This window comes from Lolium rigidum, chromosome 3, assembly GCF_022539505.1.
Source record: "Lolium rigidum isolate FL_2022 chromosome 3, APGP_CSIRO_Lrig_0.1, whole genome shotgun sequence".
Classification (NCBI taxonomy): domain Eukaryota; kingdom Viridiplantae; phylum Streptophyta; class Magnoliopsida; order Poales; family Poaceae; genus Lolium; species Lolium rigidum.
This window is the reverse complement of record NC_061510.1, coordinates 77,414,375-77,486,463: the sequence shown is the minus strand read 5'-3', so window position 1 is coordinate 77,486,463 and position 72,089 is coordinate 77,414,375. Positions and strand designations below refer to the sequence as shown.

The following is a 72,089-nucleotide window of genomic DNA, read 5'->3' as shown; positions in this document are numbered from 1 at the left end:
TAAAGGTAAAGAATGGAAATTTTAAAGGTAGCACTCAAGTAATTTACTTTGGAATGGCGGAGAAATACCATGTGGTAGGTATGTATGGTGGACACAAATGGCATGGTTATTGGCTCAAGGATTTGGATGCACGAGAAGAATTCCTCTCAATACAAGGCTAGGCTAGCAAGGTTGTTTGAAGCAAACTCAAGTATAAAAGGTGCAAGCAAAGCTCACATATGAACATATTGTAACTATTATAAGACTTTACATTGTCTCCTTGTTGTTCAAACACCTCAACCGTAAAATATCTAGACTCTAGAGATCAATCATGCAAACCAAATTTTAACAAGCTCTATGTAGTTATTCATTAATGAGTACAAGGTACATGATGCAAGAGCTTAAACATGATCTATATGAGCACAACAATTGCCAAGTATCACATTATTCAAGACATTAAACCATTTACCACATGCGGCATTTTCCGTTTCCAACCATATAACAATGAATGAAGTAGTTCAAATTTCACAATGAACAATAAAGATAAAGCTAAGAACACGTGTGTTCATACGAAACAGCGGAGCATGTCTCTCTCCCAAACAAAGAATGCTAGGATCCGATTTAGTCAAACAAAAACAAAAATAAAAACAAACAGACGCTCCAAGTAAAGCACATAAGATGTGACGGAATAAAAATATAGTTTCACTAGAGAAACCTGATAAGTTGTCGATGAAGAAGGGATGCCTTGGGCATCCCCAAGCTTAGACGCTTGAGTCTTCTTAAAATATGCAGGGATGAACCACCGGGGCATCCCCAAGCTTTAACTTTTCACTCTTCTTGATCATATTGTATCATCCTCCTCTCTTGACCCTTGAAAACTTCCTCCACACCAAACTCGAAACAAACTCATTAGAGGGTCAGTGCATAATTCATATATTCAGAGGTGACATAATCATTCTTAACACTTCGGACATTTCACAAAGCTACCGAAAGTTAATGGAACAAAGAAATCCATCTAACATAGCAAAACAGGCAATGCGAAATGAAAGGCGAATCTGTCAAAAACGAACAGTTCGTAAAGACCAATTTTGAAGTGGCACCAGACTTGCTCAGATGAAAATGCCCAAATAGAATGAAAGTTGCGTACATATCTGAGGATCACGCACGTAAATTGGCAGATTTTTTTAATTTTTCTACAGAGACTACTGCCCAAATTCGTGACAAGAAGAAATCGTTCCTGCGCAAGCAATCCAAATCTAGTATTGGGTTTACTATCAAAGACTTTACTTGGCACAACTATGCAATAAAATAAAGATAAGGAGAGGTTGCTACAAGTAGTAAACAACTTCCAAGACTCAAATATAAAATAAAGTGCAGTAACTAAAATAATGGGTTGTCTCCCATAAGCGCTTTTCTTAACGCCTTTCAGCCTAGGCGCAGAAAGTGTGTATCAAGTATTGTCAAGAGATGAAACATCAACATCATAATTTGTTCTAATAATAGAATCATAAGGTAACTTCATTCTCTTTCTAGGGAAGTGTTCCATACCTTTCTTGAGAGGAAATTGATATTTAATATTACCTTCCTTCATATCAATGGTGGCACCAACAGTTCGAAAAAAGGTCTTCCCAATATAATGGGACAAGATGCATTGCATTCAATATCCAAGACAACAAAATCAACGGGGACAAGGTTATTGTTAACCATAATACGAACATTATCAATCATCCCCAAAGGTTTCTTTATAGCATTATCAACAAGATTAACATCCAAATAACAATTCTTCAATGGTGGCAAGTCAAGCATATCGTAAATTTTCTTAGGCATAACAGAAATACTTGCACCAAGATCACATAAAGCATTACAATCAAAATCATTGACCCTCATCTTAATGATGGGCTCCCAACCATCTTCTAACTTTCTAGGAATAGAAGTTTCAAGTTTTAGTTTCTCCTCTCTAGCTTTTATGAGAGCATTTGTAATATGTTTTGTAAAGGCCAAATTTATAGCACTAGCGTTGGGACTTTTAGCAAGCTTTTGTAAGAACTTTATAACTTCAGAGATGTGACAATCATCAAAATCTAAACCATTATGATCTACAGCAATGGGAGCATTGTCCCCAATATTTTAAAAAATTCAGCTAGCTTTATCGAGCTCAAGCAGTTTTAGCAGTTTCAGGCAATTTTGCACGCTTTGCACTAGGAGTAGTAACATTGCCATCACCAATTATTTTACCATTGATAGTAGGAGGTGTAGCAACATGTGAATCATTAACACTACTAGTGGTGGTAATAGTCCAAACTTTAGCTACATTATTCTCTTTAGCAAGTTTTTCATTTTCTTCTCTTTCCCACCTAGCATGCAATTCGGCCATCAATCTAATATTCTCATTAATTCTAACTTGGATGGCATTTGCTGTAGTAACAATCTTATTATCAATATCCTTATTAGGCATAACTTTCAATTTTAAAAGATCAACATCAGAGGCAAGACTATCAACCTTAGAAGCAAGAATATCAAGTTTATCAAGCTTTTCCTCAACAGATTTGTTAAAAGCAGTTTGTGTACTAATAAATTCTTTAAGCATGGCTTCAAGACCAGGGGGTACACTCCTATTATTGTTGTAAGAATTCCCATAAGAATTACCATAACTATTACCATTAGCAGCAGGATATTGCCTATAGTTGTTACCAGAATTGTTCCTATAAGCATTGTTGTTGAAATTATTATTTTTAATGAAATTCACATCAACATGTTCTTCTTGGGAAACCAATGAAGCTAAAGGAACATTATTAGGATCAACATTATATCTACCATTCACAAGCATAGACATATAGCATCAATCTTATCACTCAAGGAGGAGGTTTCTTCAACTGTAATTTACCTTCTTACCTTGCGGAGCTCTTTCCGTGTGCCATTCGTAGTAATTTATCATCATATCATCAAGAAGCTTTGTTGCCGCCCCCAAAGTGATGGACATAAAGGTACCTCCAAGAGCTGAATCCAATAGGTTCCGCGAAGAAATATTCAATCCCGCATAAAAGGTTTGGATGATCATCCAAGTAGTCAGTCCATGGGTTGGGCAATTCTTTACCAAAGATTTCATTCTCTCCCATGCTTGAGAAACATGTTCATTATCTAATTGCTTGAAATTCATTATGCTACTTCTCAAAGATATAATTTTAGCGGGAGGATAATATCTACCAATAAAAGCATCTTTACATTTAGTCCAAGAATCAATACTATTTCTAGGCAGAGATAGCAACCAATCTTTAGCTCTTCCTCTTAAGGAGAAAGGAAACAATTTTAATTTTATAATGTCACCATCTACATCCTTATACTTTTGCATTTCATATAGTTCAACAAAATTATTAAGATGGGCAAGCAACATCATCGTAACTAACACTGAAAAATTGCTCTCTCATAACATGATTCAGTAAAGCAGGTTTAATTTCAAAGAATTCTGCTGTAGTAGCAGGTGGAGCAATAGGTGTGCATAGGAAATCATTATTATTTGTGCTAGTGAAGTCACACAACTTAGTATTTGATGTCTACGGGTGCTTCTATTCTTGTAGACAGTGTTGGGCCTCCAAGAGCAGAGGTTTGTAGAACAGCAGCAAGTTTCCCTTAAGTGGATCACCCAAGGTTTATCGAACTCAGGGAGGAAGAGGTCAAAGATATCCCTCTCATGCAACCCCTGCAACCACAAAGCAAGAAGTCTCTTGCGTCCCCAACACACCTAATAGGTGCACTAGTTCGGCGAAGAGATAGTGAAATACAGGTGGTATGAATAAATGCGAGCAAAGTAGCAACGGCACCGCAAAAGTGCTTGTCCGGCGTGTGGTTGATGGTGGTAATATTGCAGGAAGTACGGATGCGGTAAAACAGTAAACAAGCAGCGGTAGCAGTATTTAGGAACAAGGCCTAGGGATCATACTTTCACTAGTGGACACTCTCAACATTGATCACATAACATAATAAATAGATAGATGCTAGATGATGGCGTGTAACTCACACGTTCGTTGGGAACCCCAAGAGGAAGGTATGATGCGCACAGCAGCAAGTTTTCCCTCAGAAAGAAACCAAGGTTTATCGAACCAGGAGGAGCCAAGAAGCACGTCGAAGGTTGATGGCGGCGAGATGTAGTGCGGTGCAACACCGGAGATTCCGGCGCCAACGTGGAACCTGCACAACACAACCAAAGTACTTTGCCCCAACGAAACGAAGTGAGGTTGTCAATCTCACCGGCTTGCCGTAACAAAGGATTAGATGTATAGTGTGGATGATGATTGTTTGCGAAAAACGAGTAGAACAAGTATTGCAGTAGATTGTATTCGATGTAAAAGAATAGGACCGGGGTCCACAGTTCACTAGAGGTGTCTCTCCCATAAGATAAATAGCATGTTGGGTGAACAAATTACAGTTGGGGAATTGACAAATAGAGAGGGCATGACCATGCACATACATGATATGATGAGTATACGACAAAGTACATAGACCGCTATCCAACATGCATCTATGCCTAAAAAGTCCACCTTCAGGTTATCATCTGAACCCCTTCCAGTATTAAGTTGCAAACAACAGACAATTGCATTAAGTATGGTGCATAATGTAATCAATAACTACATCCTCGGACATAGCATCAATGTTTTATCCCTAGTGGCAACAGCACATCCACAACCTTAGAACTTTCTATCAATGTCCCGGATTTAATGGAGGCATGAACCCACTATCGAGCATAAATACTCCCTCTTGGAGTTAAGAGTAAAAACTTGGCCGCAGCCTCTACTAATAACGGAGAGAATGCAAGATCATAAACAACACATAGGTAATAGATTGATAATCAACATAACATAGTATTCTCTATCCATCGGATCCCAACAAACACAACATATAGCATTACAGATAGATGATCTTGATCATGTTAGGCAGCTCACAAGATCCGACAATGAAGCACATAAGGAGAAGACGACCATCTAGCTACTGCTATGGACCAATAGTCCAGGGGTGAACTACTCACTCATCACTCCGGAGGCGACCATGGCGGTGAAGAGTCCTCCGGGAGATGATTCCCCTCTCCGGTAGGGTGCTCGGAGGCGATCTCCCGAATCCCCGAGATGGGATTGGCGGCGGCGGCGTCTCTGGAAGGTTTTCCGTATCGTGGCTCTCGGTACTGGGGGTTTCGCGATGAAGACCTTAAGTAGGCGGAAGGGCAGGTCAAGGGGCGTCACGAGGGGCCAGACAATAGGGCGGCGCGGCCAGGGCTTGGGCCGCGCCGCCTTGTTGTGTCGCCACCTCGTGGCCCCACTTCGTTTCCTCTTCGGTCTTCTTGAAGCTTCGTGCAAAAATAGGACCCTGGGCGTTGATTTCGTCCAATTCCGAGAATATTTCCTTACTAGGATTTTTGAAACCAAAAACAGCAGAAAACAAGAATCGGCTCTTCGGCATCTCGTTAATAGGTTAGTGCCGGAAAATGCATAAATATGACATAAAGTATGCATAAAACATGTAGATATCATCAATAATGTGGCATGGAACATAAGAAATTATCGATACATCGGAGACGTATCAGTATCACTTTGGGAGCATCAAGTAAATCTATTTGGTTTTGGCAAACTTAGCATTGGTCAACAACAACAATACTTTGAGGCTTAAGTAGAAAAGAGGGAAATACATGTAGATATATTATTTCTTTATCTTTCTTTCTTGTTAGCTAATGAGCTTAGTATTCTGAAGTTAAAATTGTTTGTGCTTACAAGGAAGATGCATGATTGCTTCTGTCACATGTATATTTGTTTGTTTCCCTCAACTCTTATGCTTGCTAACCAACCTTGCTAGCCAAAAACCTGTACTGAGAGGGAATGCTTCTCGTGCATCCAAAACCTTAAACCAAACTCATGCCATGTGTGTCCACCATAACTACCTATTATGTGGTATTTTGAGCCACTCCAAGTAAATATTTCATGTGCTACCTTTAAACAATTCAAAAGTTATTATCTCTTATTTATGTCAATGTTTTATAGCTCATGAGGAAGTATGTGGTGTTTTATCTTTCAATCTTGTTGGGCAGACTTTCACCAATGGACTAGTGGCATATACATCCACTTATCCAATAATTTTGCAAAAATAGCTGGCAACGGGGTTCCCAGCCCCAATTAATTAACTTTCATTAATAATTCTCTTCACATGTTTTGCCTTGATTTATCAGTAAGCAACTTAATTCTGCAAATAGACAGTCCTCCATGGTATGTGAAATGTTGGAAGGCACCCGAGGATTCGGTTAGCCATGGCTTGTGAAAGAAAAAGGATGGGAGGAGTGTCATCCCTAAATAAAACTAAAGTACATGTGTAAACAAAAGAGAAGAGGGATGATCTACCTTGCTGGTAGAGATAACGTCCTTCATGGGAGCCGCTCTTTGAAAGTCTGTTTGACAAGGGGGTTAGAGTGCCCACTATCATTCGTTGACAACAACAAACACCTCTCAAATTAAACTTTACTTTTATGCTCTTTATATGATTTCAAAACTTGAAAAGCTCTAGCACATGATTTAATCCCTACTTCCCTCTGCGAAGGGCCTATCTTTTACTTTTATGTTGAGTCAATAAACCTATTTCCCTCTATCTCAAGCAAGCAATTGAGTTGTTGTGATCCAACCATTTATATTGTGATCTATTTAATCATGTCTTTTTATTCTTCCTTGTTTAGTACAAATTTTATCTGAATGAATACGACTTTGAAGTTTATCAATGATTATGAGGAGATTGTTATGATTGAGCATGTAGGTTCTGCCATATAAGCTCTAATATAAAGGCTCTACTCAAAAGATAAGTACGATCTGTTAATTGTTCTTTGACCAAAAACAAAGTTTGACATCACCAATTATGATTTCCTATGCACCTTTATTTGTGATTTCCCTCTACTTGTTTCAAGTTGAGTTATATGAGGAAGTTGTTCACTAGAATGTCTTGTGTAAATTAATGTGATGCTTCTTGTCCGTATTTCATTTATCGACTCTTCACTCCATAAACATGTGGTCTTGTTTATCGAGTTCGGTTTCGCTTGGGGACAAGCGAGGTCTAAGCTTGGGGGAGTTGATACGTCCATTTTGCATCACTATTTTATATCATAATTTACTTGTTATTCATTGATATATTTCATATTTAGAGATGATACTTATGTTATTTCACCTATTTTGCATGTTTCATGATTATTGGAGAATTACTCACCGGAGTCGAATTCTGCTGGAAAAAGCACCGTCGGGATACAATATTTACGAAGATCAACAATTGACGGAAAATATACCGAAGCTCCTATTTTTCCAGATGACGGAGCCAGCCAAAAGGGGAGGCCGAGGAGGGCCACCATGGGCCCTCCCCATAGGCCGGCGTGGCCACCAGGCCTGGCGCGCCGCCATGTGGGGAGGGGGCCCACGACCCCCCTCGGCCATCTCCCTTTCGCATACTTCATCTCCCAAAAACCCTAAGGTGCGGGGGATCATCGAGGATAGTCACAGCCGCCTCTGCGGGGCGGAAACACACCGGAGAGAAAAGAGCCCTCCGGCAGGCTGAAATCTGCCGGGGAAATTCCCTCCCGGAGGGGGAAATCGTCGCCATCGTCACCGTCATCGAGCTGGACTTCATTGGGATCATCATCATCATCATCTCCACCACCGACACCGTCATCTCCACCGCTGCACCTCGTCTCCGCTGTAACATCTAGGGGTGAATCTTGATTATTTCATAGGGGAAACTCCCGGTGTTGATTACTCCTTGTTATTGATGCTATTGAGTGAAACCGTTGAATTAAGGTTTATGTTCAGATTGTTATCCATCATCATATCACCTCTGATCATGTTCCATATGATGTCTTGTGAGTAGTTCATTTAGTTCTTGAGGACATGGGTGAAGTCTAAATGTTAGTAGTGAACTATGTTGAGTAATATTTAATGGTTTGATATTTAAGTTGTGGTGTTATTCTTCTAGTGGTGTCATGTGAACGTCGACTACATGATACTTCACCTTATTGGGCCTAGGGGAATGCATCTTGTATTCGTTTGCTAATTGTGGGGTTGCCGGAGTGACAGCAACCTGAACCCCCGTTGGTATATCGATGCATGAGGGATAGCGGGATCTCGAGTTTAAGGTTGTGGTTAGATTTATCTTAATTACTTTCTTGTATTTGCGGATGCTTGCAAGGGGTTTAATCACAAGTATGTATTAGTCCTAGGAAGGACGGTGCATTAGCATAGGTTCACCCACACAACACTTATCAAAACAATGAAGATTAATCAACTATATGAAGCGAAAGCACTAGACTAAATCCCCGTGTGTCCTCAAGAACGTTTGGTAATTATAAGTAAACAAACCGGCTTGTCCTTTGTGCTAAAAGGATTGGGCCACTCGCTGCAATTATTACTCTCGCATTTTACTTACTTATATTTTATTTATCTGCTATATCAAAACCTCCTGAAAACTTGTCTGTGAGCATTTACAGTGAATCCTTCATCGAAACTGCTTGTCAACACCTTCTGCTCCTCGTTGGGTTCGACACTCTTATTTATCGAAAGTACTACGATATACCCCCTATACTTGTGGGTCATCAATTGGCTGACTAAAGGCCCAAGACCAATTTATTCAAGTCGAAACAAGACACGTAGAGGAAATTACTGGGCCCAAGACCAATTCAGGTTGAAACAAGACACACTGAGGAATTTACTGGGCCTAAATAACTAAGGGTAATTGGGCTTATGGTGGCCCATCTAGCATGCACACAACGCTGGTTCTCTAGTTTTCCCTCCTATGCAGCCTGATGGCCACTAGATACAGCTCTGCCTACAGCACCAGCAAGAATAACAACATGAGGAGTAAGGTAACGTAAAAAAATAAAAAAAACATGAGGAGTAAGGGCAATACATAAACCATAGACAATTTCTATATTTAATCTACACCAGCTATATATTATACCGATCAGGTATAGCAAAACGACAAAACTAATAATTGCTGCCAGGCATAGTACCTATACTTAAAATACCACATGAATTAGGGGCAGTAGGTTCATTAAGACCTAGGATTGCTTACATCAACACCAACGCATGGGTTCACATACACTCCACATATAAACAAAATATGACAATACTTCAACCTCATATCAAGGGGATCCATGGGGCCCCTGCATACTAATTACACCAGGGGAATACACCATATCCCTTATCAAAAGACACTGAAGTTCAACTGTGCACGCCATAACCATAACTAACAGCATGCATGATGTATACGGGGCTGGCCACCTAGGAGTGGCGAGGACATAAGTACGGAATTAAAGTGGACGACCTAGCCTTGCAGATCTTCACTTGGAGGTCGTGGTACTTCAGGCTGAACACTAATATGTCGTTGAGCTGCAGGCCATGACTCACGACAAAGTCACGCCAGCTCCGGGAGAACACGATCTGCCCGTCCAATTCCGTGACTGAAACCCATTCCTCACAGGAGAAATTTGCGGTCACGCAAATAGAAGTTAGCAGACGGAACCTTAGGAAGACCTTCCGCACCTTCCGAAAATGGGGCGGGATGACAACCATTTCCATGTCATCCAAGTCTAGCTGGACATAAAAACGACGTAGCACACACACAGATTGCGAGGCACTCCATCGAGATCGGGACTACTGAGCAGAGCCACGGCCTCCTTCCTGCCCTGAACGAAGGGCTTCACTGCCCACACATTCGTGGGGAGCAGATCAGACTCAGATTGTGGTTGGGAGCCCTGACCCACCATGTCGCACTTGGTCATATGCATCATCTAGTCAAGGAAAGAGGCATTAATATTATTGATGGACTTATATATGTTTATAAGAAACTGTGATCATATATAATTCAAAATCAAAGAGCACATATATGTAGTGTACTATGTATAGTGTGTCATCAAGGCACTGCACGAGATCAAATCATGTCACAATGTAACCATGTGCTCTTACTTTTTTGAACAATCACTTGTATTCATTAATTGAGATCAATAGTGCTCATACACCTCATAGCCATATATGTTTCACCACATCAAAATATGCATGTAATAAAATATCTACTGACGTGGGCATTACCCTTCGGGTAACTGACATCGCCCTATCCTGAGCGGCCCAATAGGAGGCCCATGAAGGCAACCGATGGCAAGATGGGCCACTAAGACGGTGCCGAAGAGGATTCCTTGAAGAACAAGACGAAGAGGAGCCGAACAAGGGAAGTTTAGAGCTAGGTCTTTTGTAAACCTAGACGTACCCGGGCAGATCTCTTGAGACCTGGCCTCCTATATAAAGGCTAGGAGAGGGGCTGCCGAGGGACACGATCAATCTTAGCAACTTTAGCCACCATACGTCTAGAGCTAGGTCGCCGCAGTACTTAGCCTCTCGACGAGATCATAGCCGATCCCTTCGGCACCCCATTGTAACCCAATATTCTCATAATCAAGATCAGACAGGCAGGACGTAAGGGTTTTACCTCATCGAGGGCCCCGAACCTAGGTAAATTGCTCTCCCCGCTTGTCTGTGAACCGATGTCTCGTGTCAGCCTACAGGATTGCGTCAACCCTAAGCCCCAATCGGAGGGCATTGTCGAGGAGCACCCTCACCATCTACATAGGAATATGCATTGTGGAACAATGTCAGGTTGCACCTGGCATGATGCATGTCATGCCTCGAACAATGATCCACATACATGCACCAACAAACCCTAACCCGTAATATATCGATCTCGGCCTCCCATGAGACATATTGTTAGGTTTCTTGGTTTTGCTTCTTCCCTTGAATCCGTATGTCCTAGGTGGCTAGCTCTCCATTTCTATTCCTACTAGTCAAATCCAGCCCAAATGGAAGCAAACTGCAGCTCCATTTTCAGACCGTAGTAGTGCTCAAACGGTGGCCATGCATAGCCCATGTTGCCGCCCGCCGTCACGGATATTGCCAACGGAGCATCCAATCGAGCAAGATATCTAAGAAATTAAGTTATGGAATGTTTAATCCTCTTGATATGGAGTTGATCTGAAACTAGAAAACCACCTTAGGTTGTTGGATTTCCTCATTGCACATGCCAATTGTGATATTTGGAGTATATTTTTTTGGTAGGTGCAAATCCGTTAGGTAGCTGCAATTTTGTGTAGCTGGCTACCTCCACTATAAAGCCATGCATAAATATTACAAAAGAAAAGGATATGATGCAACTGCAACTATTGCCGATGGTGCTTTGATACGTCTCCGACGTATCGATAATTTCTTATGTTCTATGCCATATTATTGATGATACCTACATGTTTTATGCACACTTTATGTCATATTCGTGCATTTTCTGGAACTAACCTATTAACAAGATGCCGAAGTGCCGATTGCTGTTTTCTGCTTGTTTTTGGTTTCGAAATCCTAGTAACGAAATATTCTCGGAATTGGACGAAATCAAGACCCAGGGGCCTATTTCGCCACGAACCTTCCGGAAGACCGAAGAGCATACGAAGTGGGGCCACGAGGTGGCCAAAGCACAGGCGGCGCGGCCAAGGGGGCCCGCGCCGCCCGTGGTGTGGGCCCCTCGTCGGCCCCCGACTCTGCCCTTCCGCCTACTTAAAGCCTCCGTCGCGAAACCCCCGAGGCGAAAAACCACGATACGGAAAACCTTACCGAGACGCCGCCGCCGCCGATCCCATCTCGGGGGATTCTCGGAGATCTCCTCCGGCACCCCGCCGGAGAGGGGATTCATCTCCCGGAGGACTCTACACCGCCATGGTCGCCTCCGGAGTGATGAGTGAGTAGTTCACCCCCGGACTATGGGTCCATAGCGGTAGCTAGATGGTTGTCTTCTCCTCATTGTGCTTCATTGTTGGATCTTGTGAGCTGCCTAACATGATCAAGATCATCTATCCGTAATACTCTATGTTGTGTTTGTCGGGATCCGATGGATAGAGAATACCATGTTATGTTAATTATCAAGTTATTACATATGTGTTGTTTATGATCTTGCATGCTCTCCGTTACTAGTAGAGGCTCTGGCCAAGTTTTTGCTTTTAACTCCAAGAGGGAGTATTTATGCTCGATAGTGGGTTCATGCCCGCATTGACACCGGGACGATGGATGTAAAGTTCTAAGGTTGTGTTGTGCTCGTTGCCACTAGGGATAAAACATTGGCGCTATGTCCGAGGATGTAGTTGTTGATTACATTACGCACCATACTTAATGCAATTGTCCGTTGCTTTGCAACTTAATACCGGAAGGGGTTCGGACGATAACCTCGAAGGTGGACTTTTTAGGCATAGATGCGGTTGGATGGCGGTCTATGTACTTTGTCGTAATGCCCAATTAAATCTCACTATACTTATCATGCCATGTATGTGCATTGTTATGCCCTCTCTATTTGTCAATTGCCCGACCGTAATTTGTTCACCCAACATGCTTTTATCTTATGGGAGAGACACCTCTAGTGAACTGTGGACCCCGGTCCATTCTTTAATACTGAAATACAAATCTGCTCGCAATACTTGTTTTACTCGTTTTCTCTCGCAAACAATCATCTTCCACACAACTCGGTTAATCCTTTGTTACAGCAAGCCGGTGAGATTGACAACCTCACCGTTTCGTTGGGGCAAAGTACTTTGGTTGTGTTGTGCAGGTTCCACGTTGGCGCCGGAATCCCCGGTGTTGCGCCGCACTACATCCCGCCGCCATCAACCTTCAACGTGCTTCTTGGCTCCTCCTGGTTCGATAAACCTTGGTTTCTTTCTCGAGGGAAAACTTGCTGCTGTGCGCATCATACCTTCCTCTTGGGGTTGCCCAACGAACGTGTGAAATACACGCCATCAAGCTCTTTTTCTGGCGCCGTTGCCGGGGAGATCAAGACACGCTGCAAGGGGAGTCTCCACTTCTCAATCTCTTTACTTTGTTTTTGTCTTGCTTTATTTTATTTACTACTTTGTTTTCTGCACTTATATCAAAACACAAAAAATTAGTTGCTAGCTTTACTTTATTTACTGTCTTGTTTGCTATATCGAAAACACCAAAAAAAAATTAGTTACTTGCATTTGCTTTACTTATTTCATTATGTTTCCTTTTAATTTTACCACAAAAAACATACCGGTAGGACGCGGGTCTATAATTGGGAGGAACAATATAGAAGAATTTTTCACCCATGTTAGTACCGTTGAAGATTTTGAAGATAAACACTTGGTAGAACTTGCTCCTACTTATGAAATTGCTGCTGCTGCTTTAGTTCGCATGTTGGAAACTAAATTTTTTAATCTCAATCCTATAATCCAACACATGTTTCTTACACTTGGTGATATGGAAGAGGGGGAAAAGAAAGATTTTGTTTTAGAAACCCTTCTTAGAGAATTTGGTGGTCTAGCAAGAGAGGCTAGAAAGGTCTTTGCTAAATTTAATATGCTTGGTTCTCATACTAATTTTGTTGGTCTCCTTGAAAAAATGGACATGGATAGAATAAGGTACACTAATAATTCTAATGATGGTGGGGAGATCAAAGCACCAATACCATGTAAACTCCTAGCTATGAATGATGCACTAGAAAATAACTATGCTTGGCTTGTTCCTGAGAATTTGTTTGATGAGATTAGCAAGCCCAAGACTAATGAAAAGGGAGACGCTGAAACTTATGTATCCAATATACTATGCATGGTTGAGAAAACTCCAAACCCCGCTGTAGGTGCACCACCCTTCGATAATACTTGAGTTACACTTTCGCGCCTAGCTGAAAGGCGTTAAAGAAAAGCGCTTATGGGAGACAACCCATGTTTTTACTCCAGTATTTTTGTTTTATATTTGTGTCTTGGAAGTTGTTTACTACTGTAGCAACCTCTCCTTATCTTAGTTTTGAGTTTTGTTGTGCCAAGTAAAGTCTTTGATAGTAAAGTAAGTACTAGATTTGGATTACTGCGCAGTTCCAGATTTCTTTGCTATCACGAATCTGGGTCTACCTCCCTGTAGGAAGCTCAGAAAATTAAGCCAATTTACGTGCATGATCCTCAGATATGTACGCAACTTTCATTCAATTTGAGCATTTTCATTTGAGCAAGTCTGGTGGCCTAATAAAATCCATCTTTACGGACTGTTCTGTTTTGACAGATTCTGTCTTTTATTTCGCATTGCCTCTTTTGCTATGTTGGATGAATTTCTTTGATCCATTAATGTCCAGTAGCTTTATGCAATGTCCAGAATGTTAAGAATGATTGTGTCACCTCTGAACATGTGAATTTTTATTATGCACTAACCCTCTAATGAGTTGTTTCGAGTTTGGTGTGGAGGAAGTTTTCAAGGATCAAGAGAGGAGTATGATGCAATATGATCAAGGAGAGTGAAAGCTCTAAGCTTGGGGATGCCCCGGTGGTTCACCCCTGCATATTATAAGAAGACTCAAGCGTCTAAGCTTGGGGATGCCCAAGGCATCCCATTCTTCATCGACAACATTATCAGGTTCCTCCCCTGAAACTATATTTTTATTCCGTCACATCTTATGTACTTTGCTTGGAGCGTCGGTTTGTTTTTGTTTTTTGTTTTGTTTGAATAAAATGGATCCTAGCATTCACTTTGTGGGAGAGAGACACGCTCCGCTGTAGCATATGGACAAATATGTCCTTAGGCTCTACTCATAGTATTCATGGCAAAGTTTCATCTTCGTTAAATTGTTATATGGTTGGAATTGGAAAATGCTACATGTAGTAACTCTAAAATGTCTTGGATAATTTGATACTTGGAAATTGTTGTGCTCATGTTTAAGCTCTTGCATCATATACTTTGCACCCATTAATGAAGAAATACTTAGAGCTTGCTAATTTGGTTTGCATATTTGGTTTCTCTAGAGTCTAGATAACATCTAGTATTGAGTTTTGAACAACAAGGAAGACGGTATGGAGTCTTATAATGTTTACAATATGTCTTTTATGTGAGTTTTGCTGTACCGTTCATCCTTGTGTTTGTTTCAAATAACCTTGCTAGCCTAAACCTTGTATCGAGAGGGAATACTTCTCATGCATCCAAAATACTTGAGCCAACCACTATGCCATTTGTGTCCACCATATCTACCTACTACATGGTATTTATCCGCCATTCCAAAGTAAATTGCTTGAGTGCTACCTTTAAAATTCCATCATTCACCTTTGCAATATATAGCTCATGGGACAAATAGCTTAAAAACTATTGTGGTATTGAATATGTACTTATGCACTTTATCTCTTATTTAGTTGCTTGTTGTGCGATAACCATGCTTCGGGGACGCCATCAACTATTCTTTGTTGAATATCATGTGAGTTGCTATGCATGTCCGTCTTGTCCGAAGTAAGAGAGATCTACCACCTTTATGGTTGGAGCATGCATATTGTTAGAGAAGAACATTGGGCCGCTAACTAAAGCCATGATTCATGGTGGAAGTTTCAGGTCTTGGACATATATCCTCAACCTCATATGAGAATAATAATTGTTGCCACATGCTTATGCATTAAAGAGGAGTCCATTATCTGTTGTCCATGTTGTCCCGGTATGGATGTCTAAGTTGAGAATAATCAAAAGCGAGAAATCCAAAATGCGAGCTTTCTCCTTAGACCCTTGTACAGGCGGCATGGAGGTACCCCATTGTGACACTTGGTTAAAACATGTGCATTGCAAAGATCCGGTAGTCCAAGCTAATTAGGACAAGGTGCGGGCACTATTAGTATACTATGCATGAGGCTTGCAACTTGTAAGATATAACTTTCATAACTCATATGCTTTATTACTACCGTTGACAAAATTGTTTCATGTTTTCAAAATAAAAGCTCTAGCACAAATATAGCAATCGATGCTTTCCTCTTTGAAGGACCATTCTCTTTACTTTTATGTTGAGTCAGTTCACCTATCTCTCTCCACCTCAAGAAGCAAACACTTGTGTGAACCGTGCATTGATTCCTACATACTTGCATATTGTACTTGTTATATTACTCTATGTTGACAATTATCCATGAGATATACATGTTACAAGTTGAAAGCAACCGCTGAAACTTAATCTTCCTTTGTGTTGCTTCAATACCTTTACTTTGATTTATTGCTTTATGAGTTAACTCTTATGCAAGACTTATTAATACTTGTCTTGAAGTACTATTCATGAAAAGTCTTTGCTTTATGATTCACTTGTTTACTCATGTCATTACCATTGTTTTGATCGCTGCATCCACTACATATGTTTACAAATAGTATGATCAAGGTTATGATGGCATATCACTTCGAAATTATCTTTGTTATCGTTTTACCCGCTCGGGACGAGCAGTAACTAAGCTTGGGGATGCTTGATACGTCTCCGACGTATCGATAATTTCTTATGTTCTATGCCATATTATTGATGATACCTACATGTTTTATGCACACTTTATGTCATATTCGTGCATTTTCCGGAACTAACCTATTAACAAGATGCCGAAGTGCCGCTGTCGTTTTCTCGCTGTTTTTGGTTTCAGAAATCCTAGTAACGAAATATTCTCGGAATTGGACGAAATCAAGACCCGGGGGCCTATTTCGCCACGAACCTTCCGAAGACCGAAGAGCATACGAAGTGGGGCCACGAGGTGGCCAAACCACAAGGCGGCGCGGCCAAGGGGGCCCGCGCCGCCCGTGGTGTGGGCCCCTCGTCAGCCCCCCGACTCGCCCTTCCGCCTACTTAAAGCCTCCGTCGCGAAACCCCCGAGGCGAAAAACCACGATACGGAAAACCTTACCGAGACGCCGCCGCCGCCGATCCCATCTCGGGGATTCTGGAGATCTCCTCCGGCACCCCGCCGGAGAGGGGATTCATCTCCCGGAGGACTCTACACCGCCATGGTCGCCTCCGGAGTGATGAGTGAGTAGTTCACCCCTGGACTATGGGTCCATAGCAGTAGCTAGATGGTTGTCTTCTCCTCATTGTGCTTCATTGTTGGATCTTGTGAGCTGCCTAACATGATCAAGATCATCTATCCGTAATACTCTATGTTGTGTTTGTCGGGATCCGATGGATAGAGAATACCATGTTATGTTAATTATCAAGTTATTACATATGTGTTGTTTATGATCTTGCATGCTCTCCGTTACTAGTAGAGGCTCTGGCCAAGTTTTTTGCTTTTAACTCCAAGAGGGAGTATTTATGCTCGATAGTGGGTTCATGCCCGCATTGACACCGGGACGAGTGATAGAAATTTCTAAGGTTGTGTTGTGTCGTTGCCACTAGGGATAAAACATTGGCGCTATGTCCGAGGATGTAGTTGTTGATTACATTACGCACCATACTTAATGCAATTGTCTGTTGCTTTGCAACTTAATACTGGAAGGGGTTCGGACGATAACCTGAAGGTGGAATTTTTAGGCATAGATGCAGTTGGATGGCGGTCTATGTACTTTGTCGTAATGCCCAATTAAATCTCACTATACTTATCATGCCATGTATGTGCATTGTTATGCCCTCTCTATTTGTCAATTGCCCGACTGTAATTTGTTCACCCAACATGCTTTTATCTTATGGGAGAGACACCTCTAGTGAACCGTGGACCCCGGTCCATTCTTTAATACTGAAATACAAATCTGCTCGCAATACTTGTTTTACTGTTTTCTCTCGCAAACAATCATCTTCCACACAATTCGGTTAATCCTTTGTTACAGCAAGCCGGTGAGATTGACAACCTCACCTGTTTCGTTGGGGCAAAGTACTTTGGTTGTGTTGTGCAGGTTCCACGTTGGCGCCGGAATCCCCGGTGTTGCGCCGCACTACATCCCGCCGCCATCAACCTTCAACGTGCTTCTTGGCTCCTCCTGGTTCGATAAACCTTGGTTTCTTTCTGAGGGAAAACTTGCTGCTGTGCGCATCATACCTTCCTCTTGGGGTTGCCCAACGAACGTGTGAAATACACGCCATCATGCTTCTGAACAAGAACCATTGGCATGGCAAATCTTTGTTGATTCGTTTTTTTCCGAGAATTGCATTTTTTTGGCTTTATAGACATTTGGCCCTCCCTATGTTCTACGCCACGCTCCGCCACTGCAGACGAGAACAAAAATCTCAAAGGATATGTTCCTAACCGAACTGAAATCTCAACGAATGTCATGCGAATCGACCGCTCGTCGGGCAAAAGACGAGTGTCTCCGGAGGCGAACATGAAGGAGGCGCTGCTACCCTAACCACTAATCCAATCCTACCCAATCAAAGTCTACAAACCGAACTAAGTAATGGAGCAGATATTTGTATTTACAAATCTATCCCTGGAAGGAACGGGAACCGCCGCAGCATCATAAGAAGGCACCGCCGTGGATCCAGGACAAGGAAAACAAAACGACATTGGTGACGTAATAATCTGCAAAACTTCCTCATCAACCCAAACAGGCACTGATCCTGGCCTCCACTCCAACCATCCAGCAGGCATGTGGATCCATGGTGAGGGGGAAGGGAGGATATTTGGGGGGAGGGGAGGGGGCGGCGGAGCTGTCCAAGGGAAGCCCGCGAGGGGGAGAGACCAAGCGAGGGCAGAAGCACTGATGAGGGTCGTGCTTCCAAACGCGAGACAAAGTCACAGAGCATGCCTGCTCTGATCTTAAAAATGTAGCGTTCCCCAAAGAATGGGCCAAATTTGGTACCACGGGGACCATGTTGGACCTTAAACGGCCTATGAAACACGATACTTATCGATTATGTTGGGCATCATACCCGCCCCTGAGCGACTAACCCTAATAATAGCTCTTTTTGTGTTATGCCATTTCCACAAAAGATGCTATCTTCAGGAAATCCATTGAACCGATCAGATCAAGAACCCAGAATGCTAAGAGTAGGTAGTTAATTCAAAACAACATACAAGACACAATACAGTTTAAGACGCGCTGCTACATCAGGGGCAACCGATGCTCCTTACAAACCAACATCGAGGGTACATGCCCATGAACCAATCCACAGGTTCAGTTCAGTATCAAAACAACTTATATCAGGGGTACACATCCATCATTAAAAAGACATGTTCAGTTCACTACCAGTTCCCAACATCATCTGCTCACTAATACAACATTGTTTCTCAAATGGCACAAGAAGAAGGCTTTACCGCCTAGTCGCGAGAACAGATGCAGGAAACCTGAGTGGAGAAGGCGGCGCTGAAGATTTTAACCTTGAAGCCGCAGTGTTGGAGCTTGAACACGAGACTGTCACTAACTTTCAGTTCAAGCTTCCAGAGGAAGGACTTCCATCCTAGGAAGATGACGATCTCGTTGTCGATCTCCTGGAACTGCACCCACCAGTTGCACCACTGACAAGTGGCCAATGGCACGCTATGGGGCAGGTTAGTGTTCAGGGAGCGCATGAACTCCTCCAATGGGATGACATTCATATGCTTGTCTTCTCGACCTAGCTGGCATAGACGCGCCGAGTGAGTATCCTCGAGTGGACCATAAGGTCAAGAAGACCTATGTGAAGAGGAAGATTGTTGCCCCCACTGCTGCTTCGTTTATGGGAGATGCTTGTGCTAGTGGTACCGCATTCGGTCGCTCAGCTGTTTCTCCTCTTATTCAGAAGGAGGTGAAGAAGCTGAGCTGGTTCCAGAGGCATGTTCTGTGCATGAACATTGAGATCCACAAGGAGAACTTCCAGACCAGTCGTGAGCGCGCTGACATCTAGCATACTCAGGCGGTCATTCTTCACAAGCTCAGTGGTGAGCAAGGTTCTGCTCCTCGGCCTCATGTCCATCCTACCTACAGCAATAGGCACTCCTCTCAGGTTTACTGGTCAGAGATTGAGCAGAGTCTTATGAGGAGCAGCGTCTCTCGCACTTCTCCACCATCCGCAGAGGACAGTGCAGACGAGTATGAGTCTGGGTCGGGCTCGGAGTGATTCCCTTGGGGTGTGTAGCATCACTCGTTTTCCTTTTTGGCGTTTCGATGCCAAAGGGGGAGAAGTAGTTCTACGTAGGGATTCTCCGGGATTTGCATGGGCGGACACAAGCATAGGCTTCTACCACTCTTTGAGAGCTTGTGTCCCTTTTTTTATTTTTTGAACATTTGTTCTTTAAATATGTTGGTTATGTTGAACTATGTTATTTGGGCTTGTAGTATGGTCATGTGAGACATGGATTTCGGTATTCTATATGTTGAGACTATGTATTATTATAAGGTGTGTGATTTATGGTATTCGATATTCTATTTTCACCATATTGGTATAATCTCTATCTCAATGTCTCAACTATATGTGATATTATGTCTCGGGTTTTTGTTATTTATCATGTTTCCTATTTTATGTTTCGAGATCACTCGAACCTATGTGTGGTGCATTTGTATTCAAATGCAAATTACTTATATGCACACATCTAGGGGGAGTGCCTCTATCTTTTTGGTAACATGTTGTTTCTTGCTAGTGATTGTATTGCAAATCCATATGTTGTCATCAAACACCAAAAAGGGGGAGATTGAAAGAACATCTTTACACCATTATGGTTTTGTGTGTTTGATGACAACATGTGTGACAATCTAATGTGGCCTAGTGTGAAGATTCCATCTATATTGTTTTTGTAATGAGAAGAATTAAAAGGGAAGAGTCATTTGTTGAAAAGGAAGAAGAAAGGAAGAAAAACATGAATTACCAGGCCAAAAATCCGGGCCAAAAATTCTGAGAATTTCCGACCCCGAAAATTCGGCAAAGGACTTAAGGTCTCGGCTTACAGTATACCCCCCCCCCCCCGGAAATTTGGCCGGAAATTTCAGCCGAGGGGCCGGAAATTCCGGGGGGGGGGGGGCAGGGGCGGATATTCCGGCCCCAACTTACACTAGAATTCCCGTCCCTGTTTTGCAACAAATCGATTTTGTGGGGGGGGGGGATAAATACCCCCTTCTTCCCCAAGCTCAAGTTGCTCACCCTCTCCAAGTTCATCCACCATTTTTGAGCCACTAGAAACACAAGAATCACTTGATATCATCCTCCAACCATCCAAAGCTCTTGATCTTTGAAGAATCGAAGGAGAAGACCCCGATCTACATCCTCACCAAAGCGATTTACATTTCCCCCTCATTTTCTTGAGGGCCCCTTTGCTAGTGTTCCATTTGGAAACCCTAGTTGTTGTTGCTTGATTTGTTCTTGTTGTTGTTGTGCTGTTACAACTATTGGGAGCCTCCAATTCGGTTGGGGATGTGTGCCCCAAGAACCTTGTAAAGGCCCGGTTAACGCCTCGCGAAAATTCCTTAGTGGACAAGTGAGCTAGGCCTTTGTGGTGTTTCTCACTTGAGAATACGGTGAGGCCTTCGTCGCGTTGGTTAGGCCTTTGTGGCGACCACACCCCTCCAACGTAGACGTACTTCCCCTCAAAAGGAAGGAAATACGGGAATCATCCCCTGTGTCTCCGCGTGCTCCACTATCGGTTACCTCTATCCATGATTGAATTATTATATCTTGCCTAGCTATATCTTGCCTAGTTGTATACCTTGTCATCTAGGGAAATTCACATAGTTCCATATATAGAGAATTTACCTTTGTGTCAAGCCTTAACTGAAAAAGAACTAAAAATTGGGTAGCATCTATTCACCCCCTCTAGGTGCGGCATACGATCCTTTCAGAGGCACCGCCTTCCCCTTATATATCAAACCAAACCCTTTTCGTAAAGGACACGAGACGAGAAACACAACGCAGCAGCCACCATTCGCCCAGAACAGAAGAGATCAGATCTGAAGAAGGAGAAGACCATCCTCGACTCCACCGAAGATCAATCTCATCAAGATCACCACCTCATCCATTACACCCCACTTGTACTGAGTGAGACATAGATTCATACTTGTAAGATTAGGGATTGAAACCTCTATTCCATCTTGGTTTGTATTTGATTTGATCTTCAACTATTGTGGCTTGCTACGGTAATATCGAGATGAACTCGATTTACTTTGCTATGGTATCATTATGTTATTGTCCTCTCGTGTGTGAGTAGATTCCATTGGCGTGGGAGATGTAGGGAATTGGTGAGATGTGATGTGCCAATTTTATTCCATCTATTTGTGAATTTATGATTAAGATGATTATATATGAGTATGAATGTTTATGTGCACCTAAATCTGTTATCTAATTTAAGGGCCCAGATAGCATGATCTCAAGAACTCATAAACAAGAACTTGTGTGCTAGTGAATCGGCAACCCCTGAGTGACACAGCCGATATCAAAGAGGATCTAGCAATAATCTAGGAATCACAAGGAACCACCAAGGTTAAAGCTTTACCCCGGTTTAACCACCTTAATAGATGCGCTGACCATGGCTTTGGTAACAGAATAAGGATTATTGGAGGAAGATGAAATCTACCAAGAGGAGTGTTTCTCTCTTATGGGTTGCTTGCCTTCTCAGATATAAATAGGAAGAATCATATTCACTTATCACATTTATTTTACTAGGCACATTCACTATTGCCATGAACCGAATCACCCCGCGCCTACCTTTTCATCTGCAGAAACCCATTTATTTCTTATTAGCTCTTACTTTTATGCACTTTACTTTATTGCATTATCAATACTCCAGAATCTTATCTTTTACTCTCACCATTTTCCATTTCACCTAAGACTTGTGCCCTAAGACTTGTGACACCTTGGGTGTGTCAGAAACACCGCAGATAAACATCCTCCTACGCTCCATGTTGGGATACGATATAAAAACAAAAAATAATACTTCCATGGAAATATGCATGAATGACCCTATGTTTTTGCAGGCCATCAATCAGTATAGACTCTAACTTTTGAGTCAGTAATATAAGATCTAAACTTCTCATAGGCAAAGACAACTGCAAAGAATTCTTTTTCTATGAAGGGGTAATTTATATGTGTGTTATTAAGAGTACGGCTAGCATGATGAATGATATTTAGTTCATCACCATCCCGCTGGCACAAAGTAACTCCGACAGACTCATGGTTTGCCTCACAAAGTAACTCAAATGGTTTTCTCCAATCAGGTGGTTTTATCATTGGAGCTTTAAGGAGAGCTTGTTTGATAATGTTAAAGCATTAAGACAATTTTCATCAAACTTAAATCGAACATCCTTTTGTAATAAATGATTTAAAGGTCTCGCTATCTTGGAAAAGTTTCTAATAAACCTTCTATAAAATCCAACGTGACCAAGGAAACTTCCTATACCTTTAATATCTCGTGGAGGTGGTACTTTCTCTATAGCTTCCACTTTTGATTTGTCAACCTCTATGCCTCTTCCCGAGATCTTGTGACCAACTATTATTCCTTCTAGAACCATGAAGTGGCATTTTCCCCAGTTCAAGACTAGATTAGTATCCTCGCATCTCTGCAAAACCTTATGCAAATTCCGCAAACAATGGTTAAACAAAGTTCCATAGACAGAAAAGTCGTCCATGAATACTTCAATTATGTGCTCAATATAATCAGAAAATATGGCGGTCATGCGTCTCTGAAAGGTAGCAGGTGCATTGCATAAATCAAAAGGCATTCTATGATAAGCATATAATCCAAAAGGACAAGTGAAAGTTGTTTTCAACTAATCTTCCGGATGAACAACTATTTGAGAGAAACCAGAATATCCATCAAGATAATGGAAATAAGAATGTATAGCAAGTCTTTCTAAAGTTTGGTCTATAAAGGGTAGTGGGTAATGATCCTTTCTAGTCTCTTTATTTAATTTTCTGAAATCAATGCACATTCTATATCCTACAACAGTTCTAGTAGGGACCATTTCATTGTGTTTATTTGGCACAACAATAAATCCTCCCTTTTTAGGGACACAATGAACAAGACTTACCCAATCACTCTCTTTGACATGATAAATAATACATGCATCGAGGATGCAGATGATTTCCTTTCTTACCACATCCTTCATCTCAGGTTTGAGTTTTCTTTGAAAATCAGCCACATGTTGGGCTCCATCTTCCATGAATATTCTGTGAGTGGCTATTGAGGGACTAATCCCTTTCAAGTAATCCAAGGAATACCCAGGCCTTACGGTGCATTTTAAGCACCATCATTAACCTTGTTCTTCTAACTTTTCTTGAAGTTCAGTGCTCACAATAACATGATATTTGTTTGTTTCATCTAAGAACCTATACCTTAAATCTTGTGGGATATGTTTTAGTTCTGGAGGTGGTAAATCTTCATCTGCCTTTCTTTCAGGTGTTTCATAATTTTCATTAGTTGACCTATCAACCATAGTAGAGGAATCTATGTATTTATTAATATCCTCTTTATCTAATTCTCTCATAGCATCTTCACTTCCAAGTAAACTTACTTCCAAATCATCTCCAGGGGTATCATAAAGTATGGAGGAAATATTGGCGAGATTACCTTCCTCCTCAAGTTCCTCTTCTTCAAAATCTTCGATTATCGCTTTATGAACAAACTTTGAGAAATGGAAGCTCATTGCCTCCTCCCCAAACTTAAGCGAGATAGTTTCTTTCCTACAATCAGTATTAGCTCCTGCAGTGTTTAGAAATGTTCTTTCAAAAATTATTGGACAGTGAGAACCAATTGGCATATCAATGACAACAAAATCAGTGGGATGAGTATAAGGACGTATCACAATAACTACATTTCTTATTACTCCCATTGGAACTCGAAGTGTCCTATCAGCAAGCATTATTGTTATATCAGTGTCTTCTAATTGTGAATGTTCAAGTTCATCTTGAATACTAAAGAAAAACTATAAGGAATAACATTACGGCTGCTCCTATATCACATAGACCATAATAGGAGGATCCACCGAAAGTGCAAGGTAGAACATGCTTACCCATGTTTTTAGCTTTAACCATACCTTCTACGAATTGCGAGGCTTCGGAGTCAAGCTCAACTTCTTTGCAATGTGCATACATAGCCAAAATTCCTTCCTTAGTTACCTCTCCTTCTTCATATGCAACTTCATATGTGGGTTCCTTATTACCAAAATTTGCTTCTGGTGCTCTTACCTCTTCCACCTCTTCTTCCTTTTGTTCTGCAAGGAGTTAGGTTCTAATGTGCCTTTTCGCTGTCCTTGGGAAAGGAAGCGGTTCTTGGTAAGGTATCCTTTCAATGGGTACCTCTTTAGGCGCTTCAGCTATAACTTGCATTGATTCAACGGGTTGAGGTGGCGAGTATAATGAAGCGATTCCTTCTTAGGTGCTTTAATAAATTCTGTAAAAGCTTGAAGAACATCTAATACCATAACATCATCAAGATTAAGTTCATTAGCCGTTTCTTTTACTTGTCCGGTGTTCTTATAAGAATTTAGACAATCATATTCAATTTCTATCTCACCCTCACTACCAAGATCGAAGCCCAAAGATTTTCTATTTCTATGAACTTTAGCTAGGCGTATCTAAGCTTACTCAGGGGTGAGATCCATGAAAGATCCACTTGATAGTAAATCTAATTCTCTTTTATTATCTTGATCAAGTCCTCCATAGAAAACGTGCAAAACATACCAAGGTAGTAAATCATGATGGCGACAACTTTGAACCATACCTTTATATCTCAAGTAGGCTCTCATTAAACTTTCAACGCTGCGATTCTTGAAACTGCTTTTGAACCTTCTCGCTTTGGCGGACTTTACCTTGGGGTAGAATCAATCTTCTCTGCATGGCAGTGTTGGTTAGAGATCGACTAAACAATTTAAGTTTTAGTTCATCATTAGAATAGTTTCTCAATTTAATTGTCCAACACAACTAAGTAGAGAAGTGTAAATGATTATAAGGATCCTCACCGGGATCATCTCCTGCAAAGCTTTTTCTTTCATAATAGAAATTATACGTGGATGAACTGCATACTCCCGTAGATCTAACAGCGTGGGCGGTTGCGACCACCATCGCCTCCTCCGTTGTTGCGACTTCCGCCGCCATGACGGTTGTTGTAATTGTTGTTGCGATCACCTCCTTGGCCACCATGGTGACAGCCTCCTTGGCCACCATGGTGACAACCTCCTTGGCCACCATGGTGACAAACTCCTTGGCCACCATAGTGACCGCCACCTTGGCCACCGTAAGGGCCTCCACCTCCTTGATGTTGGCCTCCGCGCCCGTTGTTGTAGTGATTAGGGTTGTTGTCGTACGGGCGTTGGGGACGCTGATCACCGCGCATTGCGGCGCTGCCTGAAGAAGAGGACCACTCGCCGGTAGATTGATGCGCCTACATGGCCTCACACCATAGAAGAAAGAGTAAAACTGAGTGAGGGATATCGGGGTGGTGATGACCGTGAGAGACGCGGCGAGGACTCGTACTAAGGCGCGAGACCGGCGAGGATATAGTCGATGATCTCGTCGTTGGACAGGGGAGAACCGATGGCCTCCATCTGATCGGCTAGCGCCTTCATCTTGCGGAAGTACTCCGCGCAGGTCATGTCCTTCTTCTTCAAGCTCTGGAGCTGGATGCGCACATGGCGCACGCTCGCCCGATCTTGGGCGCTGAACATGTCGTGGACGGCGGTCCATACCGCCTCAGCAGTGGTGCGGCCGGTCATCGCCGTAACAATGTCCTCGGACATCGAGGTGATCAGCGCCGCAAGGATGCGCTGATCCTGGACCCACCAGACATGGTAGGCCAGATTTGCGCCGTAACGGCCGCATCACCCTTGCCCCCGTGATCTGCTTGGGGGCGATGGCGTTGTCCCGTCGAGGTGGCCATGCAGGTTTGCGCCATAGAGATTTGGCACCATCGGCGTCTTCCACAGCATGAAGTTGGAATGGTCGAGGCGGACAGGAATGTTGGAGACCATGGTGAGTGATGAGGACATCCCTACCTCACTACTACCTCCGTCATTAACAGCTGAAGATGAACCTGCTGTGAAGCTCAAGTCCAATGAAGTCAGGATTGGACCAATGACACGAGCTCGTGTGAAGCTACTTAAACAACAGGTGAACTTTTTCCTAAACGATACCTTGATTGATGAGAACTTTATACTACCTAAATCCTATTACTTATGTATCATCAGGTATGAAGAAGAGACAAGCATCGCACGAGGAGGAGAGGAGCAGCTGGACGTGAAGATGGACGTGAAGCTGGACAAGGAGCTGGACATGAAGATATCTCATGGACGCGCGAGGGAGGAGCGGGAGGAATGCGCGAGAGGAGAACAAGAAGTCCAGGCCGGTCCGGGGCCGCCCGGTCGGACCGGCCCCCACGCCGGGCCGCCCGGTCCCCGGCTCCGGTCAACCGGCCGCCAACCGGCCGCCAACCGGAGGGAGTGCATCGTACCGGGCAGAAACCGGAAACTTCGCAGTTTTCCGGTTGCCGCCCGGTTGACCGGACCACCGACCGGACCGGCCGGTCCACAGCCCGGTCGACCGGATTCCAGACCGGACCAGTCCGAGTCCGTCTCGACCAGATCTATTCTGGGTCGGTTATTTTTGTATCTTTTCGACCAGAACTCGTCCCGGACACCTATATAAGTGCCCAGGACGCCCCCTAGCTGCTTTAGACCACGTTTAAGATAAACCCTAGTTCTTAGTTGTTTGCTCTAGCAAAACTATTGAATCCCTACACCATATTGCTTGATATTTTGTAGATCCTGGAAAAGTCTTGTGTGATCTGCTGTTCCATTGGGAATTAGACGGTTGCAACTTACCGCTTCGTGGTCGGCGGCTACGTGCGCAAGTGTGTGGAGTTGCGAATATCTTGCAGGGTTGAGAGCTGTTGCATTGGCGACTGGGACCAATCGAGAGATCTCGTTGCGTCATACAAGTTATCATCCACTTCATCGTCGTGTTTCTCCGCTGCCATCACCCCGTGATCTTCATCACCTCCGTTGCTTACTGAGAAGATCGGGCCACCCCATATCATCTTGGTATCATATTTCCAGTTTTCCTCGGTAAGCCATCCACAATCCACCCCATAGTTGAGTTGTGAGTGTTTTCCTATCCAGAAAAAGCCATAAAAAAAATTAGGGTTAGGGTTTGCCATAGCCTTAGATTGCACTAATTTCGAGTTTTAGTTGCTTTTCGTAGTTGTTTTTGCGTATCTTTTTCTTTCCATCTAGTATTGTTAGGGTTTGTGTTTTCTCTATCATAGTGAGTCAGTTTTGTTACTCCGAGTCCACATAGCGTACAGTGTGCTTGTTTCCAACCATAGACACAGCCTTTCGATATAGAGTGACTAGGAACTTCCCAAGAAGAGACTAGTTTTACCGCTCGACAGGCTGCTCGTTAGGGTTTTGGTGCTTTGCAATTTCTGTTGGCCGTGTTATCAAGGAGTTGAGTCAAAAAAAAATCAAAAAAAAGAGAGAAAATTGAAAAGAAGCAAAAAGAGCTACATAGCTGCGTGTGTTACAAAAGAAAAATCCAAAAAGAAAAGTGACGTGCTAGTTGAATCAAGTGAAGGCCTAAGTTTACTTTACTGCACCCGTAGTTGAGCAATCTTGTGCCTGTCTCGTTGAGCTTTGCTAGCGTCTCTCTCGTGCATTGCAACCTTTCCTACATATAGTTGCATTGCCCCATTATATCGCCTTGTGTGAGTATCATTGGTTGTCTACGGTCAGCGCTAGAGCTTGTTATTGGTGCAAATAGGTAGCCTACCTACAGCCCCACATATACCCTGCTTTGTCGTGTGATTTGTTCGTATACCCTTGATATTCGCTTCGCTACATCCGTGCACTAGTTGTTACTACAAGTGGTAAGCAACACTAATTTACTTTGGAACGGTAAGATCTCCTTTTCTTATCAGTTTTGAGTGAGTTGTGAGAGTACCACCATATATTTTTGATTTAGTGCACTAATCTACTAACGATGTCTGCTAGTGATCATAAAATTGTTAATCAGGAAAACAAGAGTGCTGCAGATATCATCACATGGAGGGAGTATGAGGCTCTTCGTAATGAGATGCGACGTGAATTCCGCGCTCAGGACGAGGTGCTTAATGGGAAGATTGATGAGATTTCCCAAAAGCTGGATGCTACTCATGTGACCGTCACTACCATGCAAGATCAAATGACGGATGTACAACGTAATCTTGCTGATTTGCGCTTAGCTGTTGAGAATTTGACCGCGCAACAACAACAAGAAGATGACGAAGATCCTGAGCTTCAAGATGACGCACACAATGCTCGTGATGCGCCACGTGGTAATCGTCCTCGCGGTTGGGCTCCACTTGGTCGCAATGGTCGTGGACAAGATGAGGAAGATAGCTTGGGTAAGCCCAAGTTTTCTATACCCAAGTTTGAAGGAGGAGCTGACGGTGAAGAATACCTCACTTGGGAGCTTAAGATTGAGAAGTTGTGGAGCTTACATCCACATTATACTGAAGACCGGAAGATCAAACTTGCTTCTTCCGAGTTTGATGGCTACGCTTTGCGTTGGTGGGATGCTTTTGTTCGTAATCGCGAAGAGGATGGTGACCAACCTATACGCACATGGCGTGCCATGAAGGAGGCAATGACTTCTCGTTTTGTGCCTACAAATTACTTGCGGAATATATATGATAAGCTGACTCTATTGAGACAAGGTGTGAAGACTGTGGATGAATACTACATGGAGATGGAGATGCTTATGCAGCGTGGCCGTGTCCGTGAGTCTCTTGAGATGACAATGCAGCGTTTCCTCAACGGTTTGAAGTATGATATCAAAGGCATTGTTCGTCACTACAGCTACACCAATATGAATCAATTGTTACATCATGCAAGAGAAGCTGAATCACAATTGGCTGACGAAGCAAAGGTCAAAGGTCGAGCTACAGGAGGTGGGCGTTTCACACCCCGCACGGCACCATCTTCGGCGCCGGCGCCTTCGACGCGCTCCGCACCTTATTCTACTCCGCCTAGTAAACCGGTCTCCAATGTGTCTAACACAAAGAAGTCCAATTCTGCTACAAGTACGAGTGGCTCTAATGTGTCTACTGCGCGTAACCGTGATATGGTTTGTCATACATGTGGTGGCAAGGGTCACTTCAAGAGAGATTGTCCTAACCGCAAAGTCATGGTTATCAATGAGGACAATGAATACGAGACTGGAGATGATGTTGATCCTAATGCTCCAGAAGATGATGACTATGACACTGATGGTGAAGATGCATATCCGTCTGATGCTCGCACCATTGTTGTGTCGCAGCGTGCTCTTAATGTGTTGCCTAGTGAATCTACTCAGCGCTGCAATTTGTTCCAAACAAAGGCTTTAGTTGGTCCTGACAAGGCTTGCAAGGTCATTATTGATGGCGGGAGTTGCCGCAATTTAGCAAGCAAGGAGTTATGTACCAAGCTGAAGTTGAAGTATCTACCGCACCCGCATCCATACTATATTCGGTGGTTGAGCGACAATGGTGAGATGAAAGTAAACCACATGGTGCGTGTTGAATTTGCTATTGGACCGTATAAGGATTGCATTGATTTTGATGTTGTTCCTATGACGGTGTGTCACCTACTATTGGGACGGCCTTGGCTCTATGACCGTTCACGTGCAACACAATGGCCGTGCTAATACATATCACTTGGAGTTTAAGGGCAAGAAAATTAATTTACAGCCTATGACACCACAAGCAAATTGTCAATGAGTCTCGTCAGAAAGTTGAAGTTAACTTGGAGGATGCTTCATTAGATAGGCGAGAGAATTGTAATGTTGTGAGTGATATAACGAAAAGTGAGAGAGTGAATTCCTTAGTCTCATTAGCCACCAAAGAAGACATGAGAGAATTTAGTGAGGATCCTACAGCCATGCCTCTTGTGCTCTTGTACAGGGGTACGGTTTTGGTTTCTAACGACATGACCCCTCTTCCTATTGGTGTTTCTAATGTTTTGCAGGAATTTGGCGATGTGTTTCCGGACGAGGTACCTGCAGGACTTCCACCATTGCGAGGTATTGAGCATCAAATCGACTTGATTCCCGGAGCTTCGCTACCCAATCGGGCACCATATAGAACGAACCCCGAAGAGACGAAGGAGATACAGAAGCAAGTACAAGCGCTACTCGACAAAGGTTATATCCGCATAAGCCTTAGTCCTTGTGCTCGTTCTCGTTATTCTTGTTCCTAAGAAAGATGGTACATGGCGTATGTGCGTAGATTGTAGAGCGATAAACAACATTACTATTCGATATCGTCATCCTATTTCCCGCTTAGAGGATATGCTAGATGAATTGAGTGGTGCTGCTGTTTTCACTAAAATTGATATTCGTAGTGGTTATCATCAAATTAGGATGAAAGAAGGGGATGAGTGGAAAACCGCCTTTAAAACAAAATTTGGTTTATATGAGTGGTTAGTAATGCCTTTTGGTTTAACTAATGCACCTAGCACTTTCATGAGACCGATGAACCATGTTTTGCGTGATTTTATTGGCAAGTTTGTGGTTGTGTATTTTGATGACATATTAATTTACAGCCGCAATGAATCTGATCATATTATACATATTCGACATGTTTTGCAAGTGTTGCTGATGCGTGTAGTTGACACGTCCGTTGGGAACCCCAAGAGGAAGGTGTGATGCGCACAGCGGCAAGTTTCCCTCAGTTAGAAACCAAGGTTTAATCGAACCAGTAGGAGTCAAGAAGCACGTTGAAGGTTGATGGCGGCGGGATGTAGTGCGGCGCAACACCGGAGATTCCGGCGCCAACGTGGAACCCGCACAACACAACCAAAGTACTTTGCCCCAACGAAACGATGAGGTTGTCAATCTCACCGGCTTGCTGTAACAAAGGATTAACCGTATTGTGTGGAAGATGATTGTTTGCAGAGAAAACGAGTAAAACAAGTATTGCAGCAGATTTGTATTTCAGTATTAAAGAATGGACCGGGGTCCACAGTTCACTAGAGGTGTCTCTCCCATAAGATAAAAGCATGTTGGGTGAACAAATTACAGTCGGGCAATTGACAAATAGAGAGGGCATAACAATGCACATACATGACATGATAAGTATAGTGAGATTTAATTGGGCATTACGACAAAGTACATAGACCGCCATCCAACTGCATCTATGCCTAAAAAGTCCACCTTCGAGGTTATCATCCGAACCCCTCCGATTATTAAGTTGCTAACAACAAACAATTGCATTAAGTATGGTGCGTAATGTAATCAACAACTACATCCTCGGACATAGCGCCAATGTTTTATCCCTAGTGGCAACAAGCACAACACAACCTTAGAACTTTCTCGTCATTGTCCCAGTGTCAATGCGGGCATGAACCCACTATCGAGCATAAATACTCCCTCTTGGAGTTAAAAGTAAAAACTTGGCCGAGCCTCTACTAGAAACGGAGAGCATGCAAGATCATAAACAACACATGTATAATAACTTGATAATTAACATGACATAGTATTCTCTATCCATCGGATCCCGACAAACACAACATATAGAATTACATATAGATGATCTTGATCATGTTAGGCAGCTCACAAGATCTAACAATGAAGCACAATGAGGAGAAGACAACCATCTAGCTACTGCTATGGACCCATAGTCCTGGGGTGAACTACTCACTCATCACTCCGGAGGCGACCATGGCGGTGTAGAGTCCTCCGGGAGATGAATCCCCTCTCCGGCAGGGTGCCGGAGGCGATCTCCTGGATCCCCCGAGATGGGATCGGCGGCGACGGCGTCTCAGTAAGGTTTTCCGTATCGTGGCTCTCGGTACTGGGGGTTTCGTCACGAAGGCTTTAAGTAGGCGGAAGGGCAAGTCAAGAGGCGGCACGGGGGGCCCACACCATAGGCCGGCGCGGCCGGGGTGGGGCCGCGCCGCCCTAGGGTTTGGCCACCCCGTGGCCCCTCTTCGTCTCATCTTCGGACTTCCGGAAGCTTCGTGGAAAAATAGGCCCCCGGGCTTTGATTTCGTCCAATTCCGAGAATATTTCGTTACTAGGATTTCTGAAACCAAAAACAGCAGAAAACGAGCAATCGGCACTTCGGCATCTTGTTAATAGGTTAGTTCCGGAAAATGCACGAATATGACATAAAGTGTGCATAAAACATGTAGGTATCATCAATAATATGGCATAGAACATAAGAAATTATCGATACGTCGGAGACGTATCAAGCATCCCCAAGCTTAGTTCTCGCTCGTCCCGAGCAGGTAAAACGATAACAAAGATAATTTCTGAAGTGATATGCCATCATAACCTTGATCATACTATTTGTAAACATATGTAGTGGATGCAGCGATCGAAACAATTGTGATGACATGAGTAAACAAGTGAATCATAAAGCAAAGACTTTTCATGAATAGTACTTCAAGACAAGTATTAATAAGTCTTGCATAAGAGTTAACTCATAAAGCAATAAATCAAAGTAAAGGTATTGAAGCAACACAAAGGAAGATTAAGTTTCAGCGGTTGCTTTCAACTTGTAACATGTATATCTCATGGATAATAGTCAACATAGAGTAATATAACAAGTACAATATGCAAGTATGTAAGAATCAATGCACGGTTCACACAAGTGTTTGCTTCTTGAGGTGGAGAGAGATAGGTGAACTGACTCAACATAAAAGTAAAGAGAATGGTCCTTCAAAGAGGAAAGCATCGATTGCTATATTTGTGCTAGAGCTTTTATTTTGAAAACATGAAACAATTTTGTCAACGGTAGTAATAAAGCATATGAGTTATGTACATTATATCTTACAAGTTGCAAGTCTCATGCATAGTATACTAATAGTGCCCGCACCTTGTCCTAATTAACTTGGACTACCGGATCTTTGCAATGCACATGTTTTGACCAAGTGTCACAATGGGGTACCTCCATGCCGCCTGTACAAAGGTCTAAGGAGAATGCTCGCATTTTGGATTTCTCGCTTTTGATTATTCTCAACTTAGACATCCATACCGGGACAACATGGACAACAGATAATGGACTCCTCTTTTATGCATAAGCATGTGGCAACAATTATTATTCTCATATGAGATTGAGGATATGTGTCCAAACTGAAACTTCCACCATGAATCATGGCTTTAGTTAGCGGCCCAAAGTTCTTCTCTAACAATATGCATGCTCCAACCATGAAGGTGGTAGATCTCTCTTGCTTCGGACAAGACGGACATGCATAGCAACTCACATGATATCCAACAAAGAATAGTTGATGGCGTCCCCGGAAACATGGTTATCGCTCAACAAGCAACTTAATAAGAGATAAAGTGCATAAGTACATATTCAATACTACAATAGTTTTTAAGCTATTTGTCCCATGAGCTATATATTGCAAAGGTGAATGATGGAGTTTTAAAGGTAGCACTCAAGCAATTTACTTTGGAATGGCGGATAAATACCATGTAGTAGGTAGGTATGGTGGACACAAATGGCATAGTGGTTGGTTCAAGTATTTTGGATGCATGAGAAGTATTCCCTCTCGATACAAGGTTTAGGCTAGCAAGGCTATTTGAAACAAACACAAGGATGAACGGTACAGCAAAACTCACATAAAAGACATATGGTAAACATTATAAGACTCCATACCGTCTTCCTTGTTGTTCAAAACTCAATACTAGATGTTATCTAGACTCTAGAGAAACCAAATATGCAAACCAAATTAGCAAGCTCTAAGTATTTCTTCATTAATGGGTGCAAGGTATATGATGCAAGAGCTTAAACATGAGCACAACAATTGCCAAGTATCAAATTATTCAAGACATTTTAGAGTTACTACATGTAGCATTTTCCAATTCCAACCATATAACAATTTAACGAAGGAGAAACTTCGCCATGAATACCATTAGTAGAGCCTAAGGACATATTTGTCCATATGCAACAGCGGAGCGTGTCTCTCTCCCATAAAGTGAATGCTAGGATCCATTTTATTCAAACAAAACAAAAAACAAAAACAAACCGACGCTCCAAGCAAAGTACATAAGATGTGGCCGAATAAAAATATAGTTTCAGGGGAGGAACCTGATAATGTTGTCGATGAAGAAGGGGATGCCTTGGGCATCCCCAAGCTTAGACGCTTGAGTCTTCTTAATATATGCAGGGGTGAACCACCGGGGCATCCCCAAGCTTAGAGCTTTCACTCTCCTTGATCATATTGCATCATACTCCTCTCTTGATCCTTGAAAACTTCCTCCACACCAAACTCGAAACAACTCATTAGAGGGTTAGTGCATAATAAAAATTCACATGTTCAGAGGTGACACAATCATTCTTAACACTTCTGGACATTGCATAAAGCTACTGGACATTAATGGATCAAAGAAATTCATCCAACATAGCAAAAGAGGCAATGCGAAATAAAAGACAGAATCTGTCAAAACAGAACAGTCCGTAAAGATGGATTTTATTAGGCCACCAGACTTGCTCAAACGAAAATGCTCAAATTGAATGAAAGTTGCGTACATATCTGAGGATCATGCTCGTAAATTGGCATAATTTTCTGAGCTACCTACAGGGAGATAGACCCAGATTCGTGACAGCAAAGAATTCTGAAACTGCGCAGTAATCCAAATCTAGTACTTACTTTTCTATCAAAGACTTTACTTGGCACAACAAAACTCAAAACTAAGATAAGGAGAGGTTGCTACAGTAGTAAACAACTTCCAAGACACAAATATAAAACAAAAATACTGTAGCAAAATAACACATGAGTTATCTCCCAAGAAGTTCTTTCTTTTTAGCCATTAAGATGGGCTCAGCAGTTTTAATGATGCACTCGCAATAAATAGTATTTGGAGCAAAAGAGAGCATCAAGAGGCAAATTCAAAACACATTTAAGTCTAAAATGCTTCCTATGCATAGGAATCTTGTAAATAAACAAGTTCATGAAGAGCAAAGTAACAAGCATAGGAGGATAAAACAAGTGTAGCTTCAAAAATTTCAGCACATAGAGAGGTGTTTTAGTAACATGAAAATTTCTACAACCATATTTTCCTCTCTCATAATAATTTTCAGTAGAATCATGAGCAAACTCATCAATGTAACTATCACATAAAGCATTCTTATCATGAGTCTCATGCATAGAATTATTACTCTCCACGTAAGCATAATCAATTTTATTAGTTGTAGTGGGAGCAAATTCAACAAAGTGGCTATCATCATATATAGGAGGCATATTGTAATCATAAAAGAAAATTTTCTCCTCAATGCTTGGGGTACTAAAAAGATCCTGCTCATCAGAGCCAGCTTCCCCAAGCTTAGAATTTTCCATAGCATTAGCAACAATGGTGTTCAAAGCATCCATAGTAATAACATTCCCATTAGCATGCATATAAAGTTCCATGGGTTTTTTAATTCTCTCTTCAAACACATCATGTCCTAATTCAAGATAAAGTTCATAAAGATCTCTCATATTTTTGTAGTTTTCCATTATGCTTGACTAGTGAAATAAAAACATGCATGATATTAAGTAAAGTAAAACAAGTAACTAATTTTTTTGTGTTTTTGATATAGAGTGCAAGACAGTAAATAAAGTAAAACTAGCAACTAATTTTTTTGTGTTTTGATATAATGCAGCAAACAAAGTAGTAAATAAAATAAAGCAAGACAAAAACAAAGTAAAGAGATTGAGAAGTGGAGACTCCCCTTGCAGGCGTGTCTTGATCTCCCGGCAACGGCGCCGGAAATTTGCTTGATGCGTGTAGTTGACACGTCCGTTGGGAACCCCAAGAGGAAGGTGTGATGCGCACAGCGGCAAGTTTCCCTCAGTTAGAAACCAAGGTTTAATCGAACCAGTAGGAGTCAAGAAGCACGTTGAAGGTTGATGGCGGCGGGATGTAGTGCGGCGCAACACCGGAGATTCCGGCGCCAACGTGGAACCTGCACAACACAACCAAAGTACTTTGCCCCAACGAAACAGTGAGGTTGTCAATCTCACCGGCTTGCTGTAACAAAGGATTAACCGTATTGTGTGGAAGATGATTGTTTGCAGAGAAAACAATGAAAACAAGTATTGCAGCAGATTTGTATTTCAAGTATTAAAGAATGGACCGGGGTCCACAGTTCACTAGAGGTGTCTCTCCCATAAGATAAAAGCATGTTGGGTGAACAAATTACAGTCGGGCAATTGACAAATAGAGAGGGCATAACAATGCACATACATGACATGATAAGTATAGTGAGATTTAATTGGGCATTACGACAAAGTACATAGACCGCCATCCAACTGCATCTATGCCTAAAAAGTCCACCTTCAGGTTATCATCCGAACCCCCTCCAGTATTAAGTTGCTAACAACAGACAATTGCATTAAGTATGGTGCGTAATGTAATCAACAACTACATCCTCGGACATAGCGCCAATGTTTTATCCCTAGTGGCAACAGCACAACACAACCTTAGAACTTTCTGTCACTGGCCCCGGTGTCAATGCGGGCATGAACCCACTATCGAGCATAAATACTCCCTCTTGGAGTTAAAAGTAAAAACTTGGCCAGAGCCTCTACTAGAAACGGAGAGCATGCAAGATCATAAACAACACATGTATAATAACTTGATAATTAACATGACATAGTATTCTCTATCCATCGGATCCCGACAAACACAACATATAGAATTACATATAGATGATCTTGATCATGTTAGGCAGCTCACAAGATCTAACAATGAAGCACAATGAGGAGAAGACAACCATCTAGCTACTGCTATGGACCCATAGTCCAGGGGTGAACTACTCACTCATCACTCCGGAGGCGACCATAGCGGTGTAGAGTCCTCCGGGAGATGAATCCCCTCTCCGGCAGGGTGCCGGAGGCGATCTCCTGGATCCCCCGAGATGGGATCGGCGGCGACGGCGTCTCGGCAAGGTTTTCCGTATCGTGGCTCTCGGTACCGGGGGTTTCGTCACGGAGGCTTTAAGTAGGCGGAAGGGCAAGTCAAGAGGCGGCACGGGGGCCCACACCACAGGCCGGCGCGGCCGGGGTGGGGCCGCGCCGCCCTAGGGTTTGGCCACCCCGTGGCCCCTCTTCGTCTCGTCTTCGGACTTCGGAAGCTTCGTGGAAAAATAGGCCCCTGGGCTTTGATTTCGTCCAATTCCGAGAATATTTCGTTACTAGGATTTCTGAAACCAAAAACAGCAGAAAACAGCAATCGGCACTTCGGCATCTTGTTAATAGGTTAGTTCCGTAAAATGCACGAATATGACATAAAGTGTGCATAAAACATGTAGGTATCATCAATAATATGGCATAGAACATAAGAAATTATCGATACGTCGGAGACGTATCGCTTGCGTGATAGTAAACTCTATGGTAATCTTGAGAAGTGCACATTTTGCAAAGATAAGGTCATATTTCTGGGTTATGTTGTCTCTAAGCATGGAGTAGAAGTAGATGTGTCTAAAATTGAAGCTATTCAAAATTGGCCTACTCCCATGAATGTGAGTCAAGTAAGAAGTTTTCATGGTCTAGCTGGGTTTTATCACCGTTTTGTGCCCAATTTTTCTACTATTGCTGCACCTTTGAATGAATTGACTAAAAAGGGTGTTGCATTTGAGTGGGGCGTTGCCCAAGATCATACTTTTGATGAACTGAAATGATTGTTAACTTCTGCACCGTTGCTTGCACTTCCTGATTTCAATAAACAATTTGAGATTGAATGTGATGCTAGTGGTATTGGAATTGGTGGTGTGTTGATGCAAGAGGGTCGCCCAATTGCATATTTTTCTGAGAAACTTTCTGGTGCTAAGTTGAACTATCCAATTTATGATAAAGAATTGTATGCTTTAATTAGAGTTCTTGAGGTTTGGCAACATTATTTGTGGCCAAAAGAATTTATCATACATTCTGATCATGAAGCTTTGAAATATCTCGAAAGCCCAATCTACTTTGCATAGGCGTCTTGTTAAGTGGGTTGAGTTCATTGAGTCTTTTCCATATATTATTAAGCATAAGAAGGGAAAAGATAATATTGTTGTCGATGCTCTATCTAGGAAGACTATGCTATTAACCCATCTTGATGTTAAAATTCCTGGATTAGAGGTGTTATGTGATTTATATGCGACTGATCATGATTTTGCTGAACCGTACCGCTTGTGTGTTATGGGTAAAGCATGGGAAAAGTATCACATACACGATGGGTTCTTGTTTAGAGCTAACAAAATATGCGTTCCAGAATCGTCTGTGCGTTTGCTCTTATTGCAGGAATCACATGCTGCAGGTTTGATGGGTCACTTTGGGCGTGAGAAGACGCTACTCATGCTCGCTGATCATTTTTATTGGCCAAAGATGAGGCGGGATGTGGACAGGTATGTGAAGAGGTTCATTACTTGCAACAAGTCCAAGTCCAAGCTGAAGCCTCACGGTTTGTATACTCCGTTACCGGCACCTACTACACCTTGGGAAGATATTAGTATGGATTTTGTGTTGGGTTTGCCGCGTACTAAAAGATGCCATGATTCTATATTTGTGGTAGTGGACAGATTTTCTAAAATGTCACACTTTATTGCTCGCTACAAAAGCGACGATGCGTCGCATATTGCTAACCTGTTTTTCGGGGAGATTGTTCGACTACATGGAGTCCCGAAGACTATTGTTTACGATCGTGGTGTGAAGTTCATGAGCTACTTCTGGAAGACACTTTGGGGAAAGCTAGGGACAAAGCTACTGTTCAGTACTACTTGTCATCCCCAAACTGATGGTCAAACTGAGGTGGTGAATCGAACCTTGTCACAACTGTTGAGATCTATGATCAAGAAGAACCTGAAGGAGTGGGAAGAGTGTTTGCCGCATGTGGAGTTCGCTTACAACAGGGCGGTACATTCTACCACGGAGCTGTGTCCTTTTGAGGTGGTGTATGGTTTCAAACCCATTACTCCACTTGATTTGTTGCCTTTGCCCATACATGAGAGAGTTAATATGGAGGCATCCAAGAGGGCAGATTTTGTGCGTAAGATCCATGTGAAGACTAAAGAGTTGATAGAGAAGAAAGGCAAGAGAAATGCTGCAAGGATGAACAAGAAGCGCAAAGAGATGTTGTTCAAGCCTGGTGATTTGGTCTGGGTACATTTTCGCAAGGATAGGTTCCCGAAGCTGAGGAAGTCTAAGTTGAAGCCTCGTGGTGTTGGTCCTTACAAAGTGCTTGCTAAGATCAATGATAATGCATACTCGATAGATCTTCCAGAGGATGAGTTTGGTGTCGATAATTCTTTCAATGTTGCTGATTTGACACCATATGACGGAGAAGACCTTGGAGCGTCGGGGTCGACGCCTTTTGAAGGGGGAGATGATGAGGACATCCCTACCTCACTACTACCTCCGTCATTAACGAGCTGAAGATGAACCTCGCTGTGAAGCTCAAGTCCAATGAAGTCGAGATTGGACCAATGACACGAGCTCGTGCGAAGCTACTTAAACAACATGTGAACTTGTTCCTAAACGATACCTTGATTGATGAGAACTTTATACTACCTAAATCCTATTACTTATGTATCATCGAGTATGAAGAAGAGACAAGCATCGCACGAGGAGGAGAGGAGCAGCTGGACGTGAAGATGGACGTGAAGCTGGACAAGGAGCTGGACATGAAGATATCTCATGGACGTGCGAGGGAGGAGCGGGAGGAATGCGCGAGAGGAGAAGAAGAAGTCTAGGCCGGTCCAGCGCCCGGTCAGACCGGCCCCCACGCCGGGCCGCCCGGTCCCTGGCCCGGTCAACCGGCCGCCAACCGGCCGCCAACCGGAGGGAGTGCATCGTACAGGGCAGAAACCGGAAACTTCGCAGTTTCCCGGTTGCCGCCCGGTTGACCGGACCACCGGCCGGACCGGCCGGTCCACAGCCCGGTCGACCGGATTCCAGACCGGACCAGTCCGAGTCTGTCTCGACCAGATCTATTCTGGGTCAGTTATTTTTGTATCTTTTCGACCAGAACTCGTCCCGGACACCTATATAAGTGCCCAGGACGCCCCCTAGCTGCTTTAGACCACGTTTAAGATAAACCCTAGTTCTTAGTTGTTTGCTCTAGCAAAACTATTGAATCCCTACACCATATTGCTTGATATTGTGTAGATCCTGGAAAAGTCTTGTGTGATCTGCTGTTTCATTGGGAATTAGACGGTTGCAACTTACCGCTTCGTGGTCGGCGGCTACGTGCGCAAGTGTGTGGAGTTGCGAATATCTTGCAGGGTTGAGAGCTGTTGCATTGGCGACAGAGACAAATCGAGAGATCTCGTTGCGTCATACAAGTTATCATCCACTTCATCGTCGTGTTTCTCCGCTGCCATCACCCCGTGATCTTCATCACCTCCGTTGCTTACTGAGAAGATCGTGCCACCCCATATCAGTGAGGGTCGATGCCGATGCCCCGGAGGTGATGGCATCGACGGAGGTGGAAAGCTGGAGCGCAGAGGTGCCCATGGCGGCTAGGATTTTGTTTGGCTCTGATACCAAGATAAAAGATGTGTTTTGGCGTGGGATGACCCATAGGCCTTTCTGCTCTATTTATATTCAGCTTATACACGGTTACATGGTAGTTTGAGATTTGATGACGCTTATAAATTGGCGTATTAAGGAATATCTCTACCAGATATACACTACCGATTCTATTCTAGTTTTAGCAGTCACTTCGTCAATCTCAAGATTACTGTTCAAAAAATTGGCCGCCGATATTTCTCCCGATTTTCAGTTGGAGGGCCGATATTTCAGTTGTTTTTCAATGAAAATTCACTGAAATTCGGTCTGGTGGTACATATTTTTGTCATGTAATCTTGTAGAACTGTGAATTAGGTCAAATTTTCTATTTCATTGATTCAAATGTTGTTCAATGCTTCAATATTAGTTTTGCGCAACATATGATAGAAAATTTGGTGCAAAAAATTAGGATTTATCAAAACATAAGCCGATAAATAGCGGACCGATAAATCAATTAATCGATCGATAAGTGATTAATCTCCTTTTCGAGGCCGACCGAGAAATTAATGATTAACGTTTTCTTAAACATTGCTCAAGATACTCAGAACAATTTTTCTTAGACTCAATATTTCAGAGGTGCTTATAAGAGTAGAGTATGCATCGTAGTTCCACCAGAACTGGTAATACACGACTACTCCGCCATCATCTCTGTCGATCGCGCGCTGGAGCACCGAGCTCTTGTGATGTTCGTTCGACGAAACAGCGGTGCTGGAGTTCCGAGTTCAGTTTTCTCCGCATGCTCTGTTGCAATCGATACTTTGAATGCGATTCGGAGCCGTCCGAATCTAGAAATTAATTTATTCTCTCTGTCGTCGTCGTTGTAGAATATATGCGCAGATACTTGGCGACCAAGTACGCGAGCCGTCAATGCTAGCGTAGCCGTCAACGTTGGCTGCTACTCACCTGTCAGGCATAGCACTATAGCAGTATTATTCAGCGTGGAAAAGCCCCAGCGGGCAGCGAGAGATGATTGCGGCTTGTCCGTTTTATCTACGGAGTAGTATTTTTCTGAAATGGAGAATTATGGCACAAATTCTGAATTGTCAAGGCCATCTATGTTAGCCAATTAGATTTGAAGTAACAAAGCGTCTTTTATCAAAAAAAAATGTTGGTATAGAAGTTACGGGAGAAAAGTTTAATCTCACATTTCTAGTTAGAATTTTCTAACTCTTGTAAATGACTGAGAAAGAGGAGTTCACGGTGGAGGTAGGAGTGTCCGTACAGAAAGATCTGGCGCTTTGGGCGATTTGAAGGCGATTTTGAATTTCGGCCGCACGGGCGGCGGCGGCGGGGAGGGTCGGGGCGCCGGGATGGGGGCGCCGCGGTCTCCCTCGACCACGGGAGCGGGGAGCTGCCGGGGTCGGTTCTGAGTTCTGGAGGAGGCGGACGGGGCGGCCTCGTCGGGATCCGATGCGGAGGAGGCGGAGTCTTCAGATGCGGGGGAGCTGAGCTCGCCTATCAACAGGTCGTCGGAGCTGAGGCTGGACGGCTTCGTCCAGCGTGCGGAGGAGCTGGGCGGGGCGCTGAAGACCGGGAGGCGGACGGCGTTCGCTCCCGGAGGTAGGGGCGCCTGGGTCCGGCCGCGGGCGGTGCCCCGTTTCCGGCGCCTGGGTGAGCTGGGTGGGCGGAGGTCTCGGGGTGCAGGGGCACTGGTGGGGGCTGCCAGCTCCCCAGTTTCGGCGCCGGCGGGGGATAAGTCGGCTGCGGTGCGGGCAGGGGCGTCGTCGCCGGAGTTGCAGGGATCCCCGGTGTCGGCGCCGCCAAGGTTGGGGATGAACGAGGACGTCGGAGCGGCTGCGCGTGGCTTGGGGGCCGCGGCCTGCTCCTCCGGGGTGCCGGTCCTTGGGCCGCTTGGCCCAGATGGGGTTGGCCTGTGCAGCACACCAGTGGGCCTTGGGATGGAGGCTGAGGAGGGCTCTTGACTGGCGATTTCCCAGGCCGTTGGGCCGCTTTCGGCCCAGTTGGAGGTGGCGGCGGACCCGCAGGGCGTGGAGAGGCCCAGCCAACGGGAGTCGAGGCTCTTTAGGTGGCTTTGGCTGCCAAAGGACTGCGCTATACCTACCCTAGGGTTTCCTGCTCGTGCAAGTGAGGTGAGACAGAGGCTTAACGACCCAACCGCGCCGCCACACCGTCTGCTCCGGAAAATCGCGCCTCCACCACCTCTCTCGCGTTCCTTCGCGGCGGCGGTGATGGACAGGGGGTACGAGGAGGGACGGAAGAGGCGGCTGGAGGGGGAGGTGAGCCAGTGGAGGTCGGATGGCGGCGACTTTGGCGAGGGTCGCGGCTCCAGCGTGGGTCGCGGCGACGGCGGGAGGCAAGACGGTGGCGGCAGGCCCGAGGGGAACGGCCGCCAGGGCGGGGAATACCGCTACCAGGGCGCTGATTTCCGGTACCAGGGGCGCGGCAGGGAGGATTGGGGCTCGCCGCCGCCGTGGTGGGAAGAGCAACAACGCAGGGAGGCGGCGCAGCATCGTGAAGTGGAGCAGTGGCAGCGCCAACAAGAGGCGCAGCGTGGCAGGGGGCCGGGAGACCGTGTGGCGACTGCGGGTCAGGGTGAACGCGGTGGCGCAGGGGCGCCTCGCCAATACAACAACAACAAGGCGAGGCCTTTCAAGAAGGCGCAGGGCGCAGCCGGGGGTGCGCAACAGCCCATGGTGAAGGGGAAGAACAAGGCCAGTGCTTCCAAGGGAGGGACGCTGGTCGGTGGGGAGTGCTTCAAGTGTGGTCGCGAGGGGCATTTCCAATCGGAGTGCACCTTCGAACCTCTGTGTGTGATTTGTAGCGCCAAGGGTCACACTTCTGCGAACTGTCCGTCGAGAGGGAAGACGCCGAGGCTTCAGTCTATGGGACACACGATTTCTGGGGGAGGGTTCTACAACATCGATGTGGAGCCACTGAGGGGTAGCCAGGCACCGGGGGAGGTGTTTGCGGCGATCATTAGCTTCAAGGGGAAGCCGCTGTCGGAGGAGATGCTTTCCGATGAGCTCAAGCACCTCGTGGATGAGCTTTGGGATTGGCAAGTGCGCAAGCTCTCGGAGGTGGAGTTTTCCGTGGTCTTCCCCTCCCGTGAGACGCTTAGGCTGAGCACGGGTAGTGGCAAGCTTTACCTCCCGCTGAGCAAGACGGATACCGCTATCCGTGAGGCCTTTCTGGCTCCAAAACCAAGTGTGCTGCTCCCGTCGACTTGGGTTCGTCTGACCGGGGTCCCGGAGGATTTGATGACGAAGGAGAGGCTCATGGCAGCATTCGTGATGGTGGGAAGGCCCTTTGAGGTTGATGAGCTGTCGCTGAAGAAAAAGGACACGGAACCGATTCGCATGCGCTTCCACTGTCGGTTCCCGGAGAGGATCAAGGGATCGATCCAGGTGTTCGTGAATGGGGAAGGGTTCACGGTGGGGGTTCAGGCTGAGTCTCCACCACGTGGGGGAGCGGGCGGTTCAGGGGGACCGCCAAGCCGCCGGCACGCCAGGATGAGGACGATGATGAGTCCGACGGCTTCTCCACGGACAGTGAGTGGAACAGGCATCGGCGCAGGAAGAACAAAGACGGCGACAAGGCGAAGGAGGGGGAGTTGGAGAAAGGAAAGGCAACAGCGGCGGCTGCTACCGGCAAGAGCCACAAGGGGGCGGCTGAGGCGGGGCAGGGATCACAGTCCGCACCCCCCTTGGGAAGGGGACGGTGATGGCTGGTTTGACGTTGGACCAATACGGGTCAAATCTGAAGGGCGCAGCGACCCAGTTCTCCTTCCCTGCTCTAAAGTCTGGTGGACCGGAGGTGTCGCGGGTGGAGCTGGTGGGTGTGGAGACCGGCCGGGTGGGCTTAGAGGGCTCTTCGCTCTCCACGGTGACGGACCCCATCTCTTCATGGTCCGTGGACAGCCCCGGAGCCGTTGGGTCCACCGGCGAAGGTGGCGAGGCGTGAGGTGTGCCCTGGTAGCACGGAGGAGGAGGTGGCGCTGCTGGGAGCTTCAGAGGCTGTCGATGGTGGCGGCGTGGGGCAGGAGGTGGTCAAGGACCTACTGCGGGAGGCGCGAGCGGCGACGCCGGTGGCGCGTGGCCCACGGTCGGCGGCTATCCCCTACGCGAGGAGGACGGCGACCAAGCCGGCCGCGGCTGTCCGCAAGAGCTCAAGGCACGGGAAGGGGAAGGGGGCGGTGGCCTCGACGATGTTGGAGAAGGCGCAGCAGCTCGCGGCGGACAAGAACCTGGAGACGGTCATCAACAACAACAAGGACGTCGACAAAGGTACGGATTTCGCCATCTTGGACATCCTTCCCGACTCTCACCTCTCTTCTGTTGTCAAGGATAGTTGTATCGTGTTTTCGCCTAGTGTGGGAAGCCCGGGGGAGGCGCTTTCCATTGTGCGGGCCAAAGAAAAAGTCCAGGCGGCTCTAGCGGCCACGGCACGCCGGCTGCGGCTGGAGGCGGAGACCCGCAAGAGGTCGGAGGAGAGCCTCCCGGCCAATGTGCACGAGCGGCAGGGTGCCCTCGATGCTGCGGACCCTGACCCGGGGACGGGGACACCTCTCGGGGAGAGAGAAGCGGGGTCTGAGGCCTCTGATGAGGATGTGGGTGACCGGTTGCGGGGGACGCACTCGTTGACGGTGGGGGAGCAGAATTTGGGTGGGGCGAAGGGCGGCACCACTCAAGCTCCCAAGCGTAGGAGGAAGAAGTCCTCGCTCACGGTCAGGAAAGGCACGAGTAAGCGTCGGGGAACATCATGAGGTTCCTTATCCAAAACATCCGAGGCTGGGGGGCACCGGGGAGGCGGACCCAGCTGAAGGACATTTTCAAGACGGACCAGGTGGACATAATCGGTCTACAGGAGACTATCAAACAGGATTTTTCGGCACAGGAACTACGTTGGCTTGACCACGGGGGTCAATTCAACTGGAACTGGGTGCCGGCTACGGGACACTCGGGGGGGCGGGGCTCCTTCTTGGATTCAGGGATGAATTCTTTGAGGTTGGATTCTGGAGGAAGGGCTCCTTCTTTATCAGCGCTGACATTCTACAGCGAAACAACAACCTTAAGTGGCGTTTTATGCTAGTGTACGGCCCGGCAGATCATTCGCGGACGTCTGAGTTCTTGGGCGAACTCGAGACGGAGGTTGCCAACTGTCTGTTACCAATTGTGGTAGCAGGGGACTTCAATCTTGTCCGCAGGGCGGAGGATAAGAGCAATGGGGCAGTCAACTAGCCACGGGTGCGCCGGTTTAATGACGTTCTAGCTAGCCTATCCTTGAGGGAAATTTGTCGAGCGGGGGCCCGCTTTACGTGGACTAACAACCAGGCCGCACCGATCCGGTCGGTGCTGGACAGAGTGTTTATCTCGCCTGCCTGGGAGGTGATCTTCCCCCTTGCTTCGCTTGCGGCAGTCACGAGGATTGGTTCTGACCACTGCCCTCTGATCTTGGACAACGGGGAGAAGGGGCTTGTGCGTTCCCCACGGTTCTTCTTTCAGACGTGGTGGTTCGGGGTACCGGGCTTTAGGGAGCTGGTACGTGGCAAGATTGGGTCTGCCGTGTTGGCGGCTGGGACTCAGAGGTCAAGTATTGACCTCTGGCAACATATTACTCGAGGGCTCAGGCAATTCCTCAAGGGATGGGGTGCCAATCTATGGAGAGAGCGTCGAATGTTCCGCGAGGACCTGGTCAAACGGATCCAGGAATTGGATGCGAAGGCGGACGCTGACGGGCTGGACGGGGAGGGATGGGCTCTCCGATACAGCCTGGAAGATCAAATCATTGCGTCTGACAGTCTTGAGGAGGAGTACTGGAAACAGAGGAGTCGCGTGCAGTGGACGCTAAAGGGGGACGCGTGCACGGCCTATTTTCATGCATTCGCGAATGGCAGACGCCGGAAATGCATGATTCCCCGCCTGATTACGGAAAACGGGGAAATTTCCATACAACAGGACCTGGTGGACCACATTTACGGCTTCTACTAGGGGCTCATGGGGTCGGTGGGGGAGGAGAAAGTTTTCTCGTTAGGCCCGGACCTGTGGCCGGCGGAGGAACAGGTGTCTCAAGGGGAGAATGAGGAACTGATGCTTACTTTCACGCCTGAGGAGCTGGATGCGGTGCTTGCTGAGATGAAACCGGACTCGGCTCCGGGTCCGGACGGGTTACCGGTGGTGTTCTTTAAGAGGTTCTGGGAGAGCCTTAAAGGACCCATCCTCAACATCTTGAACAAGTTTGCTCTAGGGAGAGTAGACATTGCGGGCCTTAACTACGGTATCATCTCCTTAATTCCGAAGATTAGAGGGGCGGACGAGATTAGACATTACAGACCTATTGCGCTCATCAATGTGATTTTTAAATTCATAGCAAAAGCATATGCGACTAGATTGACCCCGATTGCTCACAGGACGATAGATAGGAGTCAGACGGCCTTCATTAGGGGCCACTGTCTGCACGAGGGGGTGCTGGCACTTCACGAGATTGCCCATGAGCTGCGCATTAAGAAGCTCAAGGGTCTGCTGCTTAAGATGGATTTTGAGAAGGCATATGAACGAGTGAACTGGGAGTTCCTCCGTGAAGTCCTACTGAGGAAGGGTTTCTCAGCAGGGATGGTTCACAGGTTGATGCAACTTGTCTCGGGTGGACAGACGGCGATCAACATTAATGGTGAGGTGGGACAATATTTCCGAAATGCACGAGGGGTGCGGCAGGGGGATCCCCTATCTCCCATTCTCTTTGACTTCATGGTGGATGCCTTCGCAGCTATCCTAACCAGAGCCAAAGAGAGTGGACACATCCAGGGGGTTGTGCCACACCTGATCCCAGGGGGAATCACTCACCTACATTACGCGGACGACACGATGATCATGATTGAGCCCTCTGACATTGGGATTGCGAACCTGAAGCTCCTCTTGCTATGCTTCGAGAACATGTTGGGTCTCAAGATCAACTTTACGAAGAGTGAGGCGATTGTCACAGGGGTTGACGATGCGGAGAGGCGCAGGATTGCAGACTTGCTTAATTGCAACCTTGGGAGCTTGCCCATGTCCTATCTGGGCCTTCCGGTCTCGGACAAGACCTTATCTGTCGCAGACTGGTACTTCCTCACAGAGAAAGTGGGACATCGGGTGGACCCATGGCAGGGGCTTTTTCTGGCATCTGCAGGGAGGCTTGAACTGACCAATTCATGTCTGTCGAGCCTTCCGATGTTCGCGATGGGGATCTATCTTCTCCATGAAGCGACACACGGGGAAATGAATAAGTCCAGAGCCCGCTTCTTTTGGGAAGGAGCCGGGAATAAGAGGAAGTACCATATGGTCGATTGGGCGACGGTGTGCAAGCCTAAAGAGCTTGGAGGATTGGGAATCCTCAACACGAAATTGATGAACATTGCGCTGATGTTGAAGTGGATCTGGAAGCTATACCAGGGAGCGGAAGGTCTCTGGGCGGACCTGATCCGAGCCAAGTACCTGGGGGGGGGGGGATGATATCTTCTCCCCGCTTGTGCCTACGAAGGGATCCCAGTTTTGGAATGCCATACAGAAGATCAAATGGTATTTTAAGCTGGGAGCGAGACACAAGGTTGCGGATGGGAGACGCACGTACTTTTGGCTCGACTGGTGGATGGGGAAGGGTCCCCTGAGATTGCTGTTTCCCCGCCTCTTTCAGTGCTGTGACAACCACTTTGCCACAGTTGCGGGAGTGCGGGATGCCAATGGGTGGCACATCAGGTTTCGGAGAACCTTTGGCACTGCGGAGGTCGTGGAATGGGAGAACCTCTGTAGGATCTTCGATCTCCACCCTTTTGCGGAAGGGGTGGATGAGGTGTCTTGGGCCCTCGAGCCATCCGGGTGCTTCTCCACAAGGTCCATCTATGGGCACCTCTCGCAAGGGGCGGTTGTGACGCACTTTAAAGAGGTCTGGAAGACGAGGGTTCCGCCCAGGATTAGGGTTTTCCTGTGGCAACTCATCAGGAGCCGGCTCCCATCTGGAGTGCAGGTTGCTAAGAGGAATGGCCCGACGAATGGGGCTTGCGCCTTCTGTGGGGAAGAGGAGGACTGTAACCATATTTTTTTCTCATGCCATCTTGCCAAACTGGCGTGGGCAGGCGCTAGGGAGCTCCTGCAGTGTGACTGGAACCCAGCAGGGGCTGGGCAGCTCATTGCTTTAGTCCAGAGTCTCTCGGGGTCCTGACGTAGGCTAGCTTGGTTCACCTTCGCGGCCCAATCCTGGGCGCTTTGGAATATTAGGAACAAACTAGCTATGGAAGGAAAGCTTATCAATAACCCCGCTGATATCTTCTTTCACATACATTCATATATGCAGCGTTGGAGGGTTCTGGTCAGACCGAGGGACCATGCGACTTTGGACGTGGTGATGGAAGGGGTTAGGAGGCTGCAGACGACGACGCGTGCACAAGCCGGATGAAGCTACATATCTCTCAGAGCGCCGTGTTGTTGTGTGGGTGGTGGCTTCTTGTATCTTGTGAACTGATGTTATGTGGACTTGAGTATTGGGTTATGTTGAGATCAGGAACCTGTTTGTAAGCTATTTGAACCTTGTGGTTGCCGTGTGGCTTTATATATAAAGCCGGGCCTATGGTCTTATGTTTAAAGAGGAGTTCACGCGCACTCCTCCTCCTCTTTTGCCGCTCGTCTCGCCACATATCGCATGTGAGTCGCGTTTCGTGAATCGATTTTTTTTTTTGCTTACTGCACTAAGTTGGGTATGTGTCAGCGTCTGTATGCATGCTTGCCGTGTCTCTCTGACTTCTAACGCGTGGCAGTTTCGGTCAGCGGCTCCCTTCTAGGCTATACCTGGAGACGAGAGATATAACAAATCTAGAGTTCTCCACTCCCTTCCGTCTCTCTCTCACGATCAAGTTTCTTTCATTGTGATGCTCTCTAGTCTTCTAGTCCTGGTGACTGCATGCACGACCATCTTGGAGAGGAGGCATTCGAAACCCCGTCCATCGAGATCCTGCACCAGGAGACGGGCGATAAATTTTTTGGGAAAGCGTCTCGGCGCGATTGCTCGCTGATGTTCGAGCTCTTCCTCGCCGGTTCGTCTACTTCCTCGGTAGATCCGGCGACCTCGACAACACCATGGGCGGCATCAGTAACAACCATGGTGATGCTGCTGCAGCAACCTGGTCGCGATGTACATGCTTCTCTTGTTCCATATTCAGATCTGATAGATGTGCTTAGTCTGATGTGTATAGTGCATATGTGATGTTGTTTTCGGTAATTAAACTCATTCAAAAATTGCTTAATAATGTAAAATCTGCATCGAAGAGATGTATACGACCCTTATTTAATTTACTTAACAAAGACCGGCAAAAAACCTTACAACGGTCATACAAACTGAACCTGACAGCCAAAGTATAAAAAAACTACCAACTAGCACCACGATAGAGGATAAAACGAGTACTTATGCCCTGTCCACAGTCACCGCCAGATCCCTAGCTAAATCGAGAGATAGCGCCTCATGCGCATGCTCCAGTAGTATCCTGCAACATCTACCACCAACCTAAATCGAGAATGTAGATCAAAGCCAGAACCCTCGCCAGACCTTCCGTTGACACTACCATGGCGCCAAACAGCACCACCGCTTTGTGCGCGTCCATCATCACACGTCGTGCACCGAGACTCCACACCGCTTTGTGAGCATACCCCTATCAGGTACCTACTATTACCATACCAATGCGGTCAAACTGGGCCTACATGAGGATTATGAAGCCCAAAAAGCATTGGCAGTTACTAAGAAGGCGAAGTCCAGGAACCTGGCATGCAGGACAAAAACAAGCCCAAAACAAGGAACCCTAGTGCTCGTATCCAACCTGCAGCCGACCCAGACATGATACATGAGACATGGCCTCTCATATAAGAGCCAGGGAGGGGTCGCCGGGAGGACAAGCAATCCAGAATCTAAATCCTAGCTACACTACATCGTCAATCCGTCATAGCCATCAAGGCATCCATGTAATCGTCATCATCAATCAAGAACAGACAAGCATCACGTATGGTTTCCCTTCAACAGTCTAAAGCTGGGTAAATCGTGTCCCCTGTGTTGTTTGTTCGCCGACGAAACCAACAACGCACTCTCTTCCCTAAAACCCAAGTCAATAATTTATGGGTATTTTCGTGGTAGCCCCACATCAACTACACCATGCCACCGGGACTCGCCACCGTCGACGTGTTAGATGCACACGCTCCACCTTTTGCCTACTCTATCCAACAACTGCTCAAAAAACAATGCCCCAAGAGAGAGAGCAACACCAAAAGCGTCATTATCGCATACCTGGATCTGAGGTTTCCCTTGAAGCAGCGCGAGTGGATGGACTACGACTGCAATGGTGACGACTTCAGACAGCCAGCCGACCACCTCCAGCGGAAGAGTAAATCATCACGAACACGCCCTGGGCCGGAGCCCCGGGATTCCTCGCTTTGCGGGTCTAGCCCAAAATCTCTTGTGCCGTTGTCGGGGTCAACAAGCTGCAGTAGGTGGCACCGTCCGTGGCGCCCTCCGCCGCCGCCATCTGGTACCCTGACTTGCAACCCATTCTTCACATTTTATTTCTCTACTAGATCGTCATTAGATGTGTGGGTAACAGACTAACAGTAACGTAAAGACGTAATTAATCCAAATTTCGGATTTTGGCGAACACTAGATGTTGACGAGGAGAATACTTGCTCCTGGTGAATTCACCACTCTGTTCTTTGTCAGGATGCAGCTGGGAATTCTTGCACCCAAAGCAGACCCAGAATATCAACGAGAACAGCCAGAACGGGACCCTAAGATGATAAGAGTGCTAAAACTGAAGATATCCAGGCATCACACACAGTCCAACAAATTACCTAGTCCCACAACTATTCCGGCGTGCACAGCCCACCGTAAAGAAAGCCACCATGAACTATAAACCAGGATTCACTTCTTTCTATCATCCGCAAACTACTTCAGACATAAATTCTACTTTGACCTAGTTTTAAGAACCTTATCGTGGCTGTTTGCTTCGGACCACGTGAAGTTACGGGTTCAACACTGATATTGGTAGCACTAACACCATGGTAGACCTTCTACTTCACATCTTACCTACAGGCAACTTTTCAACATTATCGACAGTCATGCTCGCTTGAGAAGCCGTTCGAGAAGCCTCAACGGCGTGGGAGGACGATCACTGGAGCTTTCACTCGTGTCGCTATGTGTGTGTCGCCCTCATCGTGTACTCTGCCACAAGCTTTGAGAACAGAGACGACTTGTCCTCCAGCAACTTCGCCGGAGTTTCCCGCTCCACAGCCACACCTACAAAGATCGAAATGGCGTTTAGTCAGACAAACAGTTATGCCAAACACATGGGATTAGGCGGATTATTTAGACCTGATAGTGTTTTTTCTTAAAGGGCAGATGACTGACCGTTGTCAAGAAGCAAGACCATGTCACTGTCAAGGACCGAGGTGATTCGGTGCGCAATCGTGATGACCGTCGCCTCTGAAAAATTCTCCCGTAGTGTTTTCTGGATCAGGTTGTCTGTCGCGGTATCCACCGAAGCGGTGGCTTCGTCCAGAACCAGTATCTTGGTCCTCTTAAGAATCACTCTACCAAGACAGACAAGCTGGCGCTGACCCACGCTCCAGTTCTCTCCATTTTCTATCACTGCAAGTCAAATTCACAAAAAAATTCAGTTCCCAAAAGAACAAGTAGTGGCTTTCTGTTGTAATTTTTCAATTTTGGAAGTAAAAAAGAACTAGTAGTAGGAAAAAGGTGGAGGATACGCAAATTCAGTATCAGACTTTCAACTGCATGACTCAAATGCATGACTCAAATTATACATATCATAATATCAGACCTGGTGAGTCAAGTTTCAGGCCCTTTCTCCTGACCTCATCTCCTAGCTGACAGTTATCCAATGCCTGAAATGGAACAAAAGGATTCAGACTACAAGTTTACTAAAGGTCTAACTGTAAAAAAGAGAGCTATAGGACTGACAAGAAATGATGTATGTAAAAATCGAAACTACCTCCCAAATTTGATTGTCATTGTACTCTCCAAGAGGGTCAAGGTTGCTCCTGATAGTTCCCTCGAACATCGTTGGGTCTTGTGGAATGATGCTCAGTCTACATCTCAGATCATGCAGTCCAATGGTGCAAATGTCGACACCGTCTACTAGTATCTGGCCGATAGTAGGATCCACGATACGGAAAAGGGCCTGTATAAGAGTTGATTTACCACTGCCTGTTCTTCCAACGATACCAGTCTTCATGCCTCCAGGAAAAGTGACTGTAAGGCCCTTCAGAACAAATGGTAGTTGTGGAGCATATCTCACCTGCATCGAATTAGAAGTTAGAGATCCGTGCTATCTAGAATAATTTTTTTCGCAACACTGAAAGTAATATTCGCATGCCCATCAGACTGGATTTCTTATCAATAGCTCACTCAGATGGCAATGATATGAAATTTCTGCAGGACAACATGGTAACACAGGAAAAGGAGCCTAAGTAAACAGGATGAAAAACAGTGAGGGCATTTACATGGAGGTTATGCAGCTGAATTTCTCCCTCTGACGGCCAGTTACACAGCAACTTATCTCCTGACATTGAAAGAGGGGGCTCTTCGGGAATGCTTATATATTGCAGAATTCTTTCTACTGATATGATCTTGTTCTCCAAATAGCACATGGACCATACTACCCATGTTTGCAGCGTGTTCAAATTAAGCCCATATGTGACCGCGAGGCCAGCAATCTCTGAAAGCAGCATGTAATTTAGTTAGAAGACCATATCACTACGATCGTATCTACTAGTACCATCTATTTAGTATAAATAATTTCCGAACAAGTAATGACATACCTGGATCAATGAAACCAGTCGGTAAACTGATAAGAAATATCAAAGAGAACGCAAATGTAAGGCATGATAGCGTATCCAAGCGGAAGCAAAGCCACTCCCTTGCTGCAGCGTTATAAAATTTTGGTCGAGAGAAGGCATCCATTAGATGGCTATTAGTTGATACAAACTCATTTTCCTTGCCAAAACTTCTGATGGTTGCTGATCCAGTAATGGATTCAGCAAAATGTTGTATTATAGGCGCTTTGCAAACCCCTACCAGCCTTTGCAGCTCTCTGGCCGTATCAATGTAGTAGCGCTGCAAAATGATAAATATAATGACATGCTAATTTTGCAGTTAAAACTTAAAACGGCACGGAAAATAAATAGGTTAAATAAAATACCTGATACCAGAAGCAAGCAACACTTAGAGGAACAAAAACAACAAACACCTGCCACGCGACTTGAGACATCACAGCAATAATTCCAACTAGTTGTATGATGGAAAATGCAACCTGACCCATCTGGTCAGCAATGTTGGTGTCCACATCACTCTGATCAGTTGAAGCCTAAAAAATTTAACACTTGTGTGAGGGTGAAAGCCAATAATAAACTACCTAACAAATTTGAGGAAGTGCTGACTTACTCTATTCAAGATGCGCCCACTCGGAGTGGAATCGAAGAAAGACATAGGAGCTCTGAATATGGACATGTGCATCTTGTCGAACAACAGAGTTGCTGTCTTGTATGCAGCTGTCACAAGAAACAATGCTCTTACGAGGATGCACAGTGAGCTTGCACCAGCCAATGCGACGAAGACGTAGATCAGTGTTGACATGCCCACCGAAGGCTCGATGTCTTCAGACACAGGAGAAGCCCATGCCATCCAGTAGTTGCTAGCAATCTGAAGTACCTGAAAAAGTGTCTGAGCTATCAACACGACTGGTACAAGAGCTCCCCCATAAGCCAATGTAAGGTACTTCCAGTAGACCCAGAACCCAACCCTGCCCTTTTCCCTTTCCTCTTCCTGCACCAGCTGCCCACTTTGAACCTTGTCAAGTTCTTTGCCATTTTGTTTATCTTTCTCCTCTGCTGATGACAATGACCTGGAAAGGCTTGCTGCGTCACTGGAAGAGAAAGCCTCGCCGCCTCCATTAGTAACATCAATCACGTCTAATGTTGTGAGAGCATCTTGGTGAGCACCAACCAGTTCCATTAGCTCTTCCCCGGATCCAAGTATTTCATTGTATTTGCCTGCTTGTGCTATTCTCCCACCTTTCATTACCTACATTACAATTATCTTATAAGAAAAAAAAAGACAATTTATTACATTAAATTTAGATGAAATTTGTGCCAACGAAATTCTCACCAGAATAAGATCAGCTGCAGGAAGGAATTCAATCTGGTGAGTAACATAAACCACTGTTTTTGAACCCAAAGCCCCAAGCAAGCATTCCTGCAAATGGTAAAATCTTTAAGAAATGTATTCTCAAACATATACTGAACAGAAGAGATCAGATCATACCTTGAAGAGGTGGGATCCTGTATGAGCATCGACTGCGCTGAATGGATCGTCAAATAAATAGATGTCGGCATCCTGGTACAGAGCTCGGGCTATCTGAATCCTTTGCTTCTGCCCGCCACTAAGATTGATGCCCCGCTCTCCGATGATCGTCTCATCACCGAATGGTAATATCTCCAAGTCTTTCTTCAGAGAACACGACTCAAGGACCCTTTCATACTTCTCACCGTCCATCTCCTTACCGAAGAGTATGTTGTCCTTTATTTTGCCGCTCTGTATCCATGCCGACTGGCTGACGTATGCCATTGTTCCGCAAGTCTTGACCTCTCCTGATAGCTTTGGCATCTCACCAAGAATGCAAGAGAGCAAGCTTGATTTTCCAGAGCCGACCGTCCCGCAGACTGCAACATGCATGCCTTGCCGAGCTTGAAAGTTCAGGTCATTCAGAGTTGGCACTTCAGACGAGGCGTCCCAGGCGAAGCACCCATTGCTGACCTCAATTGCGACATCTGAGTTGCCACTTGGCAACCTCTGCACAGCATCCATGGGTAACTCCTCGAGACACAGGAAAGATGCTATCCTGTCAAGAGACACCTTAGTCTGAATCAACATCGAGACCATGTCGGGGAGGGTGTATATCGGTTCTTGAAGCACCCGGAACGTGGCCAATGCAGACAGCACCTTCCCTGAGTCCAGTGGTATCCCTAGGAGCAAGCAGGCTCCGAAGGTTACCACCGCAACGAAGGTCGGGGCACCCCAGAACACGAAGGTGGACGCGGTGGATGTGTAAAGATACTTCTTGAGCCAGCTTTCCTCTGTCTTCCTCAGGTCAATGATCTTGGACAAGAACTTCATCTCCCAGCCCTGCAGTTTAAGAATCCTCATGTTGCGTAGGATCTCGGATGTCGCCTTCATCCTGACATCCTTGCAGTCCATGAGCTTCTCCTGGAACTTCTCCTGCATTCGCATCGGAAATACAGTGGCAAGCATGACGACAACCGTAGCACCGAGCGCTGCCAGCGAAGCAATCCCCAGGGTGGAGTACAAGATGAACAATGCCATGGATACTTGGAGCGGTACCAACCAGAAGTCATGCATGAACCATGAGAAGAGCCCGACGCGGTCTGCATCCACGCTGATGATGTTTATCATCTCGCCGCTGCTGCGGCTCTGTCTCGAGCTGCTGGACAGGGAGAGCCCTTTCTGGTACACAACAGAGACAAGCGCAGACCGCGTACGTATCCCGACTTGCTGTAGCCGGAAGAACCAGTGCCTCTGTGAGAAGCACTCGAACACCTTGGCTGCGATGAAGGCGACAACAAGGAGCTTCCCCTTGCTGGCGTACCTCTCGTCGCCGTTGAGGTACTGTACCAGGGAGTCAATGAGGAATGGGCCAACGAAGATGGCCAGGCTGTAGATGAGTGCGTAGAGCGAGGTCAGCGCGATGTGCCACCACACGGTGCGCACGAGAGCCCTGGTGAGCTTGAACGCCGTGACCTTCTGGCCATCGCCAGTGAGCGCGTCGAGGTTCGCCTTGAACGACGGGAGCAGGCCGGCCACGCTGTCGCCAAGGTCAAGGTCCGGGACGTCGTCGAGGTCGAGCGTCTTGCTGTGGCCGACGGCGAACAGGGGCCCCATCCAGGAAAACGTGAGGACGCTGAGGAAGCCGGCGCCTGTGAACATGGAAGCGTCGACGGTGTGGTTCTCGGAAGCGCCATTGAGCAGAGGCTCCTCGGAAGCAGAGCCGCCCGCCGTGCCTCTCTCGGCCGAGAACCCGGCGACAAGCAGCACCGCGCCCGCGAGGACCGAGACGGCGTCGCGCGCCCAGGAGCGCGCAGGCACGGGGAGCTTGTACTGGAGGGTCGTCGCGGCGTGGACGGCGACGGCGAGCACGGAGAGCAGCAGGAAGAGCGCCCACCAGAGCCTGAGCGGCGCGGGGAACCGGTCCTCCCCACGGCGGCCATACTCGAGCTGCAGGTACGCCGCGAGCATCAGCCACGCCACCGTGCGGGACAGGGCGTCCGCCTGGTCGGCCACCGCGTCGGGTTCCCCCCACTCTGTCCCACCGTCGAGGAACCACGAGACCAGCGAGTACGCGGCGAAGAAGACCTCGGACGCCGCAAGAACCCACGTGGCGCGCACGGCGAGCCGGAACCATCGGAACCCGGCGCCTCTCGCCGCCGCCGCGGCCGGTTCCTTCCGGGGGTGGCTGCCGGCAGCGAAGATGAGCCGGCCGGCGAGGGCGAGGGCGAGCAGGAGGTGGGCCGCGGCGCCCACACCGTGTAGGAGGACCGGCCGCAGGAACAGGGGCAAAAGGTGCTGGTCGACGTCAGCCGCCGCCATCGCTGCCGCCAACGGCCACGACGCGGGCGCTGTGGCCATGGACATGGAGTCGGGTTGCTGAATGAGTGGAGCGGGTGGGGTAGAGTGGGCTTATATAGGGGGCGACACGACACGTGCGTCGCCGCCGCGCCCGCCATCGGTCAAAGGTCGTGCTGGCGATGGCGGCTGCGATTCGGTCGGCTCCTTGGGGTGGAAGGTATCTCACCACGCCGCCACCGCTGCCCCATATTCACGGCCATGACCGGCGGCCTCCAATCCGAGCTCCGATCCGATCCAAATAGGGGGAGGAGTGAAGAATTGGAGCGGGGATTGACGGACGAAGAGGTCGAAGTAAATTGCTATAGTGCAGAGTGTCCTCGGATCTAGGGGAAAAGTTCCCCGGCCCCACCCTCCGAAGCACCGTTTGCAGCATTTGATTCTCTCCATTTCGAGAAAATTACAAAAAAAAAAAACCACCATGTTGGAGGCAATGATTTCAAAAGCCACCACTATTCGATTTTTTTTTTTTAAAAAAAACACCGGTCTACACGTCATGTGGATCCTGCTGCCAGGCTGACGTGGCATGTGCACTTTTCAACCCTAAACTCTCTATCTCTTCTCTCCCCCACCCTGACCCCTTCTTCTCTATCCACGGGTGGTATACTGCTCCACCGGCGACGCCGCCGCCACTCCTCCGGCGAGAAATTACAGCCCCACGCCATAGATGAGCCCGCCCCCGCCACTCATGTAGCTTCATCCACTCCTTCTCCCAGTCGCCGCTCCGTCGCACCGTTGGTGGAGGAGGTGCCAGGCGAGACGAGAGGCCACTAGGGCGTATGCTCAGGGCTGGGGAGGCAGGATCTGCTAGCACTGCACCGCCGTCGATCTGCAGCACGAGCGCGCCGTCGATCTGCGAGCACGGGGGGTCGCCGTCGTCCGCCGAGCTACGAGCATGGCGCTGCCGCTGGGCACGCGGGATGGCCGCCGCTGGATCCTCTTCGACAGGTGCGCCCTCCTCTCCTCCTTAGCCGGCGAGAGGCCACGACGCCTTCACGGGAGTCCACTGGCCCCCAACCTCTGTACCCTTCCTTCCCTGGCGAGCTCTGGTAAGGTGGCACGCGGGGCGAGCGCCATCCATGGCAGGCACAGGCAAGGTCCGACCAGGAGCCGACGAGACGAGCTCTGCCGCCGGTGAGCAGGCCTTGGCTTGCTCAGGCTCGAGCACGAGTCAACGTGTGGGTCCCACTAAAAATTAGAGGAGAAATAGAAAAATAAAAAAGAGAAAAGTAATCCTATCTGACAAGTGGGTCCCACTGAAATTTACAAATAAGCCCAAAGCTAGAACCAATATATGGGGTTCCTCTCTTTCTCATTAATCAGTCACCACATCAGCATGACAGCGGGACCCACATGTTAGTCAGGCCATTAATCCAGCATTAGAGACGAGTCAATGCTATATGTTACGTGTTACCCGTAGACTGGTGGTTTTTGGAAATTTTTCCGAATAGTGGTGGTTTTTTTTAAAACCATTGCCTGTGGTGGTTTTTTGTAATTTTCTCCTCCATTTCATGCAAGTCTACCTAGGTCATTAATTTAATCTATATAATATAAAAAATTCTATTAGTCTATTAGAAAGTAAAAAAATAAAGTTTTTAATGGTATATTTTTGGTAATATATATTATTTGTTAAGTTGGTCAAATTGATGACCTAGGAATACATGTAGGACTAGTAAACTGAAATAGTGAGAGTAGATAAAACATCAGATGTTTGGATAAGGTGATCGGAGACTAACTCTCTCATAACCTAGCGCCGCCTGTAGCGACTAGGGTTTTCCTCCTCCGCCATCGGAATCATCGCCGGCCCGGAGTCCCTCTCGCCCTTGACCCGATCGCCTCTCTGCCTGTGGGAAGCGACTCTCCGGTTGTGGTTCCTTCCTTCTTTGCGTGGTGGCTAGGGAACGCGGGCTAGGGTTTGCTTCGGGAGAAGGTTTTTGGCTTGCGATGGCTAGCTCTGATTCGTCCTCGTCGAATATGGCCAGTGGTTCGGGTTCGAAGAAACCAGAGACCATTGATGATATGATTCAAAGGTTAGGAATTGAGGACGATGAACTTGATGATATGATTTTTGAGGATGAGGAGTGATACGTCTCCAACGTATCTATAATTTCTGATGTTCCATGCTAGTTTTATGATAATACCTATATGTTTTGCTCACACTTTATAATGTTTTTATGCATTTTCCGGAACTAACTGATGACGCGTAGAGCACACGCCCGTTGGGAACCCCAAGTGGAAGGTGTGATGCATACAGCAGCAAGTTTTCCTCAGTAAGAAACCAATGTTTATCGAACCAGTAGGAGTCAAGGGCCACATGAAGGTCGTTGGTGACGGAGTGTAGTGCGGCGCAACACCAGGGATTCCGGCGCCAACGTGGAACCTGCACAACACAATCAAAATACTTTGCCCCAACGTAACAGTGAGGTTGTCAATCTCACCGGCTTGCTGTAAATAAAGGTTTAAACGTATGGTGTGGAAAATGATGTTTGTTTGCGAAGAACAGTAAAGAACAGAGTTTGCAGTAGATTGTATTTCAGATGTAAAAGAATGGACCAGGGTCCACAGTTCACTAGTGGTGTCTCTCCAATAAGATAAATAGCATGTTGGGTGAACAAATTACAGTTGGGCAATTGACAAATAGAGAGGGCATAACAATGCACATACATATCATGATGACTACTATGAGATTTAATCAGGGCATTACGACAAAGTACATAGACCGCTATCCAGCATGCATCTATGTCTAAAAAGTCCACCTTCTGGTTAGCATCCGCACCCCTTCCAGTATTAAGTTGCAAACAACAGACAATTGCATTAAGTAAGGTGCGTAATGTAATCGACACAAATATCCTTAGACAAAGCATTGATGTTTTATCCCTAGTGGCAACAGCACATCCACAACCTTGGGGGCATGAACTCACTATCGAGCATAAATACTCCCTCTTGGAGTTACAAGTATCAACTTGGCCAGAGCCTCTACTAGCAACAGAGAGCATGCAAGAACATAAACAACACATATATGATAGATTGATAATCAACTTGACATAGTATTCCATATTCATCGGATCCCAACAAACACAACATGTAGCATTACAAATAGATGATCTTGATCATGATAGGCAGCTCACAAGATCTAACATGATGGCACAATGAGGAGAAGACAACCATCTAACTACTGCTATGGACCCATAGTCCAAGGATGAACTACTCACACATCAGTCCGGAGGCGATCATGGTGATGTAGAGTCCTCCGGGAGATGATTCCCCTCTCTGGCAGGGTGCCGGAGGCGATCTCCTGAATCCCCCGAGATGGGATTGGCGCGGGCGTCTCTGGAACTATTTCCGTATCGTGGCTCTCGGTAATAGGGTTTTCGCGACGGAGAGTTTAAGTAGGCGGAAGGGCAGAGTTGGAGGCGGCGCAGGGGCCCCACACCATAGGCCGACGCGGGCCCCATGCTGGTCGCGCCGCCCTATGGTTACGGCCCCTCGTGGCCCCACTTCGTATGCTCTTCGGTCTTCTAGAAGCTCCGTGGAAAAATAAGACCCTGGACGTTGATTTCGTCCAATTCCGAGAATATTTTCTTTGTAGGATTTCTGAAACCAAAAACAGCAGAAAACAGCAACTGGCTCTTCAGCATCTCGTCAATAGGTTAGTGCCGGAAAATGCATAATAAATGATGTAAAGTGTGTATAAAACATGTGAGTATTGTCATAAAAGTAGCATGGAACAAAGAAATTATGGATACGTTTGAGACGTATCACTAACCTACTAACGAGATGCCGAAGTGCCAGTTCCTGTTTTCTGTTATTTTTTGTTCCAGAAAGGCTGTTCGGGCAATATTCTCGGAATTGGACGAAACAAAGGCCCACGACCTTATTTTCCCCGGAATGTTCCAGAACACCGAAGGAGAGCCGGAGGGGGGCCAAGGGGGACCCACACTATAGGGGGGCGCGGGTCCCTCCCTAGCCGCGCCGCCATGTGGTGAGGGAGCCCTGTTGCCCCTCCGACTCCGCCTATAAAACCCCTCGTGACCTAAAAACCCGATACCAATTGACGAAACTCCAGAAAGACTCCAGGGGGACAGAAGTCTCTGTTCCGGCACGCCGCCGGGACGGGGAATTGCCCCCGGAGTCATCTCCATCGACACCACCGCCATCTTCATCGCCATCGCTGTCTCCCATGATGAGGAGGGAGTAGTTCTCCCCGAGGCTGAGGGCTCTACCGGTAGCTATGTGGTTCATCTCTCTCTCCCATGTGATCTTTATGTGATCATGAGCTTTGTATCACTATTAATCTATGTGCTACTCTAGTGATGTTATTAAAGTAGTCTATTCCTCCTCCATGATGTAATGTTGACAGTGTGTGCATCATGTAGTACTTGGCGTAGGTTATGATTGTGATCTCTTGTAGATTATGAAGTTAACTATCACTATGATAAATATATTATCTTGGATTTATGATTTGACGTGGATATCCCTATGAGTGGTGTTTGTCAATTACTTGATGAACTCTGAGCGGAGATTTTGTAGCCACTACACGATTAGTGATTCCATTAGGAGAGTTATCCAGAATAGCACTATTATACACTCTAGAGGTTACTTTAATATGAACTCCGGATTCACTCCACGGTGTGATGGTGACAGTGTGCGCATCGTGTGTGTATACTTTATGAAGTTGAACTTGTTTACTCCGGCTTGAGGTGTGCTTTTGTAGCCCTACACAATGAATGGTGTTTGTTATCCAACAAGAGAGTGTTTGAAAGTAGCACAAGAGAAGAGAACTTATTTATTTATGTGATCATTGTTGAGAGTGTCCAGTAGTGAAGGTATGATCCCTAGGCCTTGTTTCTAAGCATTGAAACACCGTTTCCAACAAGTTCTGTTACATGTTTGCTTGCTGCCATCTTTATTTCAGATTGCAATTAGTACTTACAATCATCCATTATACTTGTATTTCACTATCTCTTCGCCGAACTAGTGCACCTATACATCTGACAAGTGTATTAGGTGTGTTGGGGACACAAGAGACTTCTTGTATCGTAATTGCAGGGTTGCTTGAGAGGGATATCTTTGACCTCTACCTCCACTGAGTTCGATAAACCTTGGGTGATTCACTTAAGGGAAACTTGTTGCTTGTTCTACAAACCTCTCGCTCTTGGAGGCCCAACTTTTCGAATAGACGTGCAGACATCAAGCTATTTTGCGCGCGGGAGGTAAGGTAAAAGGTATTCACATCCTCCGACTACTAAGCTATTTCCTAGCATTGTTGCCGGTGTGTGAGTGCTCGAAGCTATTTCCTTTAGATCATGCAATTGCATCTTTTTGTTTCTTGTTTTTATTTTCACTAGTTAGGCTTAATGGAAAACAACAAAAAAATTAGAGATCTTTATGAACTTTATATTGAACTAGGACATGATGTGTTTGAAGAGAGAATTAAAAAACCCATGGAACTTTGTTTGCAAAATAGTTGTAGCAATGTTATTAGCATGAACTCTTTGAATACTATTATTGCTAATGCTATGGAAGAATTTAAGCTTGGGGAAGCTGGTATTTTTAGTCCCCCAAGTTTTGAGGAGAAAACTTTCTTTGATGATACTTTGCCTCCCATTTATGATGATTATAATGATAGTGAAATTTTGGTGCCACCTACTATGGAGGATAAAGTTTATTATGATTATACCATGCCTGCAATTTATAATGATTAAAATGATGGTTGTGATAGTTTTACTTCCACTATTACTAATAAAATTGATTATGCTTATGTGGAGAGTAATGATACTTTTATGCATGTGAATAAGAATGCTTTATGTGATAGTTATATTGTTGAGTTTGTTCATGATGCTACTGAAAGTTATTATGAGAGAGGGAAACATGGTTATATGCATCTTAATAATATTAAGTTTCCCCTCTTTATATTGAGAATCTTGAAGTTGCGCTTGTGCTGCCTTTCTATGCTTGTTGCCTTATGCTTACATAACTTGTTTATTTACAAGATTCCTTTTCATAGGAAGTGGGTTAGGCTTAAATTTGTTTCATACTTTCTTTTTGATGCTCTCTTTGCTTCAACTCTCATCCTTATGTGAGCATCATTAAAATTGTTGAGCCCATCTTAATGGCTATAAAGAAAGCACTTCTTGGGAGATAACCCATATTTTTATTTTGCTACAGTTTTATTGTGTCTTCGAAGTTGTTACTACTGTAGCAATCTCTCCTTATCTTTATTTTATTGCATTGTTGTGCCAAGTAAAGTCTTTGATAGTAAGGTTGATACTAGAATTGGATTACTGCGCAGAAACAGATTTCTTGCTGTCACGAAATTTAGCAGCCCCGTCTGTAGGTAACTCAAAAAAATATGCCAATTTACGTGTTTGATTCTCAGATATGCACGCAACTTTCATTCAATTTGAGCTTTTTCATCTGAGCAAGTTAAGTGCCTCTAAAAAATTCGTCTTTACGGATTCGTTCGTTTTCATGATTCTGCCTTTTATTTCACATTGCCTCTTTTATTGTGTTGGATGGATTTCTTTGTTCCATTAACTTTCAGTAGCTTTGGGTGATGTCCAGAAGTGTTAGGAATGATTGTGTCCTCTCTGAACATGTGAATTTTTGATTATGCACTAACCCTCTAATGAGTTTGTTTTGAATTTGGTGTGGAGGAAGTTTTCAAGGATCAAGAGAGGAGGATGATACAATATGATCAACAATAGTTAAGAGTCTAAGCTTGGGGATGCCCCCGTGGTTCATCCCTGCATATTTCAAGAAGACCCAAGCATCTAAGCTTGGGGATGCCCAAGGCATCCCCTTCTTCATCAACAACTTATCAGGTCACCTCTAGTGAAACTATATTTTAATTCCGTCACATCTTATGTACTTTACTTGGAGCGTCTGTGTGATTTTATTTTCGTTTTGTTATTTTCATTCTCTGAATAAATTCATGCTTATGTGGGAGAGAGACACGCTCCGCTTTTTCATATGAACACTGGTGTTCTTAGCTTTACTTTTAATGTTCATGGCGAAGGTTGAAAACTGCTTCGTTCATTGTTATATGGTTGGAAACAGAAAATGCTTCATGTGGTAATCGGTATATTGTCTTGAATAATTTGATACTTGGCAATTGTTTTGCTCAAATAGATCATGTTTAAGCTCTTTCATCATGTACTTTGCACCTATTAATGAAGAACTACCATAGAGCTTGTTAAAAATTGGTTTGCATGATTGGTCTCTCTAAAGTCTAGATATTTTCTGGTGAAGTGTTTGAACAACAAGGAAGACAGTGTAGAGTCTTATAATGCTTGCAATATGTTCTTATGTAAGTTTTGCTGTACCGGTTCATACTTGTGTTTGCTTCAAACAACCTTGCTAGCCAAAGCCTTGTGCTGAGAGGGAATACTTCTCGTGCATCCAAATCCTTGAGCCAAAAACTATGCCATTTGTGTCCACCATACCTACCTACTATGTGGTATTTCTCTGCCATTCCAAAGTAAATTACTTGAGTGCTACCTTTAAACTTTCATTCTTTGTCTTTGCAATATATAGCTCATGGGAAAATAGCCTTAAAAACTATTGTGGTATTGAATATGTTACTTATGTATCTTATTTCTTATAAGTTGCTTGTTGAGCGGTAACCACGTTTCTGGGGGCGCCATCAACTATTACACCTTTGTTGAATATCATGTGAGTTGCTATGCATGTTCGTCTTGTCTGAAGTAAGGGTGATTTATCATGATCAAATGGTTTGAGTATGCATATTGTTAGAGAAGAACATTGGGCCGCTAACTAAAGCCATGAATCATGGTAGAAGTTTCAGTTTGGACATCAATCCTCAATCTCTTATGAGAATATTATCTGTTGTTGAATGCTTACGCATTAAAGAGGAGTCCATTATCTGTTTTCTATGTTGTCCCGGTATGGATGTCCTAAGTTGAGATCTATCAAAAACAAGAAATCAAATGCGATCTATCTCCTTGGACCCTTGTACAGGTGACATAGAGGTACCCCTTTGTGACACTTGGTTGAAACATATGTTATGCAATGATAATCCATGTAAATCCAAGCTAATTAGGACAAGGTGCGAGCACTATTGGTATTCTATGAATGAGGCTTGCAACTTATAGGATGTCTTATGCATAACACATATGAATTATTACTACCGTTGACAAAATTGTTTCTATGTTTTCAAAATGAAAAACTCTAGCACAAACATAGTAATCCATGCTTCCCTCTGCGAAGGGCCATTCTTTTTTACTTTATGTTGAGTCAGTTTACCTACTTCTTTCCATCTTAGAAGCAAACACTTGTGTCAACTGTGTGCATTGATTCCTACATATTTGCTTATTTGCATTCATCATATTACTTTGTGTTGATAATTATCCACGACATAAACATGTTGAAGTTGAAAGCAACCGCTGAAACTTATATCTTCCTTTGTGTTGCTTCAAAACTTTCTACTAAGAATTTATTGCTTTATGAGTTAACTCTTGTGCAAGTCTTATAGATGCTTGTCTTGAAAGTACTATTCATGAAAAGTCTTTGCTATATGATTCAGTTGTTTAATCATTGTCTTTACCATTGCTTTGAATCACTTCATTCATCTCATATGCTTTACAATAGTATGATCAAGATTATGTTAGTAGCATGTCACTTCAGAAATTATTCTTTTTATCGTTTACCTACTCGAGGGCGAGTAGGAACTAAGCTTGGGGATGCTTGATACGTCTCCAACGTATCTATAATTTCTGATGTTCCATGCTAGTTTTATGACAATACCTACATGTTTTGCTCACACTTTATAATGTTTTATGCATTTTCCGGAACTAACCTATTAACGAGATGCCGAAGTGCCAGTTCCTGTTTTCTGTTGTTTTTGGTTCCAGAAAGGTTGTTCGGGCAATATTCTCGGAATTGGACGAAACAAAGGTCCACGACCTTATTTCCCCCGAAATGTTCCAGAACACCGAAGGAGAGCCGGAGGGGGGCCAAGGGGGACCTACACCATAGGGGGGCGCGGGTCCCTCACTGGCCGCGCCGCCATGTGGTGAGGGAGCCCTGTTGCCCCTCCGACTCCGCCTCTTCGCCTATAAAACCCCTCGTGACCTAAAAACCCGATACCAATTGACGAAACTCCAGAAAGACTCCAGGGACGCCGCCGACATCGCGAAACTCCGTTTTGGGGGACTGAAGTCTCTGTTCCGGCACGCCGCCGGGACGGGGAATTTCCCCCGGAGTCATCTCCATCGACACCACCGCCATCTTCATCGCCATCGCTGTCTCCCATGATGAGGAGGGAGTAGTTCTCCCCCGAGGCTGAGGGCTCTACCGGTAGCTATGTGGTTCATCTCTCTCCCATGTGATCTTTATGTGATCATGAGCTTTGTATCACTATTAATCTATGTGCTACTCTAGTGATGTTATTAAAGTAGTCTATTCCTCCTCCATGATGTAATGTTGACAGTGTGTGCATCATGTAGTACTTGGCGTAGGTTATGATTGTGATCTCTTGTAGATTATGAAGTTAACTATCACTATGATAAATATATTATCTTGGATTTATGATTTGACGTGGATATCCCTATGAGTGGTGTTTGTCAAGTACTTGATGAACTCTGAGAGGAGCTTTTGTAGCCACTACACGATTAGTGATTCCATTAGGAGAGTTATCCAGACTAGCACTATTATACACTCTACAGGTTACTTTAATATGAACTCCGGATTCACTCTCCACGGTGTGACGGTGACAGTGTGCGCATCGTGTGTGTATCCTTTATGAAGTTGTGGAGCTTGTTTACTCCGGCTTGAGGTGTGCTTTTGTAGCCCTACACAATGAATGGTGTTTGTTATCCAACAAGAGAGTGTTTGAAAGTAGCACAAGAGAAGAGAACTTATTTATTTATGTGATCATTATTGAGAGTGTCCACTAGTGAAAGTATGATCCCTAGGCCTTGTTTCTAAGCATTGAAACACCGTTTCCAACAAGTTCTGTTACATATTTGCTTGCTGCCATCTTTATTTCAGATTGCAATTACTACTTACAATCATCCATTATACTTGTATTTCACTATCTCTTCGCCGAACTAGTGCACCTATACATCTGACAAGTGTATTAGGTGTGTTGGGGACACAAGAGACTTCTTGTATCGTAATTGTAGGGTTGCTTGAGAGGGATATCTTTGACCTCTACCTCCCTGAGTTCGATAAACCTTGGATGATTCACTTAAGGGAAACTTGCTGCTGTTCTACAAACCTCTGCTCTTGGAGGCCCAACACTGTCTACAGCAATAGAAGCGTGCGTAGACATCAAGGAGGAGGATCCGAGAGAGGGATTGAAGTGGATGGCTTTGGCAAAAGTACACACGACAAGTTACTTCAGTGCTCAAACTTTTGAGCAGCATATGCGAGTTGCCTGGAGCCCTGCAAAAGAGGTAGAATTTCAGCATCTGGAAGGCAACCTGTTTTCGGTTCAATGTTTCTACATGGGAGATTGGTTGAAAGTTGAAAAGGGAGGACCATGGTTGTTTCGCCAAGCTGTGGTTAGCATCGAACCTTACGATGGGCTAGTGGCACCTCAAACGATTGATCTGAATTACTTCACTACATGGATACAAATCCAAAAATTGCCCGTGGGATACAGATTGAAGACGATGATCAAGAACCTGACTGAAAGAAAAGTCGGCAAGGTTGTTGAAGTTCAAACGGATGTCGAAGGAGCATGCAATTTCGTGCGGGTTAGAGTGAGATTGGATGTTAGAAAACCTCTGGCTAGGCTCGTTTCGATGTCTCGTAGTGGTGAGAGAGAGATTTTTGAAGTGAAATATGAGAAGATGCCAAGGTTTTGTGGTGCGTGTGGATTGGTTGGATATACTCATCTAGAGTGTGGCTCAGGGGAATACGAGGAGGAAAAACTGAAGTGGGGTGAATCCCTGAAAGCTGACTTGGGACCTTGGTTTGGCCGCGGCGTGGGAGGAACGCGCGGTGCTGGCCGGTCCAATAGGGGTGGCCGGTTTCTGTGGAGGACAGGCGTGAGACGCGGGAAGAAACAACGATGAATATACTAGCTAGAGACACAATGCTATACCTGTTGTTGAGAGGCCAAGACTAGTCCTGTTAAAAACCCGGAAGCATCCATGACTGAATCTAATGACCATAGCACAGATTCAGGTGCCAAAAGACGACTGAACCTTGATGAGAATATACTATCAGAGAGGGAGGATGGCGGTGCTAATCTGATGATCACGGATGGCACAATGCATGCATCTATTGCGGAACATGAGTCGGAGGAAGATCGTACAAAACGCCCAAAGAAGGCTGGAGTTGTCTCCCCTTCACTCGGATCGGCGGGTTCCCAAGAGGAACCTGCCCGGACACAATGAAGATATTAGGGATGAACTGTCGGGAATTGGGGAACTACCCCGATAGTTCGAGCGCTTTCGGATGTCCGAAGGCAATGTAACCACGATATAATGTTCTTATCAGAGACTGATACGTCTCAAACGTATCTATAATTTCTTATGTTCCATGCTTGTTTTATGACAATACCTACACGTTTTGTTCACACTTTATGATGATTTTATGCGTTTTCCGGAACTAATCTATTAACGAGATGCCGAAGTGCCAGTTCCTGTTTTCTGTTGTTTTTGGTTTCAGAAATCCTAGTAAGGAAATATTCTCGGAATTGGACGAAATCAACGCCCAGCATCTTATAATTCCACGAAGCTTCCAGAACACCGGAGAAGGGCCACAGGAGAGCCAGGTGGGCCCCACAAAGGGTGGCGGCGCGGCCCAAGGAGGGGGCGCACCCCCCTGTTGTGTGGCTGCCCCGTAGCCCTTCCGACTCCGCCTCTTCGCCTATTTAAGCCTCCCTGACCTAAATCTTCGATACGGAAAAAGCCACGGTACGAGAAACCTTCCAGAGCCGCCGCCATCGCGAAGCCAATATCTGGGGGACAGAAGTCTCTGTTCCGGCACGCTGCCGGGACGGGGAAGTGCCCCCGGAAGGCATCTCCATCAACACCACCGCCATCTTCATCAACGCTGTTGTCTCCCATGAGGAGGGAGTAGTTCTCCATCGAGGCTAAGGGCTGTACCGGTAGCTATGTGGTTAATCTCTCTCTCCATGTACTTCAATACAATGATCTCATGAGCTGCCTTACATGATTGAGGTTCATATGATGAGCTTTGTATCACTATTAATCTATGTGCTACTCTAGTGATGTTATTAAAGTACTCTATTCCTCCTCCATGATGTAATGGTGACAGTGTGTGCATCATGTAGTACTTGGCGTAGTTTATGATTGTAATCTCTTGTAGATTATGGAGTTAACTATTACTATGATAGTATTGATGTGATCTATTCCCCCTTTCATAGCTTGATGGTGATAGTGTGCATGCTATGTTAGTACTCGGTATAATTGCGTTGGTCTATCATGCACTCTAAGGTTATTTAAATATGAACATCGAATGTTGTGGAGCTTGTTAACTCCGGCATTGAGGTGCTCTTGTAGCCCTACACAATTAATGGTGTTTGTCATCCAACAAGAGAGTGTAGAGTGGTTTTATTATGTGATCAATGTTGAGAGTGTCCACTAGTGAAAGTATGATCCCTAGGCCTTGTTTCCAAATACGCAATCATCGCTTATTTACTGTTTTACTTCATCTTTACTTCCTGCAATATTACTACCATCAACCGCACGCCAGCAAGCTATTTTTACGGCGCCGTTACTACTGCTCATATTCATTCATACCACTTGTATTTCACTATCTCTTCGCCGAACTAGTGCACCTATACATCCGACAAGTGTATTAGGTGTGTTGGGGACACAAGAGACTTCTTGTATCGTGATTGCGGGGTTGCTTGAGAGGGATATCTTTGTCCTCTACCTCCCCGAGTTCGATAAACCTTGGGTGATTCACTTAAGGGAAACTTGCTTGCTGTTCTACAAACCTCTCGCTCTTGGAGGCCCAACACTGTCTACAGGAATAGAAGCGTGCGTAGACATCAAGCTATTTTCACGGCGCCGTTGCCGGGGAGGTAAGGTAAAAGGTATTCACATCCTCCGACTACTAAGCTATTTCCTAGCATTGTTGCCGGTGTGTGAGTGCTCGAAGTTATTTCCTTTAGATCCTGCAATTGCATCTTTTTGTTTCTTGTTTACACTAGTAAGGCATAATGGAAAACAACAAAAATATGAGAGATCTTTATGAACTTTATCTTGAATTAGGACATGATGTGTTTGAAGAGAGAATTCAAAAACCCATGGAACTTTATATGCATGCTAATGGGAATGTTATTAGTATGAATGCTTTGAACACCATTGTTGCTAATGCTATGGAAAATGCTAAGCTTGGGGAAGCTGGTTTTGATGAGCGTGATATTTTTAGTCCCCCAAGCATTGAGGAGAAAATTTTCTTTGATGATACTTTGCCTCCTATTTATGATGATTATAATGATAGTGGTCTTTTGGTGCCGCCTACTATGGAGGATAAATTTAATTATGATTACAATATGCCTCCTATATTTGATGATAGCTACTTTGTTGAATTTGCTCCCACTACAATTAATAAGAATGACTATGCTTATGTTGGGAGTAGTAATAATTTTACGCATGAGACTCATGATAAGAATATTTCATTTGATAGTTATATTGTTGAGTTTGCTCATGATGCTACTAAAAGTTATTATGAGAGAGGGAAACATGGTTATATGCATCTTAATAATATTAAGTTTCCCCTCTTTATGTTGAGAATCTTGAAGTTACTCGTGTTTTATCTTCCTATGCTTGTCACTTTGTTCTTCATGAATTTATTTGTGTACAAGATTCCTTTTCATAGGAAGTGGGTTAGACTTAAAAGTGTTTCTTATTTGCTTCTTGATGCTCTCTTTTGCTTCAACTCTTATTTCTTACGAGTGCATCATTAAAATTACTGAGCCCATCTTAATGGCTATAAAGAAAGCACTTCTTGGGAGATAACCCATGTGTTTATTTTACTTCTGCACTTTTGTTTTATATTTGAGTTTTGGAAGTTGTTTACTACTGTAGCAACCTCTCCTTATCTTTATTTTATTGCATTGTTGTGCCAAGTAAAGTCTTTGATAGTAAAGGTGATACTAGATTTGGATTACTGCGCAGGAACAGACTTCTTGCTGTCACGAATTTGAGTATTATTCTCTGTAGGTAACTCAGAAAAATCTGCCAATTTACGTGCAACTTTCATTCAATTTGAGCATTTTTATCTG

At 45.3% G+C, this 72,089-nt stretch overlaps 1 protein-coding gene across 2 annotated transcripts; it reads right to left on the bottom strand.

Annotated features, from left to right (window-relative positions):
* Positions 1-52,099: 52,099 nt before the first annotated feature.
* Positions 52,100-57,868, bottom strand: LOC124701836 (ABC transporter C family member 3-like). Of its 2 annotated transcripts, XM_047233931.1 has the most exons (10): positions 55,484-57,868; positions 55,328-55,414; positions 54,605-55,243; positions 54,363-54,527; positions 53,983-54,277; positions 53,665-53,879; positions 53,154-53,459; positions 52,983-53,046; positions 52,550-52,789; positions 52,100-52,438 (listed from the first exon to the last, which is right to left on the bottom strand). In XM_047233931.1, the coding sequence occupies exons 1-10, from the start codon at positions 57,866-57,868 to the stop codon at positions 52,335-52,337; spliced, it is 4,500 nt and encodes a 1,499-aa protein (XP_047089887.1). In that variant the 3' UTR covers positions 52,100-52,334. The 2 variants fall into 2 exon arrangements, 1 of the variants encoding a protein (XP_047089887.1); XR_007002242.1 differs by lacking the exon at positions 52,100-52,438 and having other exon boundaries at positions 52,734-52,789; positions 53,123-53,459; positions 55,484-57,220.
* Between the last annotated feature and the right edge of the window lie 14,221 nt (positions 57,869-72,089).

Bases quoted from the DNA above. Each gene is read 5' to 3' on its own strand.
- LOC124701836 (XM_047233931.1), bottom strand. From the start codon at position 57,868: ATGTCCATGGCCACAGCGCCCGCGTCGTGGCCGTTGGCGGCAGCGATG. The intron at 53,460-53,664 runs GTAAATGCCCTC...AATTCGATGCAG, and splicing joins TTCAGCTGCATAACCTCCAT to GTGAGATATGCTCCACAACT. The intron at 52,439-52,549 runs GTCAGTCATCTG...CGATCTTTGTAG, and splicing joins GGTCTTGCTTCTTGACAACG to GTGTGGCTGTGGAGCGGGAA.